Genomic DNA, 72,089 nt, shown 5'->3' with positions numbered 1-72,089 from the left:
GGAGGATTATTTCTATGCTAATCCACAAGAATGCCTCCCAAGAATGGATCCAAAATCAACCAAAAGTTACCCCTAAACACCATTTTTGCCGGGTGAAAAAGACGATTTAAGTTTAAAAAACCAGAGCCAGAAAAGAAAGCTGTTTTAGAATATTGAGGTTTGGGAAATAAAGTCCTTGGCCCTTACCAGTTATCAATCATGTGTAAGGTTGGTTTTAAGCTTTTAGCCTACTAAATGAGTTTATATATATATATATATATATAATTTTACTGCAATATCACGAGTTGGATATGCTTGATCCGCCCTTCATTCATTTTTAAAGTGGCACACAGATCATCTCAAGATAACCCCAACTGTAAAATCTAATCCCAAGGGTAAAAAAGCATTGAGGCTACCTGCCCTTGCATTAACCTATCACTCATGAACATGGTAAAACTTCAATAAGCGAGCCGTAGGCACCGTCAAGATAAGTTGACAAAACGCCTAATAATTTCCCCAATCCAAAAAAAAAAAAAAATTGTGAGAAGGACCTTGAGGATGTAAAATCCTTTTACTAGAAGAAAATTAAGAACTTTTTGACAGTTTTATATATATATATATATATACACTCATAGCTTCAAGTTTGGAGAACTATCATGCCATAAAGTAATAATGATAAAATTAGTCTTTTGATCATTCACAAGTATCTTTTTATCCGAAGTAATTATGTTTGAGGCAAGTCAAACATTAAATATATACACTTTTTTTTTATAAGAATTTAAACTTTAATTCACCACGTTGTAAGGGATTTGCCCATTTCACTAGATCTAACTCCTTTAGTGATAAAATTAGTTTTTAAAGGTAACTTTTATTCTTAAAATCATTATATATCAATACTATAGAAGTATAGGTATCACTATGTCAATGTATATATAATAAAATATATAGCAAATTACATTATTCATGAGTCATGAACTATGTCATTCAGTTCTTAAATCCCTTGCAACAAGAAATCATGTGTAATTTAAATGTGATTTTTTTAGAAGTTCTATTCAATCTTCATATTATTGTTGTGATGATTGAAATCAAACATGCTAAAAAAGACACAATGCGTGAAGTCATCACTTAATATTTACAACTCACCTAAGCATGCTAATAAAGAATTTGAATGCTAAACCTCAGGACCATAAGGAGGTGGCATTGAGAGCTGGGAAATGGAAGGGCCAAGCCCACATGGGTTTGACCTTCTGGGTAGGCTCAAGCCCATGAATCCTATTACCCCAAAATCAATTATTTTTCTAAAACTTGACTCTTTTTTAAAAGGCTCAAGGCACATTGTAAGTGTCTTTTATTATTTTTTTTGTATTTTTAAAAACTAAAATTTTCAATTATGATATTTAGTATTATTTTTTTTAAAATACAAATTATATTGTTAAAAAATTAAAAATAAATAATATAAATTTTGATTTTAAAATATAAATATATATTCTATAGTTTAAATTTAATTTAAAAATTAAAAAATATTTTATTTTTAAGGGTAAAATAAAAATGAGCCTAAAAGGGCTTCTCAAGCCTCTTTTTTAAGGCTATTAAGATTAAGCTTTAAAATTGATTTTTTTTTTTAAAAAAAATATCAGTTCTTTAAGTTTAAATTTTATAAAAATAAGTTTAAATGAGCGGTTCATCAGCCCCATCTTTATTTCCGGTTTTAATTGCCACTCAGACAACTAGACATTCGCTTTAGAAAAGATGCCATGCTGAAAAGTAGGAAGATATTGCAATACTTTCCTTCCATGACTAATAAAACCGTAATCCCAATTTGGGTTCAGTTTTGGGCCCAATTTCTCTAATATTTTATTGGTCCAGTGGTCCACTTCATCATTCAACTTCTTCTTTTTATTTTCCTTCAGGTCTTGAGCTTTTTTTTGACCCAAAAAACTTTCTCCTTTTGATGACAAAAAAGCCTGATCTCTAATTGGGCTCAACTGAGCCCAGCCAAATGAGTGGATTGGTAATTATTTTAAAAAATGCACCAAAACAAAATCGATCCCCGAAAAAAAGGGGAAAATAAAGAAGGAAATCTGTGAACTATAGAAAGATTTATCAGAATATTTTCACTGGGATTCGTGACAACACGGATACAAATACAATATTCAAATAAAGATATTGTTGAAATCATTTGATGCCCATTCAACTAATATACTGGCTCCGATCTTATTTATAAATCATTTTTACCAACCTCATCAATACCAATACAATAAAAGTACAAGGAATAAAAATAAGTAAAATTCCAAACATGCCCCTATATAACAAATCTAAAAAATAATGTCCTGTTACTTTTTCTCTCTCATGGGTAATTTTGAAAATACCTCTCAAATATTACTTAAAAAGACACACCATGACTTATAAATGGGACTAAATATATCTTTTAAAATGGGACTTATAAATGGAACCGGAGGGAGTATAATAGAAAACCACCTGACAATCTGATGTAAATCATGAAGCCGTGTGTGTCTTGATTTTACAAAGATCAATGAAACCTAAACCAAAAACAAAAAAGGTGGATATATATAATAATAAATAAAATAAATAAATAATTGGGGTGGTTCCATTTGTATGGTGAAATGGGAACAGCAGAGTGATGAGAATGGACCATGGTTGGGGTTGAGGCTGCACTGAAATTACTCAAATGGTACAAATTAGGATCAGAAGAAGCACATGGGCTGTTCTGTTCAGTCTCCGAATGCTTTCATTGCAATTTAGCATTTGATTCTTATTCCCAATTTTACTTTATCACTAAGATATCAGTACTGCCAATTATTAAATTATATTATTATTATTATTGTTATTATTAATTATTATTATTATTGTACCTCTGAATGTGCTCTCTGCCTGCCACCAATAAGGTTTCAACATGTGCAACCCCGAAGAGTGAACTCATCAGAAAAATTAAAATCAAGAAATAAAATTAGATAATATAATTCTTCATCCTCACCATTTCCAACCTAACACGTTCTTCCTCTGATTTTAATCATAGTTTTAATTTCCTTCAGTTCTCATCACTGTGACAGTTTAACAGACCTTTTTTTTTTAAACTAAACTACGCATTTAATTCTTTAAAGCAATATATAAATTTATTATAATCTCTTAATTTTATAAAATATATTTTTAATCTTTTAATTCTAACACTGTTAATTTTATTGACAAAAAATTACTATATTAAAATTTTAAATATTAACAAAATATTTTTAAATGTTGATATAGTAAATTTAATTTTTTAAAAAAATAATAATTATTGACATAAAAATAATCATTTAAAATTAAATATGTTAGGGGTTAAAGAATTAAAAAAATACTTTATAAAATTAAAAAAACGAACTACATCTTTATATAAAGTTAAAAAATTAAAAATATATTTTAATCTTTTTTTTACCAATCAGTAACCTAACTATGGTTTGCCTGCTTGCACGTGCAGCTATAGGGGAAAATCTATCATCAAGTTAGGTCTGTCTCCATTTGTAATGCAGTTTTTAAATATTCAAATTAAATTTTAATTATATATATATTTGCCACAAATTGTAATTATATAAGTTAAGTGGCATTTTTAAAAACTAACAAATGTGAATCATTAAATCTAATACACTACTAAAAAATTAAAATTAGTGACGGACATTTAGTGATAAATCTCTAATCCATCACTAATTATAAACATTAATGATAAAAATTTTGTAATAGACTGAAATCTATTACTAATTATAAAATTGGTGACATATTAGTAATAGATATAGGAAATTGTCATATTTTTTTCAAATTTTATAAATTTAATAACCAATTTAAATTTGTCACTAATTTTCGTCAATGGGTCTTTATATTAGTGACAAGTGTTTTTAATTAAAAAATTAATAAAATGACCTCAAACATTTTATAAAAATAAATAATTTATAATATACATAGAGAGGTTCACATAAAAAACTTCAAATTATCAAAAAAACTACAAAAATAATTTTCTCTTTTTATAAGTAAAATATATAATATAAAATGATATAAAAATAAAAAAATATTTTTTATTTTATTAGTAATTTAAATAAATATAAAATAAATTTTATCCTATAAAAATATTTAATTATAACATAGATAATATAAAATGATATATACAAAAAATATTTTCATAATATATATTTTTTGATATTATATAATATATATTAACTAATAAAAAGTATTGAATTATACATTTATGTGTTAATGGGCGTGTATAAGATAGTACCTATTATCAACATATTTAAATAATATTATATTAAATAAATAATAAATAAATAATACATTTAAGTTATATATATGTGTTCAATTAAGATTATATATATATATATATATTAATTTTTATATATTAAGAATGAAAAATCATCATAGTTTAACTAACAAATCACATATGAAATGAGAGAAGTCTGGATTTAAGACAAGGCAACATCACATCTAAAAATAATTAAAATTTGTTGATCTGGCAATAACATGGTATGAAGGTCCAAGTGACAATGATGTAGCGAATAGTAAATGATGTGCACTTACTTGAGGTGGCGTGAAAAGGTGACGTGATAGTAACCGAGCAAGCAAAAAAATTTAATTATAGAATAAATAATAATAATAAAAGTTTTCGATCATTAGATTAATGATGTCATGTTTGTGATAAAAATTAGTGACAGATGATCTATCACTAAATCTAAAATTAGTGACAATTTTGTTTATTAATGATGAATTTTATTTTTTCTAGTAGTGATATAGGGAGAATCACATTCAAAGATCATTCAAATAAATTATTTAAAGGACCAATATAAAATGAATTATTATTAAAATGGAAGCATAGACTTGTATTTTTTTAGAATGAAATTTATTGTTAGTTATTGTCTATAATTAATTTGCTTGAATTGTCCTTAGATGTGATTCTTCCTTTGATATAACATTTTTTAGTTGCTCACTTTTTTCAGAGAGAAGAAGTTTTGGGGCCGTTTGAATTTCAATATGTATAATTAATTAAAAAATAATTAATTAATATGATTGATTGTAATTATAATTGATTATGTTATAACACAATTTATTTGGATACTGAAATTAATTTTAACTATACAAATTACCATAAAAATATTATTTTTAAAATTAAATTATTGATAAAATTGTATTTAATATTATTGAATTTGTTAAACTTTACTTAAGAAATAAAATATATTATTTTATAGTAAAATTAAATTAATAAATAACTTTTGAGAACTTATTTCAAAACGAGATTCTAACTTAATAATTAATTATTAAATTTTTTGCTACTTGGGTATTTTTTCTAAAAATTAATTATTTGAACCCAAAATTGATTACAATGTCTTCCCAAACAGGCAGTTGATTGACAAATAACAATGTCCCTGTCAACAATAATGTGTGGATAAAATCAAAGAAAAATAATAACATAAAATTTATCAAGTTTAAACCATACTATATGCATTCCTATTTGTAAATCTCCCGTAACTAGTTCGTGCAAACTAAGACAAGTAATTATTATTAGTTGATGTTCTTATTAAAATTACTCAATTTTGCTAATAAAAATGCTTTTAATTAATACAATAAATTCTAACACTCAACAATTATCAGTTATGGAATGGGAAGGACAAAGGCAACAATAGAATCATACATGTGCGTGACTTGGGAGAATGTGTCGCGGCACAGTGAGGTGCTTGTCTTCCATGATATAATATTAATAAATCAAGATTTCAAAAGATTTTTAAAAAACAGTACTTATATTTAATATTTAATCACCTTTCATATAAATTTACTAGAGTCAGTAATTCAAGCAATACCCAACAGGTCAGTCCGAATTCACCTTAAAAAATTAAGGTCGAGTTTAGTTATATAATCTTTTTTAAAAGAGTAAGATACTTTAAGCTGATTCAAATAAACCTGACCTGAATAAGCTCGATCACTAAATTTTTTGACTTTATATGTATATAAAGTTAGTAATTTTAACCAAGTCCAACAGGCTAGCTAGAATTTATCTAAAAAAAGTGAAGATTGGATTTAGTTATATAAGTTTTTTAAAAAAGATAAAATATTTTAAGTTTAATTTAAATAGGCTTGACTCAAATTAAACTCAATTTAAATAAGTTCAATTTACCTAAATTATCGGCTTTAAAATTTACACAATAAAAGAATAAGAGGTAAACAAAAGGGGCATTCATATTATTTATTATTAATACAGTTTAATTTAATTATTAATAAATTTTATAATAATTAATTTTTTATGTAAAATTTAATTGTAATTCTGTCTGAACAAAAAGTAGAGTGTGGTGTATTGGGTAGGTGAGAAAAGTGAAGGGAGAAAAGTGGGGAAATAGAAGGGGTGAGAATCAAGGGGCGAGAGTGAAGCCAAAAAGAGCCCACGGAATGGAACAGAAGAATGCAAAAGAGATTCCTCGAAGAAAATGAAATTATTTCTTAAAAGAAAAAAGAAAAGAAATTAGTTAACACTGATGAAAAGCATGGGCCAGAGAGCAGAGAAACATGATTGGTGATGACGTGACATTGTCCCATTCGGAAATCCCCACTGCTCTCTTCCTCATCCAAACTCAGTCACGCTCCGTACAAATACATTGTACCCTCTCTCTCTCTCTCCCCCATCTTCTCTGTTCTTCAACGCTTCAATCAACCCCATCCTCCACCCACACTTCTTCATGGAATCAGATCAGTGTACTCCCCTCTTATTTCTCGTTTTTATTTTATTTATTCCTCACTCTTCCAACTCAAATTATAAATAGATTTTAAAAAAATTTACACACTAATAAAATCATTATTTTCATAAAAGTGCATGTATATATATTTTTAAAAAAATTAATTATTTTATGATCATAATTTTGACTTAATTATAATTTAGTCATTAAATTTTGACTTATTATAATTTAGTCTTTAAAATTTTCACTCCGTTATAAATCAGTCCTTAAACTTTGCCTCTTGTAATTTAATTTTTAAATTTAACCTCTTAAATATTAATTTTATATTTTAAAAAATAAAATTATAAAGATTAAAATATTTTAAAATTTAAATATTTATAAATATTAAAAAGGTTTAGTAATTTAAGATATTAGTAATAAATTTTAAAATATTTTAAATTTTTGTAATTTTATTTTTAAAATATAGGGACCAATATTTAAGATATTAAAATTTTAAGAACTAAATTGCAAGAGAGAAAATTCAGGAATTAATTTACAATCAAATCAAAACTTTAAAAACTGAGTTACAATGAGTTAAAATTGAGGGATTAAGTTACAATTGAGTCAAAATTATAAAAACTAAATAATTAATTTTTTTATATTTTTTATTCTTAATTTTAATTACTAATACATTTCATTGATAAATGCAAGATAACTTTGCACAATGATCTAAGTTAATAAATATAAGGAGTAAAATGAAAAAAAATTACACATAGTTAATTGCTTATATTTTGAAATAAAATTAATTAAAAAAATATTTATATTTTGAGCTAAAGGACGTGGCTCTTTTGTTTCATGTGCATATAACATTAATTCTTTTTAATTGTGAATTGTTTCAAGTCCATGTTAAACTACAAGGATTAATATTGTGAATTGTGCCAACTTCATGTCAAACGAGAAGGATTATCATTGCAATTTGCAAATGGATCAGATAAAAGAAATAAGGAATGATAAAAATGAATTACATAAACTAAAAGCAAAACATTAGTAAAATGTATGGACTATGGACTTGGGTGGTGTTTTTTCCTTTCAATTTATATAAAGTTTGTAATATATCATATTCTCTTATAAAAACTTTTAAAATTCTTACAATGTGACTCATCAAAGTTTAGGGGCGAAAAATCGAAGATTATTAGATATCATTACATGACATCTTACCAGAAAGTTCTCTAAAAGACGCCTCGTAACAAAGATGAAAGGAGTGACTATAAATAACACTAAGCATGATAAATGTAATTAATTTGGATACATTATAAATTATCAAGATGTTCTTAAAAAAAAATAAGTCATATTATTTATATAATCTAAATCTAAAATGCATAAATTTAATAATAAATCGATAAGTCTATACATCCTTAAGCTCTTTTAATAAGGTCCTATTCACCACTTTACTAGATTAAAACATCTAGCTTTTTTTACCATCGATTAAGAAATCTAGTTAAAATTAAATAGTCTTTAAAAATTCAATAGGGCTCTCAATAAAATTCATTAATTAATCAGAAAAAAGTTGTTTAGCTAGATAACAATTTGTCTAATTAATCATATAAAGAATATAAAACTAAAGGGCGTCTATGTTAAAAATTGAATGACTTATTGCCTCTGAGCTTTGACCTTGCTTGCTATCTCAAGACTACAACATAAATCACTTTTTAGAAGTGTCCTTCGATCCAAAATTTAAAGTATTGAATAAATCTTATATTTTCTTTTCATTTATACTTTGTTTTTTTTATTTCTTTTCTTTAAATGCTTAATATTTAAAGATGATGTACCTGTTATTAAGAACTCTTGAAAGGATAAAAACTAAAAAAATGTGGACATTTTTAGAAAATTAGGATTTCACTGACATCTTTTTGTAAACTATAATTTAGTTAATGATGATATATATTGTAATCTAGATGGAGTATAAAGTAGCAAAAGGATTTTTTTTGTAATTTATAAGTTATGTGTTATTATTTTTTATTGCAAAACTTTACTTTTTATCCCATTAAATGCTTGTTAGAGAATATAATCCTTAAAATATATACACTTAATATAAGTAAAGTTAAAAACTTGTTAAATTTTAATACTACCTCAAGTCTTATATAAAATAAAGAGATAATAATTTTTTAGCCCTTTTTACAAGACACGACATGAATTTTTATCACAAGTTTTTCATTTTATCCATCATTAAATGTCGATGAAAAAATATTATTAAGACATGTACATTTAATAGAGTCAAAATTAAAAATTTACTCCCTTCATCTCAAATTATAAAACACATTTAGAGAAGATTTGATGTTTTAACATATAAAATAATTTGATAAAAAATCAGGTTTCTTTAATTATACTTTTTCAATATTACTCTTCCCATTATATTCTTTTATAAATAGAGTATTAAAAGAAGGGTGTAAGGTCACCTTTACTAGTTAGTAGTTACTAATCCACCATTAACTCTAAAAATTATGGTAATTCTCAGACTAATTCAATTATGTTATCAAGTTTGAAATACTTGTATAAATGAAATTCTAAGTTTTTAAACTTAAATGAATGCTCAAATGTTATTTTACAAACTAAAATCAAAGTAGAATATAAATACAGAAGCATTAGATACCAAAAAGATGCAAAGCATTGCATAGGATTTGACAGCCGTAGGGATATATTTCCAACACATCACATTCCTCCATCTGATGTCTGATTAAAGCGATCTAACTATTTATAGAAAACTCTTTCCAAGATCTAGCTAATGGCATGGATTTTGCTCCCAAAAGATTTCACATAAAAGAAGTTGAATATCTAAATATATTTTTATCACTTTTCTTAGCCAAAAGGTGTCCAAAACCCACATTCAAGTGCCAAAGCCAAAATTATCACCTAAATCGTATTCAATAAACTTAGGACCACCTATATAATACACCACATTTACATAATGACATTTAATTCACACTTCTAACCCTCAACCCCTCAATATCAAAAATAATAGGAGAGGTCAATCATTTACATTAAATTAATTCCTTTGCAAATAAGCAATATATATATATATATATATTATTTTTTTACTTGCACTAATATTTTGACCTTATAATAAATAATCAAATTATATACACACTTCTCAAGATCCAAAATACAACATGCACTCATAATCACCTATTTAGTGCAAGTATATGTAAAATGTTCTCCAGTTGACAACATTCTTTAATTACACAAAGAAACAAGTCTATAAGGCTTTAAAATAGGAATAATGGAATTCCTAAACCTCCAGAGCTTTTTCCCTTTCTGTGCTTGAGCTAAAGCTTGTAAAATATTGAAAGAGACAGGTGAACACAACTACTCTTTAACCAATATATGTCTATCATATACAATTGCACATTAATTAACAAAAACATATAGATGAGTGTTGAAAGCTCGCATGCATGTGATCAAACCTAACACATATCACAATTGAAAATGGGGGCTATTAATTAGGGCTCCGTTTGTATGATTATACTACCTAAACTCACCAATTATGAGGAGTGACTAAGCCAAAGATTACTACACTTGCTCTCAAGCCACAGTTTTTCCTATTCTCAAATCCCTGAAATGTCGTAAACCCTAGATCAGACTCTTCAACAAATTGGTAGAATTAACTAAGTTCAAGTCCCCTGACAAATAATAGGACAAGGCCAACCTTCATTCAATGAAAGGCGGCTATATAATACCATATAGATTTATTTACTTTTCTCCCTAAGCTAACTCCCTCCAAATGATCATGTAATGTATGATAGTAACTTATTTTCACAAATTCACAACTTAAATAACTCATTGGGTTATAAAAATAAACTAACCCCTGTGAACATCTTTAATACTTTCATAATTACTCTTTCTTTCAAAACTCAAACACATATTCTCCACAACACATAATCATCATATCAACTTATAATACACATCCCCATATTACACAATTATCATATCAACTTATCAATTGCTCATTTTAACACAAATTTGTAATATAAAAACATTTCAAGTTCACTTTAAAATTATTGTCAATTTAGGTTTAATAAAACCTCACATGATTCTTGGCAAACACTATAATCACAAATTTCATCATTCATGTCGATTATTTTATTTTCAAAGATATAAACCAATTAACAAACAATTATAAAAAAGATATTTTTTTCGATTACCTTAAACCTTTTATAAGTTAAAGGTTTACCTCTCAAGAAATTACTTCCAAGCTTTCTCTTCAAGCTCAAATTAGTGCACGAACGACTAATCTACATTTAATCAAGTCTAATTCATAATTATCTCCATTTACACTTCAAACCTTTAAATTTCCAATCCTATAAATAATTCAAAATTCTCATTCGTAGCATTCAAGCTTAATCATTGGATTTATTAGCTTCTATCAACTCTCACTAACTTTATTAAGCTCCAAGCTCATCATTAATAGTATTTAAACTTCTTTAACTAACCCATTTATTATGGAAATTCAACCATAAATGCCTTCTCAACAACCAAAACATGTAAACCGATAAATCTTAAGTTTAAATATTTAAAATAACTCTCATTAATTCTATTTGAATCAATTGATTGGGGTTCATAATCTATATGGACCGAAAATAACAAACTCTAACTAAAAACTTAAGAAAATAAGGTGAGAAGGAGGGAGGAGAGTTAGCGAACCTACTCTTAGGGTTTGATGACTTAGGAATGCCTTAAATCCTCTTAGAATTAGAACCCTAGCAAAGCTCTTCTAGCCTTCGTTTTCTCCTTCTACTCTTTCTAATTTTTTAATTGATACACACAGTTCTTTATTAGAAATTTAGATTGTGCGGCACTGTGCACGATGGCTAATCCACAACGTGTGATGTGACCATGAACCCTGGCGAACGCTTCTTACATTGCAACGGCTGGCACAGAGATGTTCTCCCTCTCTTTCTCATCCTAATGTGCCACACTAGGCCATGGACATGCCGCAGCATATGACATGGAACTTCCACTTCCATATTTTCTCCTTCTTTTAGGCATGTGTGGCTTAAACTTTGCGCTGGACCCTTTATTCAAGATTAGTCTCAAGCCCAAATGGTTCTTTTATTCTTTTTAATCATTTTCTAACTCTATTTTACTTAATTAAACTTGATCATATTATTGAATAACTAATGATTAAAATCATGAATGTTATAGAGTAAATTTTTAGAAATTTTTATTTTTATTTTTTAAAAATAAAGTTGTAATGTGTATTTCATAAGCTTTTATTGATATGTATGATTTTGTCTAAAACTGTTTTATAATTTGGGAATAAAATAGTATTAAATTTTTTATATGAGTTTTAAGATTTTGTTGATTACGGTGAAAAAATTTAAAATGACTTATAAATACAATCAAAGAGAGTTTAAGTTTTAAAATTTTTCTTAATCTTAGTGAAACATATTTAAAATAATTTAATTATAAATGGAATGGATAAAGTAGAAAATATGAAATTGTATACTACCACCTCCATCCTTCCATCCTAGTTTATAAAAAACTTTTAGAGGTAATTTAATGTGCTAAAAATATATGATATTTTTGATAAAAATAAAGTTTCATTTATTATATTTGTTCCAATATTATCCTTCCTTCTTTATTATATTTTCTCTCTCTATTTAATATTTCACAATTAATTTTTTATTAAATCATGAGTATTTTTAAAAATTTATATTTGTATTGAGAAAGGGAAAAATACAATCATTGATCCCTATAGTTTGATCAAATTTTACTTTTAGTTCTTATAATTTATTTTTTATGTTTTTATAGTCCTTATAATTTAACATTGTTAGAGACTTAAAGAACAAGTATTACTCAATCTTGTTGAAACCATATGAACTAAAGAGATTGAAAAAACTACATGAGCCAAAAGCAAAACTTGAGAAATTACAGGAATCAATAATTATATTTTTTTCTTTAAAAAATAAGATAGTGATGAACTACATTTAACAAATTTTATTGATATATTATCTCCATTTTAAATTATAAAAAATTTTTATGGGAGGCTCAACTTTTTAAAATATAAAATACTTTGATAAAATTAAAATTTTATTAATAATATTTTTAATATTACCTTTTTCATATACTTCCTTCGTTAAAAAATATAAGGTATTTTTAGTGTTTTGAAGTATAATCATTATTTTTTTAAAGTGTCTTTATTAATGAATGACTTTTTATTTATATATGATATTTAATAGGGATAAATATAAAAAGATAGTGTTAGTTTAAAAGTAGATAACCACTTTATTGATAGATGAAATTCAATTAAAAATGTTTCACATTTTTTAACGAAATGAGTATTCTCTTTTTAATATTTTTTAACAAATAGAGTATTAAATAAAATATATTTTTTAAAAATTATATTTTTATCTCTAAAAAATAATATCATAAAATATATTTAATAAATTTTATTAATATATACTATAATTTTATTTAAAAATATTTTATAATTTAAAACGGATGAGTACCGGATTTTATTGAAAATGCCTTCTAACCGACGAGGAGTATTATTAAAGCTTTCAAAGATTCGTTTGACCCGAAGGATGAGGACAAAAGTCGATGAAGCTGACGATCGGTGATGAATTCATAGAATAAGCGTATATGTACGTGAACACAACTTGTTCTCAGAGTTATTATTTATAATGTCGAACGATAACGACAAAACCACGTGGAAAGATGACACCGACATGTCTGAATTTGACGAACGACTTTGTCTCCACGTGTCTCAGGTCACGTGGATTCTCTCTCCCGCCTCTGCCTTCTCACCCGGGGACCTGGGTGCTGATTCTCTACATCATAGCCTACTAGCCTGCCATATTGCAATTTTCCTTTTTTATTTTTAGAAACGAAATAGGCACCGTATGTTCTGTTCTGCTGGCTCCTTGTCCCAAAGTAAATCTTCCAAATCCCCACACCACAACGCCTGGACCTCCGAAATTAACGGTACTTTTTTTAAAAAAAAATAGTAGTAAGTGAGGCTGCATTTTTTTATGTTTTATAGTATATTTTATTTTAATTTAGTCATAAAAATTAGATAGTACAGGGCACTTGGTCTCCATATTTGCTAATTAAAATGAAAATTTAAAAGTAAATAATTTCTGAAAAATAATGCCTTCGTGGGAAGTATGTTAAGTTTGTAAAGTTCATATTCCTTCCATTAAAAAATATAAAATATTTTTAATTGAATTACACTTTTTAATAAAAAATAATTACTTACTCCCTCCATTTAAAAATATAAAATATTTTTAACTGAATCTTACCTCAAATAAAATGATTATCTACTTTTTAAATAACTTTATCTTTTTATATTTATTTCTATTAAATACCCTATAATAAATATAAAGTCATTATCAATAGGGGCATTTTTAGAAAAAAATAATGATTACACCTTCAAAGATTAAAAATGTCTTACATTTTTTAACATCTAACTCCTCAAAAAATGTCTTATATTTTTGAAAGGATGGAATATTTTTTAAATAACCCTATCTTTTCATATTTATTCCTATTAAATACCCTACAATAAATATAAAGTCTTTATTAATAAGGACATTTTTTTTAAAAAAAGGCAATGATTGTACCTCAAAAAACTAAAAATACTTTACATTTTTTAACATTTAACTCTAAAAAAATACCTTATATTTTTGAATTGAGGGAATATTTTTTTTGATGGAATGTAAAGTTCATATTAAAAACTTCTTAAAATTAATTTTTTTATTAACTATGAAGGTCTGAAACTTAACCTTTACTTATAGCTATAAAGCATATAAATTTTAGTTTATAAATGTGATTTTGGAAAGAAAAAATTATATAGACCATACTCATGAAAAATATACTCCCCCTATCCCAAATTATAAAGTACTTTTAAATAAAATCTTATATACCAATAACCCTCACTGAATACACTTAACAACCTTATTTTTTTAAAACAAAATGTAAAATTTTTAAAATACCATTCATTTAATAACCTCAAATCCACACCTAATTAGTATTAAATAGAGAGAGAAAAATGGTAATATTGAAATAAGTTTATTTAATAAAACTTTAATCTTCTCAAAGTGTCTTATATTTTAAGATGATAAATTTCTTTTAAAAATATTTAATAATTTGAGACAGAAGGAGTATTAGTAAATTTGAATTTCTTTTAAAAATATAAATAATATATTTAGATGTTAATTAATTAATATCATCACTCTCAAGTATGGTGTTTATAGTTTTTTTTTTCTAGTAACCGTTTCCTAATTATAAAATTTATTTCTAAAATTACCAACACTAAATACTCAAAATTATTTCCAAATCCATATGTAGATGTTTGATTGAAATTATAAATCCTCGTATTAGTGCTTGGAATAATTAACTAAGGAATTGGTCTAATTTAATCAAATATTTCAAGTCTTTAATATACAACAATAGGAGATACACCCACAAAGAGGTACCCTACCTACTAAGTTTAGGTCAAAAGATATAGAGTATCAGAGTAAAAGTAATATATATATATGTAAACTCCATTATCAGGAAATTGAAAAATAAATCACTTGTATTCTTTCATAATTATGATTATTAAAGTCCCAAAACGTATTTATAGTCAGAATTTACAACGACAATAGTGTTTTGGATGATGGAAAAACATAGCAGTCACGTATAGTTAAACAAATAATTAATTCTGGAAAACGTTTGTCGTTACAATTACGAGTATGAATTATTATAAATGGACAATGATATTGCACTAACCAATGCCAATCTCTACGTGACAAAAAATCTAGGTGGCGACGAATATCTCTACATGCAACTTAATCAAAAGTTATGACATGAGCTTAACATACACCATCCTTTATTTATTTTACAATTAACATTGGGGTGTTTTATAATTTAATTTATAACTAATATGATTTAAATTTTTGGAAAAATTAAACTTCAATTCCTTATATTTTTACTTCATCTTGAATAATGTCCCTGTAATTTGTTTTATTTTAATCAAGTCTTTATAGTTTAAGGTTAAAGCACAAATTTGCTCGAACGTTTTCAAAGAAGCATAATTGATATCTTTATGTATTATAGGCGCAATATTGCCTTAATATTTTTTAAAACCGAACAATTTTGTCCTAGACTAACAAAACCAAACATTTGATCACGTTTGATCGTTAATTTGACACTAAATTGTCACGTTGGCAGCTAGATGGAATATTATAAAAATTAAAAACTTCCTTTCTCTTTGACTTCTCCTTCCACGCCAAGCAAAAAATCACATTCGATGAACCAAAATCAAAATTCAGTCTTTTGTAAGGAAAAAACACGATCTAGAAGATGCAATCTCAAGAAATCTATAAATCTTATCTAAAAACACTTGCGTATGATCTAAACTGATGGGGAAAAATGCAATCTATTAATCAAACCTGCAAGACGCATCTTTTCAAATGCTAATAGATGAATTACAATGGATTTCGCTCGAGATTTTAATTATCCATTGGTTTATAGAGCAAAATCAAAATTCAAAGGAGGACAAGAACAAGCTTACATATTCATAAACTAATATGGAACTCAAAATCACGGCAACAAGCTCATGTGGTGAGTTGTGAATACAAAGGAGAAAATGAAAAGGTTTACAAACTTCCAGATCACTGTTGTATAACTCTTTGTTAAGGCCGAGGGGAAGAACAAACCTAGAACCCAATCCTCATCAATTCATTCACTGCTTATGAACAACCATTTGCTTACCCAAGAAATCCTTTATCTTGTGATCTTTCATATGCGATTAAGGGATTCAATTTGTCTCTGTAATATCCTTGATTTTAAACCAAATTAATTAAGCCTAAATTAGATAACTAAGTGTATTAGCAAGGTGTGTGGCCAGAGAGGATTAACGGGCATGTTTGATTTTAATTTCAGTCCTAAATGCTAGTCTAAAGGAGAATTAGGTCATTGGGGAATGAAAAGAGGAAAAATTTCTAAAAAGGGAGGTTCTATGCCACGCGTTGAACCTTGTGGATAAGCCGTTGGGATGCATGTGTGGTAATATGCCTGGAGAGATGCTCTCTGTGCCATACGCCGTGGCGTATTGTGCATCGCCATGGCACATAGTCACTTTCTTATTGTCATAAGTTTGCAAAATGAAGTAGAAAAGAGAGGAAAAGCAAAGAAATATGAGAGAGCAATAGGAGAATAGTGCTATGGCTCGAAGACTTGACTTTTGAGAGTAGTTTTGAGCTCATAAACATTAAGGGTAAGTTTTTTACACTCAAATCCTCCTACCTTCTTTCATTTTTTTTAGTGGTAAAAGTTAGGGTTTAGTTGATAATGATGATTTTTGATTCATAAATGTTATAGGTTTGAATCCACTGACTTAAATAAAGTTAATGAGAGTAGATTGAGTTAAGTAAATTTAGTATTTATGATTATATGAGGATTGGTGGTTGAGGAATATTAAATATTCAAAAATTCTCATAAATATGTTAGTTGGGGACAATGTGACTTCATTAATGACCATTAAAGAGCTCAATAATGTTAAAAGGTGCTAAGGAACCTTATGGGTATTTTTATATGAGTTAAGAATAAATTTTGAGTATTAAAAAGTGTTGAATTATTAGTAAAAGTTAGCCTAAATGTGGATATTGATTATTTACTTGTAAATACTTGTAGAGTGACTATCTTTGACACTATTTTAGTTTCTTGGAAGCTTTGAAAGTGAGTATTTGAGGGGTGAAACTTTTAACCTCTCAAAGGTTTGAGGTAACTGAGAAAAGTCTATCTTAAGCTTTTATGTGTTAATTAGTTTATTGATTAATAATTGACCATTGAAATGTGTAAAATGAAATGAAATGTGAGTGTGGCATAAATTGCTTAAGAATTCACTAAGTTGATTTTTGTGAGTCTTATGACTTGTTATGTGAAATTCTTTGAAAACAATATTAATGGATTTTCGTATTGTGATTTATTAGGAATTCAATAATTTTATGGTTAGTGAAGTACAATGAATTCTTGTTAATAAAGTTCTATGAGTACATGTGTTTATGAAGAGTTCAACAATGTGATTTCCTTTGAGTTCAATGATTTGAGTTAATAGGAGTTTAATGATTGTGAATGTGTGGGGTACAATGATTATAAAAAATTTAAAGTTCAATGATTTATTAATTTGGAGTTCAATAAAAATGTGTTTAGAGAGTTCAATGACTATTTTGATATGTGAAGTTCAATGATTTGATTGTGCATAATATGTGATTATCATGTATGTGATTGAGTACAACGATGTGATGATAATGCATGCTTAATTGTTGAGGAAATGCATGTTTAAAATTGTGCATATCTATATATGGCATGATCTTGAGAGGTGGGAGTTCGTCTAGGAAGAGGAGTAGATAATTAAATTCACATGGTAAGGCTCCCATCGAAGTTAATGGCTTGCCCGAATTGTTTATATATATATTGTCCCAATTGTTCAACTAGGAACTGTTTCATTAGTTCAATGAGAGACTCGAACCTAGTTAATTATCTACTAGTCATAGAGGAAGCTAGTTTATGAAAAATGACACCCCATAGTATGAGAAAATAGGAAAAACCATGTTCATTAGTGAGTTGGGTAAGTCTTAATCGGGTAATCCCATCATAAGTGCTTAGGCGAGGGAAGTCCTAGATTATAGACTATCTCTTTATGCTATAACCCATGATTTTAGGTCAGAGAATAAAGAAGGATATAAAGGAGGTGTGATCATGTATTTAGTGAAAAAAGGCACATGGTTGCTACTTTGTGATCATTTTGAAATAAACCAGTGAAAACCTTGTACTTTAGAAAAGGCCATTAATTTGAATTGCATACTATGAGTATGTATTATTCGTGATTGAGAAATATGGATTGACACTTTGAAAATATGCTATATGATCTAATATTGATAATTGTTGTTTGTGCTTATTTTGTTATAAAGGAAAAGAATAAACTGTATTTATGAATATGTTCATATTTGAACTAGTTTATTCAATTGCCACTTGTATTTAAATTAATTAATATGTATTAATATAAGTTAGGGCCATGTCAAGGGATTTTGAGGCCTAAGGAAAAATGAGTAAAGGGACCTAATATGTAATAAATTATCAATTCTTATATTACTTTAATAGCTTTTTGAGCCGCAAAAGTAGATAAAAAGTTTTATAATTAAGTAATTCTAACATTTCACTCTTAATAGACAATCTATCTTGTAACATACTTAATCTCAAAAGGACTTGAGTAACTTCAATTTTGAAAAACTTCTTTCTACAATAGCAACTGTTATAGGTATTATCAATAATATTCTATAAGTAATACATACATTAGGAAAAGTATCTAATCTTTTGACATAGTTTAATATTTCAATTGGTGTGTTAATTTCTTCTGTTAATATTTCTCTGAAAACTTTTAATTCTGAAAATAAATCAAAACCATCAATATCATAATTGTCACCAAAACTTGAGAACTTTTCAATATTAACATAAAATTTTTTCAATTCATCATCATCCAAAGTTTTAAATTTTTTGAATTCAAATAAAAAACTAAAAATGATTTCATATTCTAAAAATTGTTCAAATTGACTCTCAATAGAAGAAGTTGATTGATCTATAATGTATAAAAAATATTCAATACGAAAAGAATCTTTAGCTGAATGTAAGATTTCATCACTCATATTTTCATCACAATGTTTTTTTCTATGACTTGTACGTTTTTCACGAAAATTAGGATTTATGTCCATTTCAATAGCCATTTTTTTTTTGTAAATTCCAAAGCAGATGCAAAGCCATTTTCTCTATAATTCTTTAAATAAGTAATAAGGCCTTTTAAATTATTTATAGCAACATCTATATACATATCTATGGACTGAAGGATCTTACTAACAGAATTAACAGCAAACAATATATCATACCAATATTCATTCCTAACAAAAACTCACAATTCTCAATCTCATAAGTAGCTAAACACATGCTTCACTTTTTATTTTGGGATCATTACTTGATTTTGATAATTGAATCAAAGCATCTCTTATTCGTGGTGCTTGAAATTTTATTGCTTTGAACACTTTCAATTCTACTCTCCTATTGAGTTTGAATAATGATTTAACAGAAAATTTGCATACATTATCTTGCAAATTTTTCCACCGTTTAGTGGAAGAGGCAAATAAAGAATAAATACGTTGTAGAACTCCAAAAAAATAGCTCTAGGTGATGAGTTGGCCATATCACACAAAATTAAATTCAAATTACGACATCCACATGGTGTATAAAATGCTCTAGGATTTGTGTCCAGTAATCTTTTTTGCACACCTTGATTTTTACCTTTCATGTTAGCTCCATTATCATAACCTTGCCCCCTTATATCATTAATATCAAGCTCATATTTTTTCAACACGTTGACAAGTTCATTAAAAAGACTCTTATTTGATGTATCATCAACTTTTAAAAATTCAACAAAATACTTCTCCATTTTTATTGGAGAACTCATAATATCAACGCATCTTAAAATTAAGTCATTTGTTTGTTGTGACTTGCATCGAGAGTACAATCAAGAATAACAGAATAATATTTTGCATCTTTGACTTTTTTTAATTATATTTTTAATACTCAAGTAATGAGCATGAAGTTCACCATTTTTTATTCATTTAATATGCTCCTGCATGATTGGGTCAAATTCTCCAAGTATTTCAATTAAGCCCAAAAAGTTGCCATTATTTTTTTCATATATCTTCTCATTTGTCCCACGAAAGGCAAGATTATTTTTACAAAGATATTTAATTATGGCTATGATTCTAAGTAAAACCTTTTCCCAATATTCCTTTTCTTTATTAATTTGTTCTTGCATGCTTTTATCAATTGTGTTCGTTCTTCTCAATCTTGTTTCTAGTTCAATCCATTTGGTCATATTAGTGATATGTTCATGACTTGTTTCATGACTTTTAAGTTTGGAACCAAGATTTTTCCAATCTCTAGTCCCTTCACTAACTAGTTGGTTAACATTATTTTTTAAACAGAAAAGCTTACAACAAAAACGATACACTTTATCAAAATATTTTGAATAAACTAGCCATTTTCTATCATATTTTTCCCCATTTGGAAGTATTCGCTGGTAAAAAGATGAAGAAAAATATCTATTATTTTTATCTTTTGAAAATTGCAAATTTTTATATTTGATTGGACCCTTTTCTACCATTAAATCTCTAAACTTCTCATCAATATTTTTCCATTGCCTTGGGTCATAAATATTTTTAGAAATGTCGATTGATGAACTCTTGTATTTAACATTCTCTTCTAATTCGTTATCTTTATTTAAATTTGTATCATCTTCTTGTTGCTTTTCATTTGAATTAAACTTATCAAAATTTTCAACATCATCCATAGGTGGCTATTCTATTACTTCTTCATCAACTGAAGTTGTTGTTATATCTTTTTTATTATTAACAGTAACAAATTTATCAAGTGCACCACGTTGTGATTCAATCATTTTTTCAACTTTCCTTTTTTTCTTTAATTTTTCATAATCAAATTTATACTTTCTATTTGACAATTTTTTACCAGTAGAAATAATAAAAAAATTAGACAAAAACACATTTAGCTTGGATTAAAATGGAATAAAAATAAAGAAAGGAACAAACACACCTTGCTTGGAGTCTGGAGATTTAGGCACCGGGGGATTAAAACTTCATACAATAGGCGTGGATGACTTGTCCTCCCCCTAAGGCTCCATTGCCTTGGACGATTGGCACAAAAGATTTAAAAAAAAAATTGTAGCAAGAAAGGTATTTAATTTGATGAATGCTTTCTCTAGGCTTTATGCCTTTACCGCTTCAGAATAATAGAGACAAGAAGGGAGAAATGTGAAGATGAAAGGCCAGAGAAGGAGTCTAAGATGATAATGCCAGAATAGGAATTGCAGTCTATAAAAAGAGAATAAATGATGATTAATGATTAGATTAATGGAGCCAACATTAAAATTTAATATTATTTTAGGAACATGAAAAGTTTTTCATTTTTCAATGGGGAGAAAAATTAAGACTTTATTTTTTTCATTTAGTATTGATTATAAATCTGTACAAATATTGAAATACAACCCTTCATATTAGGGATATTAATGGGTTTTTTTGGGGCCTTAGGCAATTGTCTTAATTGCCTTAAGGCTCCCATGGTTCTTGTGTGAGTTAGTTAGACCTTATTTATTGAGTGGTTATACTCATCCTACTATCTTCAATATTACAGAGAATAGCTCAAGAGTATCAGATAGAGGAAAGCAACTAAAGGCTTAGGACTATTATCCTATTTAGCAGGCTTCATTATTTTGAGTCTTTATGTGTATGTGATGATTGAAATTGCTAACTAAAATAATCCATTTTTTATTCTTGCATTATGTGTTTTGTGAGTTGTAAGTATATCTGAGTTTATGAAATGTGATATTTATGATAGGGCCAAAATGCTAATGCAAGTAAGAGTTGGGCATATTATATGTTGATTATGAATTATTTGATGAAAAAAGTGCTTAAACTCCCCTTGTATGTTTTCGATATTAAGGGGTTAAGTAGTAAAATTATGATTTATAAGTGTTTGACATGGTGTGGTATATTGCACGAGTTAGTTTTGGTGTGTTGCATGTGGTCTAAGTGGTTGTCAATGGCTTTTGACTTTTGATGAATGATTTGGATACTTAGTTTTATAGAAATTATTAAAAAAGTGTGAGTTTTAAAAAGAGTGTTCAAATTTTTATTATGTAATAATTTGATTATGAAACTGAAGTCATTAATTAGAGCTCGAAAAGAGCTTTCCGTAAACATTTAATTCACATCAATCGGATGTCGGACGGAAGAATAGGGCGCTTCAAAAGTTGCCCCAAAAGCTGTCAAATTAACAGCAGAGTTTGCTGTCATGAATCATACAATACGCCACAGCACATGGCACAAAGGCAAACACGCCGCAATGCATGTTCAATGAGCCATGGTGCATGCCCCAATTTCTGCAAAATTATTTTGTTTTTCAAATTCTTTTGTGGATGCATTAATATTTGAAATGATCCCATGCTTCAGCATAAATTGTGAACTTTGATTTGTTTCTTTCAAAGATCACTATGAATGGTTTTAGTTTTGAAAACTTAGGATCTCAATTTTTTCATCTATTTATAACTTGGTATTATGCTAACTATCTTAATTCAATCTCTTGATTAATTAAGATTTGAACTCAGGGTTAGAGAAGAAGAATATTACATTATCCTCTACTATGCTCATGTTTGATGATTGTATCAAAGAAATAGGTTATGGGTTCATATGTGTGAGCTCATTGATATGGGCTGAGGAATTTGCTCTCAGAGGTGAAGGAAGGTGGACATAGACAGAGGTTGGGGAAGATGATTGAGCAAAGGAATTGGTGAGTAAAGGAAGGAGATGGTGAAGTTGATTTAGGTTAAGGAGTTTGATAGTGCTTGAATTATGCTGACAGGTTTGCTTTTGGAGGTGAAGGAAGGTGGACAATGATAGAGGTTAGGGAAGACGATCGAGCAAAGGAAGGGGACGATGAAGAAGACGATCGAGGGATTGATTTTAGATTGGATTTGGGTTGAGGGGCATATTGTGGATCTATTTTCTCTTTTTTTTAATTTTTAATTTTTAAATTATTCTAGCTAGTTGCTAATGTGGCAATTCAGTATCAAATTAACGGTCAAACATAGTCAAACATTTGGTCTTATTAGTTTAGGGCAAAATTGTTTGAATTTGAAAAACATGTGAGTGACATTGTGCCTTTAAATATAAAACGATACTAGTTGGACCTTTTTAAAAACATTTGGGGGCCATATTTGTATTTTAGTCTTATATTTAACCAAATAAATATATTAGTCTTGCTTGTTAGAATCCTTTAATTTTTTTTTCTTCTAAAAAATGAAATTAAGAACTGTCATATGTTTATTAAATGATTATATAATCTTAAAATTAATTACATAATTTTTATAATTTAAAATTTATATAATTAAGTTATGTTTTCTAGATAAATTGTAGACAAAGAGAATTTTCCTAAAAAATAATAAAAATATAAATAGTTTACTATTAAAAAATAAATCATTTGTTAATATTTTTAATCTTCATGAACAAATATATTTAATCAATTAAACTATAAGGGTTTGATTGAAACAAAATAAATTATATGAATCTATCCAAAATTGATAAAAACTAGAAAGATTTACAGATTAATTTTCCCTAAATTTTAATACAAAATGAATTTCTAAATAATATTAGTGATGATAATGTCAAATAACCCTAATGTACAATATAATTTTTTTTAGAATACAACAGTAACGCTTTTAATTCGAAAATAATATAAATAATTTCTCATAATTTTTCTAATATTTATTTTAAATAAAATTGCTTAAAAAGTGGTAAACAAAACAAAAGGAAATCCAACGTTCAACAAAGTTAAAGGGCAAGCCGCCGTACTTGTTGTGGCTAGCGACAGTAAATGAATGCCAATACCTTTATTTTCTTTTTTCCAAAACCTTTTAATTTCTTTTTTAAGTGAAAAGAGAAAAGCATAAAATTAAAAGTTGAAATTCGCCAATTTCCTTTGCATGCGTGGGAGTAAGCAGCATAGCTTTAGTAAGTTCACGAATATCTAGAGGACACATGGGAATTTTTTATATATTGACAAATGGGAATATATTACTAGAATTTAACCAAACAATTATTACATTTTTTCCAACTAAACAAAAATATATACTCCCTCTATCTAATATTATATGACACTTTTGATTAAATTACATTTCTCAATAATTTAATTAATTATTTTTAAAATTATACTCTTTTTTAATAGTTATCTTTATTTAATATGGTGTTTCAATTAAAAAATCTTATTAATTATATCCTTAATTAAGGGTTTTTTTTTAAAATTATTAAGTGCACCTTTAAAAACCTAAAATATTTTATATTTTTTAACATCTTACCTCTAAAAATGTATAATTATATTGGTTAATTTCTTATAAAATAAAATCAATGTCTGACTTATTTATGCATTACTTATTATATAATTCAAATGCTTCCTCGGTTCAACGATATAAGACATTTTTTCTAAGTTCATATGTTAAAAATATAAGACTTTTTTATTTTTCAGTGTGTGATTAATAATTTTTTCTAAAAATACATTATAAATATATCACTCAATCATTTATCTTTTAATAAGACACCTATATAAAGAGATATTATTAGTTTAAAGACAACAAGTTTGCTTATTGAGAGTATTATTTACTTAAAAATAGTTTATATTTTTACACAGAAGGAATACTAATATAAACCTATGTCATTATTTATTCATATATTTATTCAATATTATTATATGCACTTGTTTAATCAAACTCACATCCTTAGGCTCAGCCCACTGATACCCTTTCCTTTTTAATATTCTTTTTTAATTTTATATGCCTCCTCATCTCACTTCAATTATCCAAAGAGTGACAGAGTGACTTGTTCATATGAAGCAATGTCTCAACCACCCAAAAAAAAATTGCGAAACCAAATAATTGTTGATTTAGTAGTAATAAAAAGCATTATTATTTTTATTTCATGTGGCAGAATTGAACATTTCATTTTTTTGGATAAATTTTTGAAATTGCAATCGTTTAAGCAAACTAGACATTTATAGAATACACTGGTCTCTGTCTCTCACTTCTTGCACATGTCTCTCCAACCCTTTTTTTTTTTTTTTAGTAAGCAAAATTTTTGAATTTAGATTTAGTGAGTGTCTCAAATGCTCTCATCAAGTGAGCGTTCAATGTGGTTCAATGTGGTAGGACTATAGGAGTTGTCACTACAATCAAATGGTTGCCACATATATTAACACAAATATAGTGAAAATCAAATTACAATTTTATCTCTGTTATGCCCTATATTTTAATCTAATGATTTATGTGATTGTAGATAAATTGTTAAAATGGATACTCATAAAATTATCATTTAAATCATGTTTCATTTATTTTATGATATAGTATGAATTTTCAAGCGTTGAAAAAAAAAATTCTTATAGCTGCAACGTGCATGACACTCACTGATTGCAAAGTTTGAGATCAAAGAATTTGAAAAAATAAAAAAATAAAAAATATGTCTGATCCATCTTGGTGTGTATAAAAGTATGGCAAAATGATACTTTCTTTTTGTAGTGGAACTCAAATTAAAAAGCCGTGTTGTAATTTACTCTCAAGTTACTGAAGCTAAAATTTCGTGCAAGTAATTCTTCGGCTCAATTGTACAACTTTTACAGCTTAAAAACGATAAAATTCTTTTTACTATTATAATCATCAATATCAATATAGATTGTAAATAAAATATATAACAGAACATACTATTCGTAAATTATAAACAATATAATTCATTTAAAATGTGGAGGTTTGTTTATTTATTTATTTATTTATTTTTAAATAAAGCTAGAAACAAAACACCATTAAAGCTACAGATCATCAGTCATATAAGGGGAAGGTTCCTCATCATTCTCCAACCTTTGAGACAAGCTTGGAGGATGATCAAAGATACAAAAAACCCCTTCTAAACTATGAGACTTTCTAGCTAACAAATAAGCATAATGATTTTGTTCCCGATACAAATGATGAACTTCCACAATTTAGTCCTGATTGAAAAGCATCTTCACATTAGCTATAATATCTCTGAATGGGTGGTTCTCAAGGCAATCCCGAGTTAGGAGATTGATAGCTTCAATGGGATCAATAAAGAGATTCACTTTTCGGTATGTCTTATTCTAGCAAAGAGTTAAACCATGAAATATTGCAATAACTTCAGCTATAGTAGAAGGGACATTCACAAGTTTCCAACTAAAGCCTTGAATCCATACTCTTTCATCAGATCAAATTGCACCCCCTTAGCCAGAATGACCATTAGATAAAACTAAGCCATCTACTTCTAAATTTATGAAACCACTTATAGATCTATACTCAGCTATAAGAGCAACTCTATCATAGGATAATAGAGGAGCTCGATGAATAAGATCATGATCACTACAAGCTTTAAAGAAAGAAGACATAACTGTACTCTCCCTCACATCCTCCTTTTCGTGAAAAACATTTTTATATCTTGTAACCCAAATATCCTAGCATACATAACCAAACAAAGTAGCCCAATTTATCTTACAAGTATAGTCTTTGCCTACTTCCTTTGTTAAGTTCCATTTTAATCAATCTGATCCTTGCAAGCTGGTAAACATACTCTACTTCTCATCTCAACATATGCTCGCCATCAAGCTCTAGCTTACAGGCAGTCTCTTAGTAAGTGCATTGAATCCTCAAGTGTCTCACTGCCATAAGGGTAATTCTGATCTATTGTTAATCCCTTCTTAACTTTAAGTTCATAAGTGTGAGTCCTTCCATGAACAAAGAGTCAAATAAAAGACTTTATCTTTTCTGCTATCGGCCATCTCCAAAGAATCTTTAATATGCTATCGACATTGCTCCTTATACTTGCAATCACAAAATTATAAGCAAATTTAATAGTAAAGCAACCATCAGTGAAAGACTTCTAAAAGTATTTATCCTCTCCTCTCTCCTCACAAGGTGGATGAGTGCGAGTAACATAGGCAACAATGTTTGGATGGAACCAAAGACCAAGTTTAAAAGTATTCCAATTCCTGAGCTCATTAACATAGTCAGAAACATATTCTTGTCTGTCTATAAGCCTTTTACTCCCTAATATTAGCTCAATCAAAGGAACAATAAGTTCAAACCAGTTTTCAAACTAAAAGGATGTATTATTTTTATTACAAACCTTCTTACCAAGCCCCTCCTTAAAGATATCCCAAATAGTGCAAATCCCTTTCTAAGTATGCAATTTTCTTCCTTTCTTCTTAATTATAGGAACATCCTTGTCTCCACAACCATACTTGCTTCTAATGACTTTAACCCATAAGGCTTCCCTATTTGTGACTAAGTTCCAACAAAGCTTTATAAGAAAGGCTTTCATTATGTTTGATGAGATTCTTTATTCCTAGTCCTCCCTCTTTTTTCTCCTTTTGAATATCATTCCAAGAGACTATATGAATTTTCCTAGCTTCGTTCTAGTCGTCCTAAATGAAACTTCGACTACACTTCTCCAATTATTCAAAATCTTTTTCGGTAGCAATATCTTTTGCATATGATATGAGGGAAGGGCAGATAGAATTGCTTTCGCTAAGGTTACTCTTCCTGCCATATTCAAGAACTTCCCTTTCCCCGTAACAATTTTTTTTTGTTTTCTTAAGGATAGGGGCAAAGGTCATAGTACTTGCTCTCGTGTGTAAAAGTGGAATACTCAAGTACTTACCTAAATTAGCTATAAGTCTAACCCCCAGTCTTTTACTAAGATCATAGGCTCTATTGAAATTGACATTTTGAGAGAAACAAACTCTTGTTTTAGTCTTCTTTATGCTTTGTCTCAAAACTTGATAGAATTTCTCCATGCATATATTTATACAATCAACTTGGCTAGAATTAGCTACCCCAAACAAAATCGAATCATTCACAAAGAATAAATGAGATATCTTTGGACCATCCCTAGTCAACATAATCAAATTCCAATCTCTATCCTCTATTACATCCATGATGACACAATTAAGACATTCTATACACAGAGTAAAAATATAAGGGGATATGGGGTTTCCCTGCCTAATTCCACGTGTTAGTTTGTAGCTTTTAGTAGCTCCACCATTCCATAAGACTTGCATTGAAGAGCTTTATATACAACCCATGATAAGTTCACACATATGGGTATTTAACCTAATCTCTTTCAAGGTTTCAAGAATGAAGTTCCATTCCAAGCCATCATAAGCTTTCTCTAAGTCTACCTTTATTGCCATCATCCTTTTTTTTTCTTTGTAAGTTTCATAGAGTGAATCACTTCTTGAGCCACTATTATGTTATCACTACTTTGCCTTCTGGAGATAAAGCTGCATTGATGCCTACCCACTAATTTGCTCATAACTGGTTTCAATCATCTACACAAAATCTTTGTGATAATTTTATAACTGACATTACATAAAGTAATCAGTCTAAAATCCTTCATAGACTCTAGTATATCCACTTTTGGAATGAGCACCAAGTGAGTGTCATTAATGGTCTCAAGTTTGCCGGGACATATCCTTAACCATCTTACAAATATCCTTCCCAATCACATCCTAAAATTCATGATAAAAGAAGGGCTAGATCCCATATGGTCCCGGTGCCTTAAAAGCACCTAGTTTAAAGGTAGCCTTTTTGACTTCCTTGTCATTAATGTCTCTGTGTATATTTCCTAATTCTGCATTTGTCAACATAGGAAAGGAATTTCTTGAGAGGCTGAAAAGAATGGGCATACCAATGCTTTCAAACAACTCTTATAATATTCCACAACTAAACTCTTCAAATCATCTTGATTCGAGATCCATTCATCCCTAGAATTCTTTAAAGCTTCAATTCTATTTCTTCTGTGGCGAGAAAGGTTGAAGCATGAAAGTATTTTCTATTTTTGTCTCCCTATTTCAGCCATTGGCTCCTGAATTTTTGAAATCAAAGAAGCTCCTTTTGGCAAATAACCTTATTATATTCATTCCAAAGATCCTTCTCAGTTTGCGCAAGGTATAAGTTATCTCTTCTACTGCGACATCTCTCCACTCCTTTAATTCTATGTAGTAGGTTTTTTTTTCTTCTTGAAAAGATTTCCCACCTTATTAGCATTCCAAACCTTTGCTTCCTATTTAAATTTTTTAATTTTGTCTTTCCAAATACCTGTTATCTAAGAATTCTTGACAAGTTCAAAGAAATCCTCTTCTAAAAGCTAGGTAGCTTGACATCTAAAAAGAGGACTACATTTTTAGGAAGGTTGGCTCCAAGATGTTCTAACAAAAAGATGTCTATGGTCTGACCCAAATCTAGGGAGATGATATACCAAGGATTGAGGAAATTTTAAGCTCCAGTTTTGATTCATCAGCACCCAATCAATTCTTTCCTTTAATCAATTACATTTTAAGTGAATTTATCTCCAACACAGTCAGTTATTTGGAGTTAGGATCATTATATACGTAGAAGTGAAATTTAGTTGAGCACCCCCTATTTTATCTTCCACCAAGAGATACGTATTAAAATCTCCTAAAACTATCTAGGAGTCATTCATATAATCACTAATGTTCACCAAGTTATCCTATAACACCTTTCGTTTAGACATACAAGTCTCTACATAAATCACAGTCATCCAAAAAAGTAAATTGGCTTGCCTTCTCACAAACCTAAACATGGAGATATTGGATTTATTTAGCTGAATTAAGAAGACATCCTGATTTCATAATAGCTAAACCCCTCGAGAAAAACTCATAGATTCAATATGTATTCAATTACTAAAGCCTAACTTCGAAATAATTCTATCAACCTTTCTTCCACTCACTCGAGGTTCAATTAAAATTATTAGGTCCACTTCCTTATTTCTCATTAAATCACAAAGTCTACCCAGTAAAGTTTAGTGGTTGTGCCTTTACAATTTCAAGATATAAAATTCATAATAAAATAATTAGAGTTGTGACCACAAGAAACATATGCTTAGATATGAGATCCCTAGATTTGAACCTCTGCATCATCATCCATCATACCCTCTTGTACATCAACTGTAGTTTCGTACTAGCATTTCACATTCTTCGTGCCTTCCTTCGTTAAGGTTGTGATTTCTGATACTCAGGCAGGATCTAGTGGCTTTTTCAAGCTCGAGACAAATTCATCACTAAGTTTCTCATTGCAGGTTGAGGATGAGAAAGGGTCTGTTGTTCTTGCTTTTTGTTAGTATCTTCATTCAAATCCACAATATAATTATGTTGAGGTTTATTTAACTGAACTAAGTCAACTTAGTATAACAAAATCCACGATATAATTACGTAGAAAATCTTCTTTTTAGAGACTAAAATACCCTATACAATTTTTTCCCTAAAAAAGAAACCACTTTGTAAATCATAATAACTAATCTTTTTTTGACTATAAATTATTACTCCTTCTGTTTAAAAATGTAAAGTATTTTTAAACGAATTTCACCTCTCAATAAATTAGTTACATACTTTTAAGCTAACCCTATCTTTTTATATTTACCCCTATTAAACATCCTATAATAAATATAAAGTCATTCATTAATAAGGGTACTTTTTTAAAAAAAAAGACAATGATTACATCTCGAAAGACTAAAATTGTTTACATTTTTAAATATTCAACCTCTCAAAAAATACTTTATATTTTTTAATGGAGGGAGTAAACACTTCCAATTATATTTCATATATCAATAAAATTTTTAGTTATTTTTCATTTTCATTTAAAAATAGGCTTGTCTTCCCACCCAAAAAATTATCAATTATTATAAAAAGTATGAAGACACATTTATTATAATTTGTGAGATTGAAAATATCATCATGATCCATGATCCTCGCTATTTGGATAGAGCCGAGGATACGGGCCCAGCCTGTCGAGCTAGCTCATTTAAACTTGTTTAATTGGAAGGTTAGGCTTACAATTAGGACCCTTCAAATGTAATTCGAACTTAAACGAGCTGGCCCTAATAGGTTTAAAAATAAACAGGCTGGCCCTAAAGGGCTAGCCCATTTAAGCTTATATAACATTATTTTTGTATTTAAATTTTTTTTATTCAAATCATTAACTTTTGATAGACATTTGAACTTAAAAAAATGTTTAAACATGATCTATCTGTAGATGTTAGCGTATATTTGTAAGGAAGGAAAAAACATTAAAAAAATAACAACTAACCCTAAATTCCCTAACTTAACTTTTCAAATTACATTTCACCGATTCTGCCCCTCTACGATTTATCTTTTGTTCACGTGAATTGTGCTCGTCTCTCATCATTTCTTTTTATTGATAGCATCTTCCAAATCCTAACAATGGTCCTCTATCTGCGACCATGCTTCATTGTGCTCTTTCAACTGTGATAGTGTTTCGCCAAGCTTAAAAACTTAAACGATAGCATCTCTCAAGTCCGCCTCTTGCTCGAATAGAACCGTAGTCTGATTTGCTTTTCCTTGTTCTTCCCGTATTCTCAATTTTGCTCTTAGTCAGACTTATGTCTATGATTTATCTCATTTGATCATTCTGATGCTATCAATTTTGTTTGCATTTATGGTTTATTTAGTTGTTTTATTTTGATTGTGTCATTTTATTTATTGATATGGTTGTACTCTTGATTTATATACTGGTATGAGATTTTTGAGTTATGGAATAAAATGGAGTATTACTATTTAATTTGATAAAAAAATAAAAATAGATAATAGGACTTGAAGTTTGTAGAGCCGGCCCTGAGCTTGCTATCTCAAGGGCCAGGCCCTGGAATTTGGTACCTAAAAAAAAATGAACTTTTTAAGCTCGACTCTTTTAGGCCCGAGCCCATCAAGGGCTGGCTCTTTAGAGTTGGGTTAGCCTATTTTTTTAGCTCTACATTTGGAGGGTGAGTCTATGCTAAGAAGCAATTTCTTTATATGGATGTGGAACGCGGTCATCGCCCAGGACATGATCAAGATGAGCCATCTGATCATTTTTTGTCACTTTTTAAGTCGTTGATTTCGTCTTCTCAAGTTGATAAGTAGAGTAGGTAATTCGAGATAAACTCGACAAGTTAACTTGCATTTGCCTCAGAAAAGTTATAATTGAATTTAACTATATGTACTTTTTTAAAAGGATAAAATACTTTAAGTTTAATTGAAATTGAACCTTATTCAAATAAACCTGATTGTTGAACTTATATTGGGTAATTTTGGTGACTAAAAAAATTAAGATTGAACTTAATTATATGTACTTTTTAAAAAATGAAATATTTTAAATTTAATTTAAATAAATTCATCCCGTTCAAATTACTCACTCTAGTAACAATAATGCCCAAACTAGCCGGTAATCAAAAATGCCCCAGAAGCATCCGATCAGCATTCGATGATTCAATCCACACCGTACGATCAGATCTGAAAAGTGCCCTGTGGGGCCCAACTAGGCCCAAATCCATAGGCTCTGAGTCTGTCCGCCTTGACAGAAACGAGGATCATCAGAGAAATCTGAATATTGTAATACACTACACTCCCCTCTGACTCTTCGCCACGTCGTCTTCCACTCCTTTATCTCCACGTCAACCCTTCCCAGTCCCTTAGATCATCCGACGGCCTAGATCTACTTCCATTCCTATATCCAGCGGTCATTTGTCTTCGTTCTAGATTCCTCCTCTAGGCTCAGTTTACGTGAGAGAAAAAGAGACTCGTCATGTTGGTGGTATATTAACCCGATCGAAACGTTGGTTTAGAGGACGGTCGGAGAGAGTGAGTGAGTTCCCTTTTGGGTTTTTGCTTGTACACAGAATCGTCCGAGTCAACTCGAACGAGTCCTTAGCGTTGTACGGTCTGAACACTCGCACTGGGTTTGTGGTTCCTTCCTCCTCGGCCACTCTTCTTGTGATTCCGCCTCCACTTTTTGGCCACCGTAACTTCGGGGATTTAGTTTTTTTTTCATGTTCAGATCTCGCATTGTGGTGAGTTCGTTGCTCCTGCTCAATAAAGTTGTCTTTACCCGTGGATGTCTTATAGCTCGTTGATAGAGTATTTGCATTTCAACAATTTTATACGGATGTTTTTCTTTCCCAAAATATCTGAGCCCTTTCTTTCATTGAAGGAGGGAACTGGGTTGATTCTCGTTTTTATGAAGCTATCAAATTAGCTGTCCCTGGCTCGAACTTTTTTGTTTCTTTTGTTTTGGTGGGAAGCTGTTTCTTGTTTTATGTCTTCGGTTTTTTGGGTACAAATGATGGTGGCTTATCTAAAGCTGGGTCTTTCAGTCTCTCTATACTTTTGGGATTTCTAAGCACCTGAACAGGATTCTTTAATTTATTCAATGAATTTCTTTCCGTGCTTTGCGGCTTCTTAAACTTAAGCGTTAAATGATCGATGGTTTTATTGAGGACGTTTCGCAAATTTTTTATGCAAGGCTCATTTTATCAGCTATTAGATGCAAAACTGATGCGTTTACTATTTGTCCTGAACTTTCTATAATTATCAGGACTTACAGAAGCATGAATGATGAATTATCTGTTCACGATATAGTTGTGCAAGTGCGTGCGAAAGTTAAATAAGGACTGCATAGATTTACTTTGAATTGATTGAACTGAACGGGAATTTATGTATAGATTTACTTTAATGATGGCTGTAATGTGAATTTTGATTAAATCTTCATGCTCGTGCAGATTTTGTGTTTTGCTACCCGGGCATGATGGCCTCCTCAATATAGTAATCGCCCTGCATCTTTTTTCTATCTCCAATCCTGAATTCGTTCTCCAAAATTTTCATTCGAAGGCTCTGATTAATGATCGTTGGGGAACAAGACCTTGGCCTTACACAATCTCCTCGGGCCAGCTTGCCGATTTCTGGGGAGGGAAGAAGCTTTCTTCCGCCATCATTCTTGCTTCATTCAGTTGATGTCTCAAAAGTTGGACAGCCCTGTTCAAACTCAGATGGCTGTGGCACTGATGAGGAGTCCCCACAGTGGGGAGTACCATGGAAACAGCAGAATCGAAGGGAGGCAACCTGCTGGGAGGAGACGAGTTTTTGTGCAAACAGAAAATGGCTGTGTCCTTGGCATGGAATTGGATCGGAGAGACAATGCTCACACTTTGAAAAGGAGGTTGCAGCTTGCCCTTAATGTTCCAACAGAAGAGAGCTCACTAAGTTTTGGGGACGTTATTCTGAAGAATGACCTTAGTGCTGTAAGAAATGATTCTCCACTTCTTCTTACTAGGAATCAAATGCACAGAAGCTCATCCACTCCTTGTTTGTCTCCCGTTGGAAGGGATATCCAGCAGAGGGACAAGAGTGGTCCTATTGAGATATTGGGGCAATCAGATCGCCTGGATAGAATGAAAAAACTGGTCAAGGACACTGTGAAGGCAATTAGGAGGGGGATTGATCCAATCCCTGTTCATAGTGGTCTTGGAGGTGCATACTATTTCCGGAACAGTAAAGGTGAGAGTGTGGCCATTGTGAAACCAACAGATGAGGAGCCTTTTGCCCCAAACAATCCGAAAGGATTTGTTGGTAAAGCACTTGGACAGCCAGGTTTGAAACGCTCAGTAAGGGTAGGGGAGACAGGGTTCAGGGAAGTTGCAGCTTATCTGCTTGATCACGATCATTTTGCAAATGTGCCTCCAACTGCCTTGGTTAAGATTACTCACTCGATCTTCAATGTCAATGATGGGGTCAATGGGACTAATACTCGGGGGAAGAATTTGGTAAGCAAAATTGCATCTTGCCAACAGTTCATACCACATGATTTTGATGCCAGTGATCATGGGACCTCTAGCTTTCCTGTTGCTTCTGTGCATCGTATAGGGATATTGGACATTAGGATTCTCAACACAGATAGGCATGGTGGAAACTTGCTGGTCAAAAAGCATGATAGCATGGGGACATTTGGGCAGGTGGAGCTCATTCCTATTGATCATGGGCTTTGCCTACCTGAAGCTTTGGAGGATCCATACTTTGAGTGGATTCATTGGCCCCAGGCTTCGATTCCATTCACTGAAGATGAGCTCACTTACATAAAAATCTTGATCCTGCTCAAGATTGTGTGATGCTTCGTAGGGAACTGCCCATGATACGAGAGGCTTGTCTGAGAGTCTTGGTACTCTGCACTACTTTTCTTAAGCAGGCTGCTGATTTTGGTCTATGTCTTGCTGAGATTGGTGAAATGATGACTAGGGAGTTCCGCAGGGGTGAAGAGGAACCCAGTGAACTTGAGGTAGTATGTTTGGAGGCGAGGAAGATGCTTGCAGAGAGGGAGGAACTATCTCCAAGGACTGAGTTGGGAGATCAGGAATTCCAGTTTGAGATAGATTGTGATGAATTTGGGTTTGATTTTTCTCCCAAGTTGGCTTTGGATGATCCTCTAACCATAGCAACTTTTCAACATGGATTTGGGAGTGGACATGGTCGCAACCCGCTATCCAAACTTGATGAAAGTATTGAAGAGGGAGAGGAAGAAAGTGATGTGGAAGATCCATCAGGGTTTGCCACATTTTCCTCTCAAACAATCCAAAATGTCTCAAAATTTTCTGTGTCACTGAAAAATACTATGTTAGGGGAGAAAACCCAAAAATATTCAGGAACAAAAGCGGATAATGGCTATATTGCAAATGCATCCTCTGGGCATAGGAGTGCCAATGAGCAGCTACCTGCAAGCATAAGCTTTGTGAAGCTAGCTGATATGAGTGATGAACAATGGGCAGTGTTTCAGGAGAAGTTTCAAGAGCTTTTGTATCCAGCATTTGCCAAAAGGAAATCCATAACCTTAGGTCAGAAGCAGAGACAGAGGCTTGGTACTTCCTGCCAGTTTTGAAGTTGAGCAAGGCCTTGCTATGATAAAGGACTTAAGAATGAAGAACAAGAGGCTTAGGTATCTCGGACTGAGGGATTGTAGGATATATCTTGCTTATAAGACTGTGATGAGTGCTTGTATTTGGGAGTGAGGGTGGGAAGAACTGTTGTAAATACGTTAGCAATTGCTATCTTGTTTGCCGGGAAGCGTTTGCTGCATTTTGATTTTATGATTTCATTTCTTTTTTCCCTCCAGGATCATCTTATGATCTGTTCGATAAATCATTTGTAGAATAAAATCGTGAAATGAAACTTATGTATATAACGAATTCTGTATTCCCTTTTGTTTTAATTTGATCATGCATTTACTTTCATTTCACTGGGAAACTCCTTTGCTCTCTGGCTGGAATGATTGGTAACGGATAAAAGTATATGAATCTGGTTCTGCGTTTGTGACATCAGCATATTGCTGTCAACTAGTTTGGCTGTGTACGACGTACCTGTAAGAATATCTATTGTAGCAAAGACAACAGACTTTGAAAATGCTTTAACCAAACATACCTTCAGCACAACTTGGTCCCTGAATAGTGAATACTTAAAAATGAATATGAAGCATTTAGTGACTTTCTTATCCTAAACCACCTTGAAGAGACTTGTTGTCTATTTTAAAGTCCCATCAAAATTATCAAAACAAGGGATTTTTTTTGTAGCCATCTGTGGTGGGGTCACTTCACAAGTCCGGCTCACTCATTTTGCATATGCCATCACATAGACTGCTCACCGCGCCCTCTGTAAATACAACTGGCTGCCATGCAATATCTGCGTCATTTTTCTGCCGTCGCATGCAGCAAATAATACAATTTTGAATTTTCTTTCCTTGTGGTGTACGCTACGAAGATAAAAGAAAGTTATTTTTTAAAAACTCGATATTTCCCTGTGTGTGACTAAGCTTTGTTTTGGAATGAATTAGAGTCTTGTCTTATGTCATGGTCATGCTGAATTAACAACACAGCAAAGAGCTGCATACAAATGCTGCCGATGCTGACACAAGCAGCTAGCAAGATATTAACAACCAATTGAAAAAACATCACATAAAATGGTCCCACCAATGACTGCACCAAATTAAATCCTTGTTTGGCTTTTGAATAAGTTGAAGGGATAAACTCTTATAATCTTCTGGTTCTTAATTAGTTTTCAATGCAATCTTCTATCTCTTCAACTCTCCTGCCCATGGATAGAATGGGATCAAACAGAGAGTTAAAAACAGAGCTACTCTTTTTCTCTCTTAGATTCAGTTATACTCCAGTAAATGAATATGTAAATATATTAAAAGCCAATCCTATTTTTTCTTAAAAAAAAAAAAAACTTATGCTTGTCTGTAAAAGAAGATTATAAAATTTTCGTGATTGACTCAATGAAATGAGCCTGAAACAGTGTGGTGGAGTAAATCTTGCGAGGTTTAGAATGTCATTGTCAACAATTAATTTATCAAGTTAGCTAGAAAACAGGATAGACATGGAAAATTGGTGGAGGTACTGATCAATGATTTTCTAAATTCCAACAGCAACATCTGTGGGCCGGCCAGGATTTTTCTGTCATAGCTTATCTAGTTTGTTTGACTATGGTTACCCTGGCACAGTTATGATCATGTACAGGAAAATAGTAGTTAAGGCGTTGCATTATCAGAGATTGGTCTGAGCGCGGGTATAGAAAAGTGAGCTTGATGAAGTGGCATCCTAATCTATAGCCATCTTTTCTTTCATATTCTATTAATATTTTCATTTAAGGGTCCCCTAACGCCAAGCTTTTTCATGGTTTGGGATTTAAGATATAATGATTGTATCAGAGGAGGAAAAGACAAAGCAAGTGTGAGACTTGGACTTGTCTGGTCGCTTCCTTGATTTAATCTCAAAGCAAAAGTGAAAGTAAATTTCTTCATTTAGGGAAATAATCGGAGCTCAAGGCAATATGCAATTATAGTATATAAAATAGATAGCCTAACTCACATTCTTACAGGTAGATTTGAGTTGAAGATAAAATACAACAGGTTTTTTTTTGGATCAGTTGGTTCTTTCTTAGACATGGTATCTGAATTCCTTCAAAAAAATAATAAAATATCAAAATATGCATGAAAGCTTTGTCTTGACGTTCACATAAAATCTGATAAAGCAAAGAAAGGTACTTATGCAACGTTTTAAATAGTTTGTGTCTGGCTTCCTGTGAACAAGGAAGCATACAGGTGTTGATATGTATCTGAATTAGAGTATGAAAGTGAGTCAAGGAATGAATTTTTTCACGTGAATCAGTCACAGATAAGAATAAAGTTATGAAGACAAATGCTTGTACTTGACAATTCTTTTGTTGCAGTAACTCTTGATTGAAGTTTAGGTTTTTCTGCATGATTAAAAGGTAAATCACCTGAATCACTTTTAGATTTGTTGAAATTACCTTTACTTCCTCTTTAGTTTTAAAACATATACCACTTGATCTGCTCAGAATCTTGTCTTGAAAACAAAACTAATGGTATTACAAGTTGGAAAGCCGTTGTCAGATCATGAATGGTCAAGCCTGAAAGCAAGGTCGTCTTCTTTGTGGGTACATGGATGATGGATGATATTTCATGTGCATGAATTGTGGAGGCGAACAATAACAAATATATACAAAGAGCAGGTATATATGAGGTGTGAGAGGCACTGAGCTGCAAGGAAGATCCAACTTGGAGTGCATGAAATGATATTTTTGGCTTTAATTATAAACGTGTGGCTATTATTAGTACTGCTTTTTCTTGTTTATTTGTTTCTTAAAACTGAAACTTGCAAATGACTATTGGCAATACTTGCAAGTTGGCCCAAGCGTTATCAGGACCCGCATGTCCATTTGCTATTTCATTGCGGTGTGGCCCTCAATATATTAAAACATGTTGAAGGACATTGGCACTGTTCTGAAATCCATGAACTGTACTGCTTGTCTTGATTTTTGTGTATTTTTGGAGAATGACTGTGGAGGGTAAAAGATTAGTAAATCATTGACAATTAAATCCCAACAAAATTTTTTGAAAAATGAAATACAAATACTTAAAAGCTACATTTAGAACTTAAATATTTTATTTATAATTAGAACTTTTGAATTCTCAATTATTTAAATTGATATTTGCAAGATATTTTTCATTCTCTATTTTTTTCCTCATCTATTTTGTTTTCTAAGAGCAATTGACAGGCATCTTTGAACTAAATTACTACATACACACAAGAATTGAGATTCAAACTCTTAATCACCAACTTGAAGTAGGACCTACCTAACAATTTTAAGAGAAGATATGAGTTTCTGTATAAATTATTTTAGCATAATTTAAGACCAATTATAACTAAATTTAAGCTTAGTTTAACTTACTCCAAGTGCATATAAACCTTGATAACTTATAATCAAAAGGAGCATGGATTTGAGCACTGGAATAGGTTCCTCATTCCTGCAGGCTGCAGAGAGCAAATCGTTGTGTCAGATTCTGTTTCATAATTGGGTTCAGGTTTAGGCTTCGGCCAGTAGGGTTTAAGCAATTTGAATTTCATTAGAAAAGCAGGCCATGGGCCACATTTCATTGCATGTCTTCCATTAAGCCCATTAACCGAAGCCCAGATTTCATGTTGATCGTTAGATTATATTGGTGCTATTCCTGCAAGGCCCTTCACCAATGTGCCTCTAGTAGTTAAAAAGGTGATTTTCCTTTTTTCGGGGGCAAAAGTTCAAAAAGTGATTAATAGCTGCTCGCCCCAGCATTTGCATGGAATCCTTTCTTATAAATTTTTTGTGTATGCATTAAATATTGATATATTGATGATGATGATATTCTCAGCTATTGGAGGGCTAACTGCATTATTTCTAGGATATATATAATTGTTAGACAAAAGTAGTCTTCTAATTTCATATGAGACTTTACTTTGGTCTATTCATTTTATATGGTATTTTTCCATTTTTTTCACCCTAACAATGTTGGCTTCAAAAAATATTTCTTGTGCCCATCATTATTGTTTTTAAAAATTACATTTAATACTCTATTAGTCCTAATTTATAAGACATCTTTTTAACAAAATTACATATATTAATAAAGTGCATTAAATACAATTTACAATATTAATTTTTTTTGTAAACTTTCAAAAATACTTTTCATTAATAAGAGAAGAAAATAAATATATTTGAGGAATGAAACAATAAGAGATGATATTGAAATAATCATTATTAATGAAATCTTTTTTTTTTGATAAAAATGTCTTATATTTTGAGATATCAAATTATTTTAAAAAATATCTTATAAATTTAGATGGAGGTAGTATGTCAATATTTGAAAATATTTTGTCAATGTTTTAAAGGTTTAATGTTGGCATATTTAATTTGCTTATGAAACTCTGTGTTTAAGGAAACATTGTGTGAAGTTATACTTTAGATGAGAAATTCTTGAATAGACCTAATACACTATATCATTGATAATCCATTCAATAAAATTATTTTAATTCAATTAAATAAAATATTATTTGTCATTATTTATAATGACTTTTTTATAATAGAATACCTATTTAATTTCTTGCCTTTTATTTCTCTATTAATTATTAATGTTAGAATCACTTTGTCTTTTATGTCACACGAATATTATGTTTTTATCAGCCAAAAATGATGTATGATAGCAACATTAGATTTTCCCTTTCTTCGGATCAAATACATTTATAGGCTCCAAGGATATAGTTGCTAGTGAAGCTCCAACATGAAGATTCAAACAACGTTATCAGATACCCTATTACATCCACAACAATCACAAACCTTGAAGCTTTTAACTTCTGTCCAGATTCTATTGTTATAGACTGCACATGAATGCAAGTTTCCCATGCCATAATACTAACATGTGCTATTGTTTACGCAATATTCAGGGCCAACTTATCTGAAACCCATTTGTGTGTGTGAGAGAGAGAGATTCAAGTACGATATCTTTTGTGCACCAACTTCTATTATGGCTTCCACTAACACATCCAATTCTTTCCAAGACTTTCCCTGCGGACTTACGCTGTTATGAGCTTCGTCTCTCAATGCTTTAGCTGTTTCTTTTTCTGCACTGTCTCTACTCATTGATCTTGCTACAATCCTACCCAACTCTTTTGGGTCGTGCGCTGAATCCTCTCCTTCCCACACTCTCACTGCGACGTCCTTGTCGTCCACCAGGAGCTTAGCGTTCACGAAATGGTCAGCCTCCATAGGTCACACCAGAATCATAACTCCGGCAGCTATGGCCTCCCACACCGAGTTCCACCCACAATGACACAGAAACTCGCCGACAGCTCGGTGATTCAAGATCGCCACCTTGGACACCCAACTTCTTATCACGAAGCCCCGCCCGAAAATCCGATCCTCAAACTCGTCTGGCAGAGCGTCGTATCCTTCCTCCACCTATTGTGGAGCGCCCAATTTCACAACCCATATGAATCGGGTCTTGGATCATTCCAACCTGGCTGCCAACACTGCTATTTGTTCTCGTTTGAGCAACTTCTGACTCCCGAAGCCCACATACAACACAGACTTGTCGGGGCACCCGTCAGCCAGTTGAACAAATCTGGGTATTGGTTTTCTTGATCTCCACCATTGTCGGGTCCTATCGAGGTCAATGGACCGACCGAAAAGACCCAATGAGGTTTCAACATGTTCTCAAATAATCCATATACTGATCATCTAGAGCTCGAATGCTATTGAAAATACAACCCTAGCTCGCGATATTCGCAAGAAAACTCTCCCTCACGAACTCCGAATCAGGTTTGGATTCTTGCAATTGTGAACTATAGAAGGAAGATGCTCTGCCTTGAACGACGGCGTTCCGGACATGACAGAGAACTCGATCACTCTCTGAACCCGAGCAACTTGCTTATTTTCCCAGCAAGAGTTGTTAATCAAGGCCAAGAGAGCACTCACAGAGTAAAACACGATTCTGGGAATTCCGAGATGATGCGAAAGATTGAGAGTCTAGCCAAGGAAGAAGTCGGAGATGATGGCCACAGGGGGTGAAGGGTGGGACTTGAACCACTGGATTATAGGGTCATGAAGCTGGAAAGAGCATTGATCATGGAGTAATTCCCAGCGATGCCGAGTTCTCTGATATTTTTGACGTCGGGAGGAATTTTGGTGTGTGAAGGGAAGGGAAGAACAAGGGTCTGAATGGCGACAGGATGGGCACGGAGGAGAGAGCGGAGGAGGGAGAGGTTTTTGGGAGTGACAAGGAGGGTTATGGATAAACCTCGAAGAGCAAGCTGATAGGTCAAGTCGAGAAGGGCCAGGATGTGGCCTTGTGCTGGGTATGGGAATATCAGTACGTGAGGTTTAGACATGGCTTCTCTCACATACGATCGGAGAAACTAGGACGGAGTAAGTCGTCGGAGAATACAAAGTTGACCTTGGAGACCACGATATGTCAACAAGCGAAAACATGAGGTATCGAAAAAGGAGTTTGGTAGAGATCGAAATAGAATGTTAGAGCAGCGAGATGGCAGCGTTCCTCCTTGTTTTTTTTTTTTTTTGGAGACGTCATCTTGATGGGTTGCCGACATCATACTCTCTGATTTTGACTCCAGTATCTGATTGCTTGTTATGGATGATTAGGCTTTAGTATTTTTGGTCTCATGCTTCAATGGGCTTCATCTGCAGTCCTACTTGCACTAGGCCCGTTCAAAGCGTTCTAACTATTTCTTCTTCTTTTTTAAGAAACTGGACTTTAATAATTCAAGGGCCATTGCCCATTGAGATGGAGTCAGCATACAAATTAAGGATAATTGTGTAAATTTAGTTATGTTTTATTTTTTTTAAGAGCATCTAATGACTTAAACTATTAAGTGATGTGAAATAAACTATCAACTTTAAAAAAAAAGAACATCCAATAACTCACCGTTAACTTTAGTGGACGGACATTATGTGGTACCCATAATGACACGTGACATTCTATAGACACTTCATGTCAGCATGTGTAAAAGTGTAAATTTAATTATGAACTAATTTTTGATGAGCATTGGATAGCTTTTACTATAAAAAATAGACCATCCAATACCTTTCCATCAATTTTGACTAAACATAATTTATTTTCATGCTTATGAGAGTCATAACATGTCAATCTCTTCAATTTTTTTACCTTTATTCTCAATTTCAACTTGAAAATAAGAAATTTAAAGAGTTTTTATCTAAAAACATTTACAAAGATGATGCCAACAAAGTAAAAAAAATAACTCATGGCTAAATTATATTAGAATTAAGCTTCTTTCGCACATAGTAAAATCAAGCTTTTATTTCATTGGCATCATTCTTGTAAATGTTTTTAGATAAAAACCCTGTGAATCTCTTCTTTTTGAGCTGAGATTAAAAATGAAGGTAAAAAGATTTGAGAGATTGACGCATTATGAGTTTCATAAGTATAAAAATAAATAATGTTTGATCAAAATTGAAGAGAAGATGTTGGGTGGTTTGTTTTTCATAGTAAAAATTACTCAATGCTCTTTAAAAAATAGTTCATGGCTAAATTTACACTTTTATATATGCTAATATAGAGTGCCACATGTCATTGTGGGCTCACGCGATATTTGTCCATTCAAGTTAACGGTGGGCCATTGGATGCTTTTTTTTTTTAATAGATAGTTTATTTTACATCACCTAATAGTTTATGCTACTTTATCCTAAAAATTACTACCTATAGTCTTAATAATTAGAATGTGACTTCCCTTCTTTGCATTGAGTTTTAGATTAATTGTATTTTCCTAGCTTATTATTAATAATTTGTTTTAATAAATTTCATAATATATATTGAAACAACGGTATCATGTGACTTGTGCTTCAACGGATAAAAAATTAAATATGAATATATTTTTTGGACCAATAAATATGAATATATTGAGAGTGTATTTTAATAAAGGAAAAAATGTATGCATATTAGCAAATAAAATAAAATAATTTACTTAACTCCATCAAGCTTCAGTATTCTTTAACTATAATAATCCGAATTATTTTTCAAATTCCGTACAATTTTTTCCCTACTGGAGAAGGAATATTTCCATTAAAACAAAAGATACAAAAACAGAGTAAACAACAATCCAAAACAATAAAAGCCCACGCAAAAAAAAAAAATATTATTATGGGAATAATCGTTCATTTTTACCTCAGCAAATATAAATCTTTTATTAGAAAATACAAAATAGCGCAAACCATCTTCCCTTTTCACACACACACACACACACACACACACAGATCAAGTACACTAGTACTTTTGCATATGTAGATTAGCTACTCTGTGACCCGCATAATACTCTCACAACCTGCAGAAAAGGAAAAAAAAAAAAAAAAAAGCATTATGAATACGACTGAGTACTTGGTTTAACTTTTAAAAGAGTTATATTAATTTAATTAAAAGTCTCTGCTTTGAATCCTAAAAATACAATCAGATAAAACATTTAATTGTAGAGCTTGCCGCCAAAGGGTCCTACAAGTGCTCAATCTAGATTAAGGCCCCACTAAGTCCCTTCAATTCGAATATAAAGGTCTAAAATATCAATTACAATGCGCGCGCACGCACAAAAAGGGCAAATTATTGAGAAGTTCCACATAAAGATTTCGATTACTTAAAATTTCATAAAATGTATAAATTGTTGTCAAATTTAAATTTTATAATTATAATTTAATAGAGGAAAATAACAACTTGATATTAAAATCATACTTAAATTGTCATTTTTTAATCAAATTGTAATTGCACAGAATTTAAAATTTAAAAGTATTTTATACATTTCATGAACTTCTTGGTAATTAAAATTCTTACAAGGGACCTTAGAGTAATTTTCCACCAAAAAAGAAAAGGCTTGATGAATAGAATACTGTCACTTTGTTAGATTTCTATAAGGAGACAAGGTGTAGTTCCCATCTCAGGTTTCAGAAGCAATTGCATTCATGAGAAGAAACTGGTTTTGATTAAAAGAAACAAGTGCTGGTGTGGCCCAATACCATACACATGCAGATTCAAATTAGTATAATATAGGACCCACTGTCACATTCCACAATAACCACAAACTTGGAAGCTTCAACTTGGATTTTCTTTCTAATTCGCTTTTATTGGGGAAAATATAATAACTGAAATAAAATAAATTAAATATATATACATATATATGGAAGGTTCACAAATATCACCCTCGCGAACCGAGTTGACCCGGTGCTTCCACAAGCTCACGGCTCTTTGTACGGCTCTCCCTTGTCACTGATACTTCCACGGGCTTTATCTCTCAGTAACCTTGCCCTTTCTGCTTTTTCAGGACTATTTGCACTCAGTGGCCCCGCAATGATCCGACCCAACTCTTCCGGGCACACTGTATAGGATACTCTGTTACATCCACAACATCAGAAACCTACGAGCTTTTAACTCTGCTGAGATTGTATTGTATAGATTAGACATGACTAAAGTTTTTCATCCTATAACTAATTCAAATTGACATGAGTAGGAAGAGTTTTCATCAATTAAATAATTCGAATATTATTTCTTGTGTATATCATAATTTAGTTGAAAGGTTATTTCAACGAGGTCTACATGTAAAAAAAAATAATAATAATAAAAAGACCCCATCCTATAATAACAGCATCATGTTGCTGTTTGACCGTGAGGGCTAACTTATTTGAAACCCATGCCTCCGTAGCACTTATCTTCTGGTCTTCAATACACCTTTACTGCCCCGCAAGCTCACAATATGTGTGCATGTGAGATTCTTAACTAAGTATCACACTTTCGTGCATCAAGTTGGGTTATTGCTTCCACTAACTCGTCCAACTCTTTCCAAGAATTTCCCTGCCGACTTATACTGTTATGAGCTTCGTCTCTTAGCGCTTTAGCTCTTTCTTTTTCTGGGCAATCTGATCTCATTGATCTTGCTACAATCCGACCCAACTCTTCCCGGTCGGGCACTGAATCCGCCCCCTCGCACACCCTGACGGCGACGCCCTCGTCATCCACCAGGAGCTTGGCATTCAAGAACTGGTCAGCCTCCATGGGCCATCCAAGAATCATGACTCCGGCAACTATGGCCTCCAACACCGAGTTCCACCCGCAGTGACTCAGAAACCCTCCCACAGCTCTGTGATTCAGTATCTGCACCTGTGGCACCCAACTTCTTATCACAAAGCCCCGCCCGGAAACCCGATCCTCAAACTCGTATGGAACGACGCCGTATCCTTCCTCCACCTGTTGTGGCGTGCCCGATTTCACGACCCAAATGAATCGGGTCTCGGATCGTTCCAACCCGGCTGCCAAAGCCGCCATTTGTTCTCGTTTGAGGAACTTCTGACTCCCAAAGCACACATATAACACAGACCCGTCGGGGCACCCGTCGAGCCAGTTGAACAAATCGGAGTGTCCTTCTGGATACTGGTTAGCTTGATCTCCGCCATCGTCGGGTCCGATCAAGCTCAATGGACCGACCACAAAGACCCGAGGATGCTTCAACGGTTGTTCTCAAATAATCCAAATACTGACCCTCAAGAGCTCGGAAGCTATTGAAAATACAACCCCAGCTCACGATATTCGCCAGAGAACTCTCCTTCACAAACTCCGAATCAGGATCAGATTCCTTGTAATTGCGAACGATAGAAGGAAGATGCTCCGCCTTGAACAACGGCGTTCCGGGCATGTCAGAGAACTCGATCACTCCCTGACCCCAAACAGCCTGCGTATTTTCCCAGCAAGAGTTGCAAATCAAGGCCAGGAGAGCACTCACAGAGTAAAACGCGATTCTGGGAATTCCCAAATGATCGGAAAGACTGAGAGTCCAGCCGAGGAAGAAGTCGGAGATGATGGCCACAGGAGGTGAGGGGTGGGACTTGAACCACTGGATTATTGGGTCATGAAGCTGGGAGAGAGCGTTCATCATGGAGTAATTTCCGGCGTTGCCGAGTTCTCTGATGTTTTCGACGCCAGGAGGGATTTTGGGATGTGAAGGGAAAGGAAGTACAAGGGTCTGAACGGCGGCAGCATGGGCACGGAGAGAGGGCGGAGAAGGGATAGTTTTTGGGAGTGACGAGGAGGGTGATGGATAAACCTCGAAGAACAAGCTGATGGGTCAAATCGAGGAGGGCGAGGACGTGGCCTTGCGCTGGGTACGGGAAGACCAGTACGTGAGGTTTAGACATGGCTTCTCTCGCCGACGATGGGAGAAACTAGGATGGAGAAAGCCGTCGGAGAATGTTGACTTGAACGTGGAAACAACGATAATTGGCCAAATACATATTTAAAAAATAAAAACGAGAGGAAATACGATGAATGGGAAAAAGGAGGTTGAAATTTGAATGGCTGACAGAATAGCTGGATGACGACTTTAACATGGTTGTGTTTTGGCGACATCATCGTGCTGACATCATACTCTGACTCTAGTATGTGATTGTCGGTTAGTGATATTAGGCTTCATTGTTGGTTCATATGCTTCAATGGGCTCTTATTTCTAGTCCAACTTGGGCTATGGAACGAGCAACCTCAATTGCACAAGACCATACACAAACGCCCACCGCCCAGAGAATTTAAAATAAAATCTTGAGATTGAGCAATCATAGGAAAAGTCTAAAATTTTGCGAAACTTGAAAGACTAATACTAGTTTTTATTCAAGTTTAAAGAGTTTGTTTTCTAAAAAATTATTCAAGTAATTGTATGATATAATAATTTGTTTCCATAATAATGACACAATGCATATCTCTGACTCTGAGCAAAAGTAATATTGTAAATCCATTCTACCAAAATCAGACACATCGATAAAATTAAATTATATTATTCGCTAGAAATAAAAATACTGAACATTTTTTCTTCCAACATTTACTTTCTTTTTTTAATCTTTGAATCAAATTTCAACGTCTACTTGACTCTAGAAACATTTAATTCAATCAATGCTTCCACTAAGTCATCAAGTTCTTTGGAGGACCTTCCCTCGCCAGTCACCGATCCGAGGGCTTCACGACTGAGCTGCTTTGCTCTTTCTTTTTCCGGACTATCCACACCCATTGACATCCTTATCACCCGACCCAACTCATCCGGGTCGGGCACTGAATCCGCTCCCTCGCACACTGTCGCCGCAACACCCTTATCTTCCACCAATAGCTTCGCATTCACGAACTGGTCAGCATCCATGGGCCACCCCAGAATCATAACTCCGGCCACCATGGCCTCCAACACAGAGTTCCACCCACAGTGACTCAGAAACCCACCAACCGCTCGATGACTCAGTATTGCCAATTGGGGCGCCCAACCCTTTACAACGAACCCCCGACCCTTTACCCGATCCTCAAACCCGTCGGGGACCATCCCGTATCCTTCCTCCATTTGTTGCTGGGTCGTGACCGGCTTCGCAACCCAAACGAATCGAGTCTCGGATCTCTCCAACCCGACTGCTAGAGCCTCCATTTGCTCTCTCTTGAGCAGCTTCTGGCTCCCGAAGCACACGTACAACACTGAACCATCGGGGCACCCATCAAGCCAGCTGAGAACATCGGAGTTAGCCTCCTGATTCGGGTTTCCCCGACCTGTGCGGTTGTCGGGTCCGAGCAAGCTCAAGGGGCCAACCGCGAAAACCCGTCGACGGTGTTCCAATGCTGTCCTCAGATAATCCAAATACGGACCCTCGAGAGCATGGAAGCTATTGAAAACGGAACCCCAACTCTCCATATTCGCCAAGTAACCCTCTTTTACGATCTCCCAATCAGGATCCGATTCCTTGTATCCCAGAAACATAGAAGGAAGATGCTCCTGCTTAAAAGACGGTTTTCCGGGAATATCAGAGAATTCCACTTCCTTCCGATTTCGAAAGGCCTCAGGATTCTTCCAGCAGATGTCGGTGACGGAGGTCAAGAACGCACCGGAGGAGAAAAAACCGATTCTGGGAATCCCCAGCTGGCGGGAGAGCCGGAGGGTCCAGCCGAGGAAGAAGTCGGAGATGATGGCAACAGGCGGCGAAGGGTGGGACTTGAACCAGTGGATGATTGGATCATGAAGCTTGGAGAGAGCGGCGATGATGGGGGTGTTTCCCATCTGGCCGAGGTCTCGGACGTTTTCGACGCCGGGAGGGAGAGTGGGGTGAGAAGGGAGAGGAAGAAGGAGGGTCTGAATGGTGGCGGGGTGGACGGAGAGAAGAGGGTGGATGGTGGGGAGGTTTTTGGGAGTGACGATGATGGTGATGGTGAAGGCTCTGAGAGCTAGCTGGTGAGCGAGATCGAGAAGAGGAAGAAGATGGCCTTGTGCAGGGTGGGGGAACATGAGGATGTGAGGCTTAGACATGGCTGCTCAGAGCTCAGCACAGAGACCAGACCAGAGAGAAATGGAAAAGCTTCAAATGCAGATCGGTATTGCATGCGGAATTAGGTGCAGGGACAGGTTCACCAGAAAAACCGAAAAAGGCAAAATCAAAAATTAAATGAGCATGTGATCTTGTATTTGACACGCGAGTTGAAGATGAAAGTCGGGGGTTAGAAATTAAGGCTTCACTCGGGTCAAATTGAGAGTCAAATTAAAATTAAGCAAATCATAATTAAAACAATATATTTTTAGTACATAATAAATAATAAATATTTGATAAAAATAATTGATGTCTAGTTTTTTTTTTTTTTTTAAGAAATTTAAAATGTATATAGTCCTGTACTTATTTGTAGGTGACGTATGTTATTAAAAAATGTGAATACGTTGAGCTTTTGAAATTTAAATTTCTTTTTTCTTGCTCTATATTATTTAATATTTTTTTAATCTTCTCGCTCGTGTTAAATTTACAAGGTGTTAAAAACTAAACTAACAAAAATTAAGGATTAGAGGTTAAGAGTTAAACCGGTCTTTATAAAATAATATATTTTAAATAAAAATAAATTAATTCTTAATCATATTCATTTATTTATATCGATCTGAGACTTAATATTTTATAAAATATGCAATAATAATTCTTATAATAATAATAATAAAACACAACAACAATAATTCATAATTTCTCTTGCTTCCTGCGTTACGATGTTCATTAGACTTGGCCAATTAACAAGCCTCACCTTTCTAACGTTTTTCTCTTCTATTTTTTCTTTTGAGAGCTTTTTTTTTTTTTTTTTTTAAACTTTTATGCGATTACCCAGGAGCCTCCTACTGTGAGTTTGTCCTGCAGCGTCTGTCCGAAGCAGAGGAAAATAAAGCTGTACAGGCTACTTCTGCCCCTTGACTCGTTATCTGCCTTGCGATGGGACATCTAATTTTTTTTTTTTTTGGGGACCAAAATTTGAACTGAGAAGAGAAACCCATGGAAGAGCACGGTGGAAGAGGACAACGTGCAGGGGAAGAAGCTTCAGATGAGAAGAAAGGATGAAGCTATGCGCCAGGATCGTGAAGCTGCGGAAGACAAAGAAGCAGCAGACGAGACGAGAAGAAAGGATGATGCTGAAGACGAACAAGAAGAAAGGAATCAAGAGAACGTGCACGTCCGAATCGTTTGGTCTAGGTAAATCTTCAGCCCGGTCAACCTGCCTAATCTATTGAGCTGAGCGGGCTGGTTCAAGTTGATCTCGAGTCACCCGTGTTAGCTCGGGTTAACTCCGCCTCCCAAAAAAGCAAGAAACCGGCTCGGATAGAAGGCTGGTTCCCTGCTCTGATCTGGGTTTGCAAATTGCAAGCCATGCAGATTTGGCATACATCTAGCATGTCTTTTTTAAAAAATAATAATAATAATATTTTAATTATTTAATTTTTAATTTACCTGTCTCTCAATCATCATTAATTTTAATTCAATTTTTTAATTTTTAATTTATTTATAACTCAATCTCTTAACTTTTAATTTATTTATAATTTAATTTTTTAATTTTTATTAGTTTTATTTTTTCATATTAATTTAGATATTATATTAAAAATAAATGAGAGTATTTTAAAATAAGATATAAATATTTTTTATCTTTTTTATTCTATGAGAATAATTTTTTAAAAATAATTAAAAAATAAAGTTAAATTAAAAATGTGTCAAAAATTAAAAAATTGAATCGTATATACTTAAAAGACTGTGTTATGATAAATTATAGTTAAAAAATTAAGGTTTAAATGAGTTAAAAATAAAAAAATTAAATTATTTTTTTTTTTCTTTTCTTCTGTCTTCTTTCATCTTTTTACTTTTTCATCTTCTTCTACTGGGCGAGCACACAAGCAGCATCAGGAGATAAGGATGACGAGATTTCAAAACAGAGACCCACAAAATGCCGAGATGGTTAAAGCTCAAAGATAACAAATGAGAAGTCACGGACGGACAAGATTTTTGATTTTTTATTTATTTTCTAACTAGTCATTTTTGGGGTTGAAAAATGTAAAATATCTAATATGCATTAGGCTTGGACGGGTTAATTTGAATTAATTCTATGTCATCTAGGTTGCTAATGGCAAAAAATATAAAACTGAACTGGACATATGCTTGGGTTATTAGTTTATCAATTCAACCGATCGATCTAATTTTAAAAACCATAATTTTAACATTTAACAATATTATTTTTTTGTAATATTTTTTTTTTTGCAAAAATATGTGTCATTAATTTTAAAATATAGGGAGAATTTTAAATAAAGATAAAAGATGTGACTTAATTATTATTAGTAAGTTATGAAAAATTTAAAAAATTCAATTCAATTTAAGAAGATAGAAGTAAAAATAATTAAAAATAATTTCAACTGTAAAATGACCGAAATATCATTCATTTGTCATACAATTATTAACTAATTTTTTACTTTATTTGTTAATTTATCAATATTACTTATAAATTAAATATGTTTATCAAGCAAGTAGTAACATTAATTATTAATTTCTTAACTGTTTTTGTTAATGTACTAATATCAGTTATAAATTATAATATATATTAATAATTTATAATTAATGTTAGTAAATTATAGGATTTATCAATAATTTATAACTAATATTGATAAATTAATAAGTAAAATTAATAATTTAACAACCGACGTTGCTACTTATAATTGAACAACTTGTGTCAAGTTTTATATAATCATTGATATGCTAACTTATGTAATTTATAACTCATATTATTAAATTAATAAATAAAATAAAAAAAATTAATAATCAATGATTCTGCATAACAAATGAAAGGTACTTTAATTTTTTTTATAGTTGAAATTATTTTCTCTTTTATCCCCCCTAAATTGAGCTGAAGTTTTAAAATATTTTGAGTCCTACTCATAATTAAATCACATCCCTAATCATTATTTAAAAGTCTCCCCTAAACATATTTATTATGTTCATAACATAGAGCATTTTTTTTAAATCTTAGTTCAAAATAAAAGATATTAGATGATTTTTATAATTTATTTAAAATTACTCATTTATCTTTCTTTTAAAAAATAGTTCATTAAAATTTTTATAGTTACTATTAAGACTCAAAAATTAGATATTTAATTAGATATAATTAAAAAGGTATAAAATTTTATTAAAAGATTGACGTTTCAATGAACTTTATTTTTTATACTAGTGAAATAGTTATCAATACCATATTGTGGATGGTAACGAGTAATAAGTAAGAAGAAGGAGGAATGAAAATTAGGTCTCTTGAACACAATTTTTTTTTAATACAAAACCATGGTAAAAATATCATTCAAAAAGACCAAGGTTAGGTCATGTTAGAAGACAAAATGTTTATACAATTTATTGGAGCGTCGTCAAACAAAATAATATCAAAATGTTCGCTAGAGCCTTGTAGGCTAAAAAGATCAACAGAGCGGTTTGCTTCTCTATAAACATGTTTTAGAGTGACCTCTCAACTTCTCATGATGAGATTTTTAATATTTTTAATAATTTTGAGAGTATATAATTTTAGATCATCATGAGCACAAATTTAAAAATGGTGTTTTGATTGGTTTTGGCCCTGAGACCCCAATCAATTTCGTAAGATGAGAGTCCATCAGTTAACCAGCTTGCTTCGTTAAATGCTAAGTAGAACACTGCTTTTTGGGGAATTCACAGCCTGTTCTCATCCACTTTATTCCATTACCTAAGAAATATCTACACAATAAGGCACATCATAAGCTAAACTAATGACGTGAACAGTTACTTATTACTTTTAAGTGCTTGAATTCAAATTGAAGGAGTGCGCTGTTGTCTTTTTCTATAAATAAGTAACGAGCATATAACTCAGGATCTTTTGATATTCTGCATAATCAACCCAGAATCAACTCAACTTGCTTGGCACAGAGATTCAATATCCTAACCCAGTGTCACCCAAATTTGTTCATTATGACTCACTCTATTCACATTGTCTTAGATTTCCGAAGCTAGTCATTGCTTTGTTGTTCCATTTGAGTTGTACTCGCACTCTTGTAATGTAATTGATTTTTTTGCTTCACTTGGTGTACCTCTGTTTATTATATTTCTTTGGCATTCTAAGAAAATTATGGTAAATAATCTCAAAAAACTCACACAATCGCTTGATCTAAGTTACTCTTTTGATGATCTATTTCTTTAGCATGCTTGGCAAATCAATAAGAAGCATGACACTTTAGACTTTACTTTCAAAACCAAGCGAAAAGATAGTTAGGTTGTAATTGTCTCCAACTAATATTTCTTCATAATTTGTGAAATCTAATTTGCAATAAATTCTATTTATTACAACAAGAAATTATTTTAGGACTTGATCACTATAGTTAGTTCCCCAAACTTTTAAAATCTAGCACTCAAAAAACTCAAATTTACAAGTTTCAATATTAAAATTTATCATTTAGAGATTGTTACTTTATCAGTGACGCTGAAGGCAATCTAGTTATCGTAATTTTTTAGGACCTGGTCGAGGGTCATTCATAATAATTTTAGAAATTCGTGTCCTTTAATGTAGATGATTTACCCTTTTTTTCAAAATATATTTTTTCCTGTGTAGAATTAGTGTTAAGAATACATAATAAAGCAACTGAAATATAATTTTTGAAATAAAAAAATGTATAAATAGTTTTTTAAGATATTTCTTTCATTAAAAAAAGATAAAACATTTTTAATTGAATCTACCCTCTAATAAGCAGTTATTTACTTTCAAATTAGCTCAATTTTTTTATTTTTATCCCTATTAAATATCCTACAATAATATAAAGTCACTATCAATAAATACACTTTTAAAAAAAGATAATAATTACACCTCGAAAGACTAAAAATATTTTATATTTTTAAACATCCAACTCTTAAAAAAATACTTTATATTTTTAAATAGAGGGAGTATTATTTTTTAATTTATCAGGTAAAGAGAATATATTTATTTTGATCTTATTTATAACATAGAATGTCATTAAATGTTAAAGTATTTTATTTTTTAAAAATATATATAATAAAATAAAAAATTGATAAACTTTTAAATAGAATTAATAGGATTTAAATTTTTAAAGTAGTTAAAGCGAAGGTCCATGCAGCGCCTGTTTGAGGCATGAAAGTGATTGCACAGACTGAATTTATGCGGGAATGAGTTTCACGTTCGTCACCCAAATAAATAAATATGGACCCCAGAAGCTAATTAACCATACAAGACTAGAAATTCCAACTCCTCCTTTAACAGATTTAATCACACTTTCTGAAATCCCGATCACCACTTCTATTGAATTAATGAGCTATTAAATTACTCCTTTTCTTTTTATATATATAAGAGAAAGTAACTGTATCATATAATTTTAAAAAATAATTAATAATAATAATTATATTTGAAAATAAAAAAATTAAAATACTCTTATATTTAATTAAAATAAAGTTTCATTAATTGTTTCTTGTGAGTGAAAATTATAAATTTATGAAAAATAATTTTCAAAAAATTATAATAAATATTTATTAAGATATATGAGATTGCTTATAAATAAAAATAAAAACAACAAGTATTTTTTTTTATATGTACGAGCGGAGGGAGTGTTATTTTGATCAATTCAATAAAGTGTTTTAATTCTGACAGATCTTACCAAGGTTCCTCCACAGTGTTAACAATTGATTCTTAAGTCAGTATTTTAATTAATTTAATAATTAGTGTTACATAGGGAAAATTAATTTGCCAATCTTTATAATTTCCCTTGGTTTTTAATTAGGCCCCAAGGTTTTTTTTTTTTCTTTTTCATTGGCTCCTTCAAATTTACGCCGTTAAAATCGTTGATCCTTATGGATTGAAAAATTGAATGAAGGAGGAACAAATGTCAGACGGCGTTAAGGTCAAATGAAGCGGAATAAAAAAAATAAGATATGGTGGATGGAGAAAGCTTTAGAAACAAAGTGGAAGATGAAGATGGTGTCATAGGTCAATCATGTGTTTCACTGAGCAACGTCCGCAGCACCGCCATATTGAAGCTTTGAACAAAGAAATTGACAGGCAAAAACATAACCATGATATGATGAAAGCCAAAAATGACCATGGAGCTAATATAAAAATCCATGAACTCATATAATTATATGGAGAAAGTTCTTTTCTAGTTTCATGTCCACCATGAAGAACTCAAATCAACATTTGAAGCTAATCAAGTAAATGAGTTAAAACTAGAAAGAGGAGGTGAATGTGAACCACGCCTATTAGACGATCAAGCAAATCTTTAAACCGTGTCTTGTATATGAATTTTCATATTTTATAAAAGCAAGAGACAATAATATTTAATCATTATATATATAACGTTAATACTCTGTTTACCTCTGTTTTCCAAGATAGAAAACAGAGATGAACCTGAGAAGACTAATCACCCATTAATGATGGGGCTCATGCTTACAACTCTAACAACAACCCAATAATTCTTACTCTGAGCCATGGTGATGGAGAGAGAAAGACAATACAAGCAAGAACAACCACTTGGTGGATGCCACTTTCAAAGAAACCAACCAAGAATGGGACACTTGTTGGGATGCTACATTCATAGAAGAACAAAACCACTTCTCTGTCATCATGCATCTTGCATGCTTCAAACCCAAAAGCTGCTCCTCATCCATACATAGTATTATTCTTTTCTTATTACATTCTCTCATTCTTTAACCACCCCCTCCTTCACACACACGCTATATATCTATGTTATTATATATATATTTGGCCAAAGATGTGTGTATGATGAGAAATTTGTTCACTTGTTATCAAACTGGAGCTCATCAAAATCATCAAAACCAACTACATAAATGGAATTCAACACTTTGTTCTCCCAACTTTGAAACAACACTCTCTACCAGTTTCACATAGCAACTTTGAACAACATCTTCGGAGAGCAACTTTAAATAGAAACTTCCTCTCGAGTTTCTTGTTCAATAGGATCCCATGACAAGAGAAAAAATGAACTTTTTGGTGAGTTCACCCACTCTGATAAGTGGACATCATACCACTGCTTTCCTTGGTTGGAATGCGTTGAGTCACAAACACATTTGGCTTTTTAATGCTCGTGCTCTTTTGTCTTTTCCCCACGTCATTAAATTTTCACGGCGCTATCATCTCCGTTCGTCCTCCTCAGTTTTTCAACCCATAAGGATCAATCAACGCTATTAACGGGGTGAACTTGAAGGAGCCAATAAAAAAGAAAAAAAAAAAAACCTTTAGGGACCTACTTAAAAACTAAGAGAAACCATAAGGATTGGAAAATTAATTTCCCCATTACATATTAAGATTTTTGGGTTTCGTGGGAACGTGCAATAAATTTGAAAAGCTCAATAGAACGAATGGACTTTCTGAGCGTAGAGCCTCAGTTCGCCAGTTTAGTAATCATACAAGGCCCATTATGATTTATGAAGGATAAATTTAGGCTGTCTTCATTATTATACCAAAAACTAAAAAACGCAATGCACTTGACATTGACACAGGATCTCTTACGTTTTTAATATAAAATATTTTTTAAAGAATTAAATGTTAAAAAATATAATATATTTTTAGTATTTTAAAGTATAATTATTATAATTTTTTTAAAGTGTTCATAATATAAAAATCACTTTATATTTATTTTAAAATAAAATACCTTATTAAATAGAGATAAATGTAAAATGATAGAGTTAGTTTGAAAATAATTAGGCACTTTATTAGATGACAAGATTTAATTAAAAATATTTTATATTTTTAAATAAATGGAGTATATAAATAAGTTTTTGAGAAAATATTATTCAAAGACCTGTTCGTGGTGCGTGCAAAAGATGGAAAGTCTCAAATGTTAATTAAGAATTCTCAAGTTCCCTTATCTCAATTTTTTTAATGTGAAGATGCAAGGATGATTGAAAAAATATAATTTGATTATTGAAACTAAGTTGCAAGTACTATAAAGATTACAATAGAATTGAAAAATGACTATAATTAAGTACGGAATACAAAGTAAATTTTGAATAAGAGAATGGAAGTTTTATATATTGTGAGCGTTTTTTTTTTTTTTACTATTTTTTCCCAAGTTCCCTCATTCACTATGCATGGCATGGTTTCTTGTGTTTTAGGGGGCATGCCAAGGTAATGGCCTCACATTTAAATAACAATCCTCCATACTTAATCGTTCCAAGTTTTAAGGATTACTTTTCCAATTCTACATGTGCTTATTTTGGAAGCTCACCTTGAAGTAAACCAAGCCTTGTCTTAAATCATGGTTCATTGCTCCTAACGGTTCCTCTTTTGTTTCTTTGAGTTTTCGTCAATTGACACTTCATTTTAAGCTTAAACAGAACCATATGAGCAATTTAATATCAAACAATAATCAAAAAATTTTGAAATATCACTACAAGACTAGGGAATTAATTTGAAAATAATTCTGGATAGAAAAACCTATTATAAGTCTATTTTTCTTTTTAAAAAAATTGTTAAATAATGTATAGTTTCCTGATAAATAAAAATGTGTATTTGTTAATTAATGAATAGCTATTTGTTGAAATATAATCTATACTTATGCCTTTCTATAATCAAGTTCTTCCAAATTTTTAACATTATTAATTAGCAAATGGCTTCTTGTTAAATATGAATGAATATTTTTTAATTAATTAATGATTATTTATTGAAATATGATTAATATTTATCTCTTTCTACAACCAAGTTCTTTCACATTATTGAACTTGCCGATAAGCGAATAATTTATTATTAAATACTAATGGATGCTTGTTAATGTATGAATAGGTACTTGTCAACTAAAAAAAGAAAGGTAGGGGCATTATATTATTTTCTTATCTAAAATTATTTTCAAATCATTCCCCTAGTCCTATAGTGATACTTTAAAATCTTTTAATCCTTGGTTGATATTAAATACTCTTAGTGGTCCTTGAATGATATTTTTTTTTAAATTTTTGATGAATTGGATTATGAAGGCTCGCTAAGGACATGATATATCTTTAGATTTAAATAAACTTAAAGAGATTCTTACATATGACCTATCAATAAGATCCCCATAATGACAACAAGATTTAATATCATGACCTTATAAGTTATGAATCAATTCCCAACAAGATTTAAGGTTGAAGAGGAAAAGTGAAGGGAAAAGGTAGAAGACAAGCTATGTCCTTATCACTCCATGGGCGGGGAGCACCGAGTGAGAGAGGGAGAGAAATGAGGAGAAAAGAATTTGAAAAATTACAATTAAAATATATAATAAAATACAAAGACATTTCTTCTATTTTGTTAAAATTACAAAGACTTCTTATTTTTTTTCAAAACTTACATTTTAGTTTAATTTTTAACACTGTTAAAGATTTTAAAATAATTAATTTTTTATTTATAATTATGTTGAAAATTTTAAAATTATTAACATATCCTTATAATCTAATTGTACACACACTCTCTCTCTCCAATTTAAGGAGTTTTAAATAATCAAGTATAATAGTATTTAAATAAATAATTCTCTAGACACTAAACTTTGGACTTGTCTTACAGGGCTAATTAACGACCCTGGGACTGGGGGTCTTCAGAAGGTTTGTCTATGAAGTGACTCTGCAGAGGCCATTAATCTGATCAAGGAAGTGAGCAATGATATTCATGATAATTGAAACTTAATCCTTCAATGCCACAGTCTACTGTCTTGTGCTTGGATTATCATGCTTGGCCATAGCCTATATTCCAAGAAAAGAAAATATGAAAGCTGAGCACTTCCTCTTGGCCTTCACTTTCAGCCTGTCAAGGGGCTTAGGTTTCTTTCATCTTGCTTTTTAGAGTAGTTGTCCTTTATTTTCTTCATCAATAAAAAAAAAAATAATAATAATAAAATGTTGTATTAAAATTATAAAATTTAAATAAAATTAACATAAATTTTAATAACTAATTTACATTTTATTATATTAAATCTATATTTCATTATTTTTATATGTGTTTGAAATTCTATTTTAAAAAATTAGTTATGTATTAATTTTTTTAAAAATACTAAATAAATAATTTTGAATAAATAAAAAAGTTTAAAATTATATCCGTTATTTTTGTTTGGGTAACTTGAACGATTTTTAATTAATATATATATTTAAATAAGAGTATTTTGATTCAATACATGTCATTAACTGTCAACCACCGATTTAGTGGATGAAAATGAAATCTTAAAATAGAACAAATATTTGTATTTTATAACTATTGATTATAGAAAATGTTTATATATGTTTTAAAAATAAAAAGAATATATATGTAATCAAAATAAAATAAAGAAGAGATCATTATATTTACTCTAAAATATAAAAGATATGATTTTTTTTTATCTTAACCGTATAGGAAATGGAGTTTTGTGCTACAAAAGGAAGTTTTTAAAAAAGCCTTCATACTCCTACTCTGTTACTTCCTTCCATATAAGCCTAATAACCTTCATTATATTCTAGCTTTCTTGGTCAAGATTTTATCCATAGGGGAAAAATGTGACATAATTTAATTTTCTTTGAAAGAAAGTTACTTTAATTTAATACTATAATCTTCTTCACCACAAAAATGTAGTTTTGTTGGGTTCATTTGGTAATTCCCATTCTTAGAAAAGCTCTTCGGCCTGAAGTGACATTTAATATTATTTCTGAGGTCACAATTGCCACAATACAAACAAACTCTAGTACCCCAGAAGTTGGATTCTTTGAATTTCAATAACCATGGAAATCATGTTGCGTTGAACATTTGAATCCAAACAAAGTTCATGCAGTTTTTGACTTTTGTTCCCCTACCACGGAATGCCAAAGTCTAAACTATATATTATTGAAGTTAATAAAATTTTTAATTTTTAAGTTTATTTCACTTATTAATTTGATTTTTAAAATTTAATATTTATTAATAAAATAAGTTACAAAACAATACAAAGTTAGTCATTTTGGTTTGAAGGGGAAATAATATAATGAGAATTAATTGTATATGTTTATAAAACTTTAGTGACTAAAAATTAAATTTTTGAAACCAAATCAATAGCTAAAGCAAATTTGAAGAGTCAAAAATTTTATTATCCCTAACATATAATATTTCTAAAATGATAAAAGATTATCTCTAGTATACTAAAAAGTCAAAAATCTCTATCAATCATTTATGATTATATATGATATCAACCACCAATGTCAATCTGGATGTTGAAAATTTTTCCCATAATCAACGGATATGAACCTAACAAACTTCTATCTGTTAACTCTATCCTTTTGTCTTTAATTAAATTGCTGCATGTTCGTACCCATAGTTTAAATCTCTCAGATGTTTTGGCCAAAAACAATATCCAATATATTGTTGATAGGCTGTATCTAAAAATTCTAGGGGTTAGACAAAATTGATCCTTGTATAATTTTTCTGACATTTTGAGTTGGCAAAATAATCTACCTTTTATAATCAATTAATTCCGAAAATTTATCTTGATGTCATATAGTAGAAATGAATAAATTTTAAAGTCATACTTGAAATTAATTTCTATAGCTATTTCCGTGAATTAATCCAAAGTAGATACAAAGCCTTTTAACTTTTCAAATAAAGCAGTAAGATCTCTTAGATGATTTCTAGCAATAATGTTAACTTCTATATGCATATCTTTAGACCATAGAATCTTATCAACAAGCTTAAGTACGAATATTTATTGAATTTTTTTTTTGTGCTTTAAACTTAAATTACCAAGAAGAACTCTTCATATTGTTTAGTTATTGGTGAGTGTAAAATATCATTACTATGTGGTTGATTTAGATAATGAGCTATTCAATATTGGTTCTATCATTTGAACTTTGAAGGTGAGATTGAAAGAAACTGTAATTTACTATGACCCTATAACTTGACTTCATAGCTGCGTCTAACCAAGTTGAATAAACCCATTGCCATGATAAACTCGAAAGCTTGTGTATTACGAAGAATTAACCGAGATAAACAAGTTTTCAAATTCATTAATCTTAACTGCATCATAAACATGAGATTGAAAAGAAACATAACCCACAATGAACATAAACTAGGATTTATAAATTCCCTTGTAGTTATCAGTGCCTTCATCACTTGACCTGACAAATCTGCTCCAAAAGGGATGATCCTCCCACACTTTGGACATTTCTTCAATCGGAATTCCCTTCGTCTCCGGTACCAACTTGTACACGAAAATCGTCATGATCATGACAAAACAACCGAAGAAGATGAACAGCCCGAATTTCAGGTGACACAACATTAATGTGAATAATTGAGCAATGAGGAAGGTGCTGATCATGTTCACAGCAACGGTAATACTCTGAGCAGCAGGTCTAACTTCAAGAGCAAACACTTCACTGGGCACCAACCATCCTAGAGGACCCCAAGACCAGGCAAAACCAGCCACATAAACACATATCACAGTGACAACCACATATGAATACCACTTAGGCAACACCCCAGGATTCCCAGTTGTGCCAAATTCTATACCAATAGCAATTGCCATGATAATCTGTCACCAAAACACAGATGGTATGCTTATCAGGAACTAACTGAAATAACCAGTAAGATATGAAGTAACGTTAATAGTTTTGTTTACCTGACAAACTAACATTTGAAAACCACCTTCAAGAAAGAGAGTGCGTCTTCCAAATTTATCTACAACAAGAATTGAAATCAATGTTGAGACAGGTTTAACACTGCCAATGATGACAGCAGACATGAGTGAAGCAGTGCTTCCAAAGCCAATTGATCTGAACAAGATAGGAGCATAGAATGTGATCACGTTCAGGCCAGTGAATTGCTGGAAGAAGGGAATCAAAACTGCTAGAACAAGCTGAGGCCTGTACTTCCTCTTCCTCAAGGTTGCCCAAGGGTGTTTAACTTGTTTAGAGGTCTCACTAGCAGCAACTATATCATTAAACTCTGCATCAATGTTGGGTCTACCACGGATTCTTATAAGCTCCTGTTTGGCTTCTTCGAAGCAGCCACGTTCAACAAGAGAATTTGGTGAATCAGGGAGGAAAACAGACCCAAAAACGAAAATCAAAGCAGGGACTGCACCAAGCCCCAAGCTTAAACGCCATCCTTGACCATTCAATATTTTGGCAAAGTAGTAGTTCACAAGGTTGGCACCAAAGATGCCTATGGTGATAGATAATTGGAAACACATGTTTAAAGCTCCTCGGTACTTGTAAGGAGCCATCTCAGAGACGTAGATGGGCACAGACTGAAAAACAAAAAACAAAAAAACAAAAAACAAAACCAGAATGTAAAGAATCGAATAAAAAAATAATTGTAGAAGAGGACTCAGAGCAGAAGCTAAGCCAGATTAGTTACCTGATTGGCACATCCAATACCAAAACCAAGCAACATCCTACCAACGATAAGCATCCAAATGTGGATGGCCAATCCGTTGAGCAATGCACCTGAGACGAAGAAGAAACCACCAATCATCATAGTGACACGCCTTCCAAACTTTCGTGTGATCGTGGATGCCGCAAGACCGGAAATCAGAGCAGTTAGATACAGAGAAGATGTGAACAGTGTCAGGATCTGACTGTTAAATTTGCAGTATTGATCCGACGAAGGTTTCATGTTAGCCTCTCGTGCGTATACAGATGGAAAGAATTTCTCGAGAAAAGAATCCATAGACGTAACTCCACCTACAAGAAAGACAAAACAAAAAACAAAAGGTCCCCCCATCAGAAATCTCATCCCTCCGGCGACACCCCAAAAATTAATGGTGCTTGTTCATTGAGGCATTTCATCAAACAGAGGACGCATTAAACATAAGAGTTTCATTTCAATAAGTCGATAAACAAAAGGAACAAGCAACATCCAAGTGAAGTGAGTAAAATTGAAGTAGAAAATATTTTTTTTAGATATAAAGTAGAAAATAGTTAAAAAGGGATTGGATCATTTACCAGAAACACCATGATCATAACCGAAGATTAAACCACCTGTGGCAGCAAGGATACAAGTGAGGACCACCCTTGGGGTGAGCTCGCCTGGATATTTCATTGTAGGGTCTATAGCTTCTTCGCCTTTCATCTTCATGACGGAGTAACAGAGTGATACAACTCAAAATTCTTCTCCTTTTTTCAGTGGATACAGAGACATATACAAAAAAAGTGAAAATCCTAACGGAGAAGAAAAGGAGAAATTTTTAGAGGAACGTGGTGATGGAAGGAAGAACACAAAAATAGAAGGAAGTATTAGGGATGAGAATGGCACATCAACATTTTTTTTTTTTTGAGCAAAAGAATGGCACATCAACGTTACTTTCAGTTTCAAACTTTATTTAAAAATAGAGAAAAGTTCGTTTTCTTAAATTAGGGATTTCGTATTTTTAGTATCAATTCAGCTCTCTTTCCAACTTGGTCAAACTGCAAAACCTGCTTTCGTAACCCAGTAACCAGATCGGAGTACTGTTGGAATTTTTCGTTATCATTGATTTTTTTTTTAAAAAAGGCATTTTAATCACGATTACAAATGGTATAAAACTCAATATATATTAATATTATATAGCTAGCTAATAATAATTTAATTCTTTATATCTGGCCAAAAGATTAATTTTGTTCTTTGCAACCCAAATCTCAATATCAATGATTCAAAGTGAGATCAATATGAATATATATACTATATTTTTATTTTAATTTTTCAAAGAACAAGAACTCTAGTGATGTAATCTACAATTTTTATTCTCTGTTTATCTATTTATAAAGAAAGATAAGTAGATTTTTTTTTTTTGGTGTGCGATGCACAGAAAACTTTAAATTCGATATATATATAACAGAGAGATCATAACTTAGAAGATTTGATCATATCCGTTTTAATTTCGACCTGAGATTTGATCTTGTACCTTGAACATAGAGATACATACTGACTTGGAATTAATATTATATGTAAGTTTAGTTTTTTCGTTATTTTTTCAATCCCAGAAAAGAATTTGGAAGTTTTGATATATTGTTACCATGTAACTCCCAGTCCCTGATAATAATTTGTAATTAACCAACAGTTTAGGTTACGTGCTTTAAATATCAAGGGTAGAATTAGGTGAATTGCCGTAGTTGGTCAATTATAATAATTTTTAGCAATCACTGAAAGGAGAGGGGTTTGGAAATTTGATACTACCTTTTCTTTTTTTTTTCTTTTCTTTTCTTTATTTATTTTGCCAACTTGATGGTACCTTTTCTGTGATGAAAAAGTACAATGCTTTGTGGTGTTTGGGTTAAAATTAAAATATCATTTACAATGATTATGGCTAAAAATATGTTGAATAACTAGAGTCAGGTCGAGACAATCTAATAACAAGGTCAATTTAAATCATAAAAGAATAACTTAACTAAGTCAATTTGAATTTATGGATCCCTCAAGACTCCAAGTCTTTATCTAGGTAGGCCATTGCCTCACAATAGATTATGTTCTCAACAAGCCCCAAATCTCAAGAGATCATAGCCATCATCATCCATGAATATTTTTGGGACACGAGTTGAAAATCGAACTATAGTTTAGACATGTTGCAAAGAGGAAGATCCTGCCATGAATCTCACAGGTCATGCCTATTGAATCTCAATATTTCACGAATGAGTTTTAAATTTTGTGGGAGCAACCGTTTTAGCTAAACCATTATAAAAGGAAGAGAGGATCATAGAGAAAAAGAGAATTGAACAACAATAATCACTCAAATCCATTATACTTGTAGCTCTTAATTTTTAAATAATTTTAAGTTTTGATTTTAGCTTTGTAATCTGCCTTTTCTATTAATCAAATACTTATTATTTCAATTCTTTTATATATTTTACATTCGTATAAACTGTGAAAATGGAGCCCGGGAACCTTTTGTTATCGTTTTAGACTCAACATTTCTAACACGTTTGGTTTTTTTTTTTTACGCCAAAGAGGGGGAATGTATTGTTTATACATTTATGGGATAATACAATTTCTAGTTCCTTATATTTGTTTCAATTATTAATTTAGTCTTTTAAATTTAGTTTTTATTGATTTAATTCCTTAATTTATTTTCATTATTAATTTGGTCCTTGGTCCTTATTCTTTAAAAATGAAGTAATGCTATTAAAATCTGCTAACATCAATAACAAAATATTAATAACAGTAATCTATATTAATGAAAATAAATATAATTATTTAGTAGAGAAACAAACTCTGAATTTTTAAAAAATAAAAGAATAAAATATAGTACAATGGATTATATTAATAAAAATTAAATTGATTTCAAGGTTAATTTATTTTTATTTAACTATACATACATGCCAAATCATTAATATGCTTTACACATTGAAATATTTTAAAAGTTAATTTGTGTTTTAAACATTAAAGGATTCACATTGATAATTTAAGAAAATATAAAGGACTAATTGACAAGAAATGAATTTGAAGGACGGAATTGATAATTGAGACAAATTAACTTGAGAGACTAAATATTTCACTATACCTAAATTTATTTTCAAGTATATTTTTAAGTAAAATAAAACAAGTTAGAGTTGTCATAATATATATATATATATATATATATTTCAATCCTATAATTTTAACTTACTTGTAATTCATTGTGAATTAATCAGGGTTTTAAAAATCGGACCGAATCGGCCGGTTCAACTGGTTGAATTGGGAACCGGCTCCTGATCCGGTTCGGTTGACCCCTAAAAATTGGTCAACAACTGGTTAAACCGGTCAAAAATCAGTAAAACCGGATAAAAACCGGACCGATTCTCATGCAAAACTCAAAAAAATTTTAAAAAAATAAAAAATAAATAAATTAAAATTAAAATTAAATTACATCTTTCTTGATATTTAAATGAAAAGCTTCAGTTATAATTATTATTAATTATGTATTTATTAATAAAAAATTATATTATCAAGCATCTATAATATATTTTTGAAAAAAATGCATATTTAAATGTATTTTTTATTTAATTATGATACATAAATTAAAAATATACTAATTTAATATCAACCGGTTTAACCCCGATTCGACTACGGTTTGACTAATGAACCGTGAATCAGTGCCTTGTCTGGTTCAATGATCGATTCAGTTTTTAAAACTTAGGAATTAATCTTTTTTATAGTTTTGATTTTGTTGAAATACTGTCTTTGAGCTTTAATCAAGTGTAGCTAAACCGCTATAATTTTAAGGATTTAAGACTTTAGTCCTTAAATTTAAAAATTAGTTTTTATAAATTTATTCCTTAAAACATAGAGACTAATATTTTAAGTCGTTAAAATTATAATGAATAAGTTTGTATAATTGAATCAAAATTTAGAAATTAAATTTTAACTAAGTAAAAACTCAATGATCTTATGATTAATTTTCCCAAATAAATAACTGCACAGTAGGAGAGATGGAAATTTAAAATGAAAAAGAATAAAAGTTGGAGTGGAATATACCAATTTACAATATTTCCAATACATGCGATAGTTAAAAGTTTGGAAGAATTACATACAAATCCTACAAACTACATTTAAACATTATAAAATTTATTAATAATTTAACAAGTTATTATTTTTCTTTGCCCAATTGTTAATAAACCTTATCATATTTAATTGTATTGTATGAAATTGCAAAATAATTTTCCCTATAAATTTCATCTCAGCCATAAGCAATGGAGGCATTGAATTATTGAAATTCACATACTTGTTTAGGGGCAAAACACTATTAATGCTGATAAATAAATACAAAGGAAAGGAGAGGAAATTAAACAAGCATGCCAAGTGTATCTCTGAAATACTCAAGGCCACTATTAATAATAACAATCCTGCATAACAAGAGTTCAGATTAATTTAGACGGGATAATAATGCCCCACATTTTCCAGAATAGCGAGCGATAAAATTAAAAAAAAAGAAAAGAAACAAGCATAACGATAATGACTTTAGGTCAGATTATTGAAAGTAGATTAGCATATGTATTCCTGCAACCAAGGGCCGGATCCCCAGAATTTCAATCCATAAAACTGAAACTTCCGCTTTTTACACTAAATATATCAATTTTTGAAAACGAGGAATTAAAGAATCCGAGGATTTTCAGAATGATGTTAGGAAACATACAAAGACTGTGATATCATGAATTTAAACCCTTCTACTATAATAAAAAGATTAAGGTTTTCTAAAGTAAATTAGAAAGACGAACCTGGAAAAGGTTGATCAAGTGGCTTGTCTCATATGTATATATTCCTTCAGTATTATCATACAATTTTAATGAATTGCACCTTTAATAATGATTTTTAAAATTACACTCTTTCCATATTTAATATTATTTAACAGGATATCTCAATTAGAAAACCTCATTAATTACCTTCCTATTTAAGGATATTTTTGAAAAACATTATTAGGTGCACTTTGAAAAACTTAAAATGCTTTATATTTTTAAGGAATAATAAAACTTGTAATTTCTTAAATTTGTTTCAATTATCGATTTAAAATTTTAAATTTAATTTTTATTAATTTGATCTCTTATATTTTTTTTAAATTATCATGTGAATTCTTTATGTTTTACATTGACTATCAAAATAATTTAATATGTAAAATATATTAATAACTTGACATGTATATACAACTAAATGAGAATAAATTAACTGTCAAATTAGGTTAATTTTTATTAATATAATCCCTTACATTGTCTTTTGTTATCTTGTTTTTAAAATTTCAAAATTTATTTTTTCTACATAAATAATTATATACTTCTTTTCATTATTTTACATGGCTGCCATCAATTCCTTGTAAACCATGTTATAAAATTTCAATAGTACAACCTCTTTTTTAAATAATAAGGATAGAATCAATAATTTAAATAAATTGAAGGGACTTATAAATTGATGAAAATTAATTTGAGGAATCAAATCAATAAGTGAAAAAAACTTGAGAGACTAAAGGATAACTAAGATTTGGCATTTGAATTCACTTTTCAACTTTTGAAATATTAAATATTGTTTGGGTAATTTTTAAATGATCAACATGACTTTTTAAATGTGTGGTTGAGATGAGGTTGAAATATAGATTTGCCAACTCTATGTTTTGGTGAATTTGAAATTACAAATGGAAGTTACACTATACCTACTTTTATAAATGACCATGATAACTTTATTATATTTTAATTTTTTATTATTAAACTATATTTTTTATTCTTATTATTTAACATATTAAATTTTATGTTATTTTAAATTTTTTCACATTTTTTAACATTTTTAATATATTATATTTGTATAATAAAAATTATCAGTTATCATAAATCAGTATCTTTTTTAGTCATTACATATTTAAAAATACATTTCAAAAATATAAATAATTATTAATCTAAATAACTTTTAGTTTATTAAATTAACTTTTAAATAAATGTATCAAAATCTAAATTTTGTTACAGCAATTGACTTTTACCAATTGAATTTTCAGCAAATAAAATTTTGACAAACTGAAAACTAAATACATACTAAAAGTTGCATTATACCTATTTTTAAATATGATACTTTGAAAAGAAAATGACTTATAATGTTAAACAAAGGGAATATATTTTATACATATAAATGGATATGATTCTGGAATGATTCTAACAGAAAAAAAATATTTTTTGATAGCCAAAAATTAATATATTTTATTGATATGTTATGAATATTTAATAGATGGTATATATAATCCTTTTCATATTTATCGTAGGGAAAACTAAGATTTTCAGGAAAATTGAATTATTATGAAGCCAAGAAGGATTAAATTTGGACATATTAGGAAGAGGAGGAGAGGATAAGGAGAGAAATTATAAATTGAGGCAAAACGGGACTCTTTCAAAAATTCAATCATTTTCTTTTTGGTAGAAAAAAGGGCTAAGCCAAAACATTATTGTTTGCTCGTACAAAAAAAAAAAAGAGGGATTGAAATCCTCCAAAAATTTGGATTCACCAAAGAGGCAATCTCATTAGGAGGCGCCTCTATCCACTTGGTTCACACTTTTCTTTACAAGTCAATGTGCACAAACATTATTTTCTTTAAAGACATGCTTGACAAAATCTTTGCATCGCCATCTAAAAAATTAACGCCATGTTTCAGTTACTAATACTTAGTTTGACTTGCAGTTGTTGGCAAATAAAAATTGAATCACTTTTCACAATGAGTTTCTTCATATTCAAACCCTTCACAATCTTGAGCCCATGATAAACACTCCACAGCTCAACTTTTAAGGGAGAGCAACATCCTAGATTGCACATAAAACCAACCAACCAATTCCCATCCTCATTTCAAAATAAGCCCTTGCATCCTGCTCGTCAAAGATGCCCTTGTATTGATCCATCCATGTTTAATTTCACCCACGCATGGGGTGGACATTCCTACTTAACCTCTATTCGAGTCAAGAGTATACCATAAGAATCTCTCATAGACAAACTATCATGCATAAAGTTTGCAAAGCTAGTGATCTTCCTAACTCACTTAATGGGATTAAAGTTAGCATTATTGAAAATATGATTATTACGATGCTTCCAAATAAACCAAATAGTAACCCCAAAAACAATAGCTTAAGGAGAAAACTCATAATGCATCTTACTATTGAGATTCCAATAAAACCATCAACACTTGTTCAATTACCAGAATAGAGTCCAATCTTCAATATGGATTAACCTTTTTCAAAGATTTCAAGCAATCTTACAATCCTTTAAAACGTGTAAAATATCTTCCACTTCAAAGACATGTGAATCGCACACCATCGTAGAACCAAAGATTTTGTCCATCGTTGAGCAGTCATAATCCTCTCATGTAAAGCCATACACATGAAAACTTGTATTCTTCATGGCCCCTTCCATTTCCACACATTATTCCAAATATGATATTTGGCTCCTGTAGAAGCACTTTGAAAGACATTATCCATTGAAGACACTGTAAATTATCCATTAGCTTGAAGCATTCACTTGAAACTATCATTCCTATCATCCCTTAAAGGAGGAGGATGACCTTTGATCAGAAGAATATCCTCCCAACGTAGAAAATCCATTAATCTATCTATCCCTTAACTCTTATTTCCATTCACCATGTTGCTAACAGTACAACTAGCAAGCTCTTTTGGGATTAGACTAATACACTTCTCGATCAGTGGCTTACCATTGTCTAACCAACTATCTTTCCAAAATAAAGTACCAGTACCATTGTGAACATTAAGCAATATTTGCCACAATTTTGGGCCAAAGTTCAACTAAACTCTTCCACAAAAGAAAATCATTTTGCTTTGCAATTTCACACTTAGTTAGATCCTTACCTCTCACATATTTACCAAGAACAATCCTAGTGCAAAGGCTATTTGGCTTGGCAATAATATTCCAAGCCACTTTAATAAGAAACATATTTTTCATTATATTTATAACCATGTCTTTATCGTCCTATATCCTTGGTTTCACATAATGTTTTTTCAATTAATGGTATGAGCACCTCGTTGCTTTAGGGAATTGCTCCAAATAAACCTCCTCTAGATCTTCTCAATCTCATTACAAAAGGAAGTCAGGACCTTACTATGCTGCATGTGGTAGTAAGGAATTTGAGAAGTCACTAATTGAGTCGGTGTTAACCTTCGTACAAGCGATAGAGTTTACGCCTTCCATCTATTGAGTTTTTTCCACACCTTCTCGATTAGAAACTTGAAACTTTGCTTTTTGCTATGTCCCTTAGTATCAAGATATTTTCCCAAGCCGTCACTTTTGATAAAGCCACTCCTTCTAGTAATCCCCTCCAGCACAAAAGAATTCATATTTTTAGAGAAAAATATCCTAGTTCTTCCCATACTTACCTTTTACTTTGAAATAGCATTAAATTTTGAAAAAATGAAAATAATTTTTTTAAATTATGTGAATGACATTTTAATTTTTTAAAATATTATAATTTTTCTGAAGTTCCTAAAGATTTTTCTGGCATTAAAAAATTAATATAAATAATCAAATTACTCTTAATTCAAGATTTCAAATGCAAACTTGCAAATTATTGTTTTATTCTTATGGTTTTAAGAAGAAAAGAGTGAATATCATAATAAAATTTATGAATGATAATTGATATTTGCAACATTTGAGAAATATTAAAATTTCAAATATAAATTTATAAATTGCTGTTGAATTCTTGTGATTTTAAGAAAAAAAATTATGAATCTTAAAATAAAACTTGTGAATGGTAATTGATATTTGAAGTAAGGATAAATTAATCATTTATATTAATTTCTTGATGATAGAAAAGCCCTTAAAAATTTTAGGCGAATTATGACATTTTGAGGAATCAAATGTCATTTATATAATTTAAAAAGATTTTATCATTATTTTTCCTTAAATTTTTCTAAGATTATTAGCATTGTATCCAATTAAGATACACTTGTTTCACATAAGATAAGTAAGGTCATCCATGAACATCAAATGAGAAATAGGGGTACTCCTCTTGTCCAATCTTACAAGATAAATGAGAAAGAATGTTTTAAAGAAATAAAATAATAAAATAATAAAATAATAAATTATTTTTTAAAATAGAAATAAAAAATATTATAAAATTTTAAAATAATTATCTAGTAATTATTTTTTTATTATCATGATCAAATGTAAAATAATTTTTACTTTATATAAAATCTCAACAAAATAATTTTTTTATAAATTTTTTAAATTATTTAAAAATTACTTTTTTTTAATCTTAAAAAGCCCTAAATTTAAGTGAAAAAGTAGGGGCTATTAGCTGCGATGAAATAGAAAAATAACAAAAAATTGGACAATATCACGTCAAATCAAATCAATCCAGGTATACTAGT

The 72,089-nt window shown here is 31.0% G+C and overlaps 5 protein-coding genes across 5 annotated transcripts in view; 2 read left to right on the top strand and 3 right to left on the bottom strand.

The window, feature by feature from the left end:
* Window positions 1-218, top strand: part of LOC129311929 (rhamnogalacturonan I rhamnosyltransferase 1-like) — a 3,916-nt gene extending 3,698 nt beyond the window's left edge. Inside the window, exon 8 of the mRNA XM_054954433.1 lies at window positions 1-218. This exon is cut by the window's left edge and continues 177 nt beyond it. Coding sequence (XP_054810408.1) covers window positions 1-76 — 76 coding nt within the window. The 3' untranslated portion in view covers window positions 77-218.
* Window positions 219-32,926: 32,708 nt separating this feature from the next.
* Window positions 32,927-36,353, top strand: LOC129311891 (phosphatidylinositol 4-kinase gamma 5-like). The gene is given in 3 exon segments (XM_054954376.1): window positions 32,927-33,184; window positions 33,893-35,243; window positions 35,246-36,353. Coding segments are annotated over 2 exon segments (1,914 nt in total). The 5' UTR covers window positions 32,927-33,184; window positions 33,893-34,123; the 3' UTR covers window positions 36,040-36,353.
* A 9,167-nt stretch (window positions 36,354-45,520) lies between these two features.
* On the bottom strand, window positions 45,521-47,505 carry LOC129311586 (UDP-glycosyltransferase 89A2-like). The gene is given in 3 exon segments (XM_054953923.1): window positions 45,521-46,515; window positions 46,517-47,042; window positions 47,044-47,505. Coding segments are annotated over 3 exon segments (1,410 nt in total). The 5' UTR covers window positions 47,193-47,505; the 3' UTR covers window positions 45,521-45,780.
* A 285-nt stretch (window positions 47,506-47,790) lies between these two features.
* LOC129311815 (UDP-glycosyltransferase 89A2-like) lies at window positions 47,791-49,412 on the bottom strand. The gene has a single exon (XM_054954285.1). It carries the CDS (start codon window positions 49,319-49,321, stop codon window positions 47,906-47,908), a length of 1,416 nt encoding a protein of 471 aa, XP_054810260.1. The 5' UTR covers window positions 49,322-49,412; the 3' UTR covers window positions 47,791-47,905.
* An 11,829-nt stretch (window positions 49,413-61,241) lies between these two features.
* LOC129311527 (sugar transport protein 1-like) lies at window positions 61,242-63,602 on the bottom strand. The gene is made up of 4 exons (XM_054953861.1): window positions 63,243-63,602; window positions 62,656-62,981; window positions 61,916-62,545; window positions 61,242-61,828 (listed from the first exon to the last, which is right to left on the bottom strand). Exons 1-4 carry the CDS (start codon window positions 63,373-63,375, stop codon window positions 61,367-61,369), a joined length of 1,551 nt encoding a protein of 516 aa, XP_054809836.1. The 5' UTR covers window positions 63,376-63,602; the 3' UTR covers window positions 61,242-61,366.
* Window positions 63,603-72,089: the final 8,487 nt, after the last annotated feature.

The sequence above is a fragment of the Prosopis cineraria genome, unplaced genomic scaffold (genome assembly GCF_029017545.1).
Source record: "Prosopis cineraria cultivar Desert tree isolate PC_DT_omini unplaced genomic scaffold, ASM2901754v1 PC5, whole genome shotgun sequence".
NCBI classification, from domain to species: Eukaryota; Viridiplantae; Streptophyta; class Magnoliopsida; order Fabales; family Fabaceae; genus Prosopis; species Prosopis cineraria.
Note: the sequence above shows the minus strand (reverse complement) of the source record. Positions and strands in the feature narration are given on the sequence as shown.

What these genes read in the sequence shown, in the direction of transcription:
- LOC129311527 (XM_054953861.1), bottom strand. Translation starts at nt 63,375, where the DNA reads ATGAAGATGAAAGGCGAAGAAGCTATAGACCCTACAATGAAATATCCA. An exon ending in TTATGATCATGGTGTTTCTG is followed by an intron (nt 62,982 to 63,242) that starts GTAAATGATCCA and finishes TCTTTCTTGTAG; the next exon opens with GTGGAGTTACGTCTATGGAT. An exon ending in GTATTGGATGTGCCAATCAG is followed by an intron (nt 62,546 to 62,655) that starts GTAACTAATCTG and finishes TTTGTTTTTCAG; the next exon opens with TCTGTGCCCATCTACGTCTC.
- LOC129311815 (XM_054954285.1), bottom strand. Translation starts at nt 49,321, where the DNA reads ATGTCTAAGCCTCACATCCTCATGTTCCCCCACCCTGCACAAGGCCAT.